The sequence below is a fragment of the Notamacropus eugenii genome, chromosome 5 (genome assembly GCF_028372415.1).
Source record: "Notamacropus eugenii isolate mMacEug1 chromosome 5, mMacEug1.pri_v2, whole genome shotgun sequence".
Classification (NCBI taxonomy): domain Eukaryota; kingdom Metazoa; phylum Chordata; class Mammalia; order Diprotodontia; family Macropodidae; genus Notamacropus; species Notamacropus eugenii.
In genome coordinates, this window is record NC_092876.1 from 127,803,148 (window position 1) to 127,875,236 (window position 72,089).

General features: G+C 40.5%; 1 pseudogene; it reads left to right on the forward strand.

The window, feature by feature from the left end:
- The first annotated feature begins 28,180 nt into the window (after positions 1–28,180).
- On the forward strand, positions 28,181–28,995 carry LOC140507683 (BTB/POZ domain-containing protein 1 pseudogene; annotated as a pseudogene).
- Positions 28,996–72,089: the final 43,094 nt, after the last annotated feature.

A 72,089-nucleotide genomic window follows, 5' to 3' on the forward strand; every position in this document is an offset into this window, starting at 1 on the left:
AATTGAATAGGAGCCAGTATGGGTTCTCTTAAAATAAGTGCCACTCACCTTGTTTCCTTTTGTGACTATGTTACAGAATTATAGGCATAGTGTGCTTATATTTCAGCAAAGACCTTGAAAATATTTTATGATGTCATCGTGGATGAATTAGAAACATTTGGACTAAGTGACAGGTGGATTTTGTGATCTGGTTGAACAATTGTGCAAGAGTACTAATTAATGAGTCAGAATCTTTCCAAATTTGATGTATTGACATTTCACTTTTGTACCAAAAAATTGTCATTCTTCCCACTTTTCATGAATTATACAAATAATTTTTTTATTCAACTAAAAGTAAGAACTTGTAATTTTTATAACACATATACACTAAACATACAATAAGATATGTATATTATAATGTAAATAACCACCAAGTTGCTTTCTGTGCCATAGGATCATAGATTTAGAGAAGGAAGCACCCTAGTCCTCTAGTCCAGAGGTGTCAAACAAGTAGTGGGCTAAATGCAGCTCACAACGTTCTGGAATGTGCCTAAAACCAGATTAAAGTATAACTGGGAAATAGTTAACAAAATAAATAAAAATTCGGTAAGATACTGATAATGTTCACATATGATTTTCTAAGTCAATATGCAGCCTGGAGGGATCCCTCATTTTATAGTTAAGGGAACTGAGCTCAGACAGGTTAAGTGAAGTAGTCCAAGACCGCCCAGGTAGTAAATGGCAAAGCTCAAATTCAAACCCAAATTTTTTGAGACCAAATCCAACATCCCACTGTGTTATACTGCCTCTTGTGGTCCATGAGGGATCTTCTGTTTCAACCCTTAAGAAAAAAAGTCCCATCGCTAGGACTCACTCCAGAGTTGTGGAGAGATTAACTGCCAAGGTAGTCCATTCTGCATTTGGACAGCTCTACTGAATACGTTCTTTCCTTTTCCTGAGCTAAATCTGTTTTTCTGTAACCGTCGTCTCCTGTCTTAGTTCCAACCTTCAGTACCATCCAGAACAAATCTATTCCTTATGCCCTCTAATAACTCTTCAGATATTTGACCAGAAAGATAGTGTCTTCTCTTCACCAGGTTAAATGTTCCTAGTTCCTTCCAGGGTAACATCAATCAGTACTCTTTAGATTAGGTAAATTCAGGTTTGTTTGCTTTTGTCTGGATCCGTGACTTGTTGTAGGAGTTTTTTGAGTTCTTTTGCAGTCTGGTGAAGACTATGGACCCCTTCTCAGAATGTTTTAAGGTGAAATTTTAGAAAAATACTTAGAATTACAAAGGAAACTAAGTATATTGAAACAATGAATTTTTTTTCCATCCAAGTTCATAGACCCCTTCCCAAAGGGCCATCTCATATAACAATTTTTTTTAAAGAAACAAAGGAAAATAGGTAGAATAAAGGGGGAAAAACAATTATCAAAACTGTTCTACATATTTTTAAAAATCTGAAAGTCAGTGAAATATCCCACATCTGCCCATGGACCTTTTATCTCTGTAAATGAGTAAGGGGAAGTATCTTCTTTTTTTATTAATGTTATTTTTATTAGTGCTTTATATTATATAATTAGACATTTTTGCAATAATTTGCATTTGTATATTACTTTTCAATTTACAAAACACTTATATGCATGATCTCATCTGGTCAACATTTTAATGCTGATGAAAATGAGACAGAATGAAATTAGATCATACACCTATCAAGGTCATCTATCTTTTTTTTTTTATATTTTATTTATTTTCAGTGTTCCACAATCACTGTCATATAACCTAGATTTTTTTCCCTCCCTCTGCCTCCTTTCTCCCCACCTCCCCCCTCCCTCCCTGAGATGGCATACAATTTTATATAGGTTCTATACATACATTCCTATTAAATACATTTTCACCATAGTCGTGTTGCATAGAATTAAAACAAATGGGAGAAATCATATAACAAACCAAAATGTAATATGAAAGAAAATGATCTACATTCTGCGATTGAATTGCATAGTTTCTCTGGATGTGGAAGACATTTTGCCTTAAAGGACCATTGGGAATTTTTTAAGTCTCAATTGCAATGAAGTTCTAAGACTACCAGAAAAAATCCTCACACACTGTGGTTGTTGCTGTATACAAAGTTCTGGTTCTGCTCCTTTCACTCAACATCAGATCATATAAGTCTTTCCAGGCCTCTCTGAAGTCTTCCTGTTCATCGTTTCTCAAAGCACAATAGTACTCCATTATATTCATATACCATAATTTATTCAGCCATTCCTCAATTGATGGGCATCCCCTTGATTTCCAGGTTTTGGCTACCACAAAGAGGTGTTGCTATAAATATTTTTGTACATGTGGGACCCTTTCCCATTTTTATGATCTCTTGGGGATACAGTCGTAGAAGCAGTATTACTGGGTCAAAGGATATGCACATTTTTGTAGCCCTTTGGGCATAGTTCCAAATTGCTCTCCAGAATGGCTGGATGAGCTCACAGCTCCACCAACAATGAATTAGTGTTCCAACTCTCCCACATCTTCTCCAACATTTATCATCTTCCCGTTTGCCATGTTAGCCAATCTAATAGGTGTGATCTGGTATCTCAGAATTGTTTAGATTTGCATCTCTCTAATCAATAGTGATTTAGAGCATTTTTTCGTATGACTATAGATATCTTTAATTTCTTCCTCTGAACACTCCCTGTTCATATCCTTTGACCATTTATCAATTGGGGAATGAGTTGTATTCTTGTACATTTGACTCAGTTCTCTATATATATTAGAAATGAGGCCTTTATCACAGACGCTAGTTGCAAAAATTCTTTTCCAGTTTTCTGCTTCCCTCCTAATCTTGGTTGCATTGGGTTTGGTTGTGCAAAATTTTTTCAGTTTAATGTAATCAAAATTATCCATTTTGCACTTCATAATGCTTTCTATCTCTTGTTTCATCAAAAATTCTTAGGGGAAGTATCTTCTTATGGCTGTTATTTGGGGCTAAACTTGTTCTTTTTAATTTCGCAACATTTACTTTTGATTAGTTGGTGGCGGTGGTGGTTCTCTCCATTTGATTAGTTTGAGGTGGTTCTTCCCATTTTCATTGTTCTAGTCATTGTGTATATTCTTTTCCTGGTTCTGCTTACTTCACTCTGTGTTATATCATGTAAGTCTTTCCATGCATTTCTATAGTCATCGTATTTGTCATTTCTTATAGTACAATAATATTCCATTACATTCTTGTATCAACAATTTGTTTAGGCATTTTCCAATCAATGAGCATCTACTTTGCATCCAGTTTTTGGAATCAGGAAAAGTACTGCTATAAATATTTTGAGGCATATAAGTGACCCTCTTGAGTTAAAGGGTTACAATGCACTACTGTGCCTACTTTTTCATAACTTTTCCAACATTGACTATTTTCATTTTTTTTTTCACCTTTGCCAGTTTTTCCGAGATGAAATCTCAGGGTTATTTTGATTGGCAGTAATCTTATGTGTTTTGGGACTTTTAAAATGGTTGTTAATAGTTTTCAATTCTTATGATAATTGTTTATATTCTTTTGGGTAATGGTTTGGGGGTTTAGACCTATCTATCATCTATCTTTCTTACCCTTACTTCTTTTTTTGGAAAGCATCTCTGCATAATTGACTCACCCCTGTGCCCCCTGTCTACGTAGACTCCTTTAAACTTCCCTAATGACAAAGTTCTTAGAAGTTACATGTGTCATCTTCTCATACAGGAATGTAAATAGTTTAACTTGATTGAGTCTCTTATGATTATTTTTCATGTTTATCTTTATATGCTTCTCTGGAGTCTTGCGTTTGAATGTCAAATTTTCTTCCTGGGCCTGATTTTTTCATTAGAAATGTTTGAAAGTCCTCTATTTCATTAAATATCCACTTCACCCTGCAGTATTATATTCAGTTTTATTGTACAAGTGTTTCTTGGTTATAATCCTAGCTATTTCACCTTTTGGAATATCATATTCTAAGCTTTCTGCTTCTTTGATGTGGATGCTATGAAATCTTGTGTGATTCTAACTGTAGCTCCATGATATTTGAATTTTTTTTCCTGGTTGCTTGCAATATTTTCTTCAAATTTTGACCTGGGAGCTTTAGAATTTGGATATAATGTTCCTAGAAGTTTTCATTTTAGGATCTCTTTCAGGAGGTGATCAGTGTGTTCTTTCAATTTCTAGTTTACTCTCTGCTTTTAAGGTATCTGGGGAGTTTTCCTTCATAATTTCTTGAAATGTGACATCTAGGCTTTTCTTTGATGATGGTTTTTAGGTAGTTCAATAATTGTTAAATTATCTCTCCTCAATCTATCTTCCAGGTCAGTTGTTTTTCCAATAAGATATTTCCTATTTTTTCCTATTTTTTCATTCTTTTGACTTTGTTTTACTGGTTTTTGATGTCATGGAGTTATTAGCTTCTACTTGCACAATTCAAAATTTTAAAGAATTATTTTATTGAGTAAGCTTTTCCATCTCTTTTCCTATTTGGCCAATTCTGCTTTTAAATGAGTTCTTTTCTTTAATGAATTTTTGTACCTCTTTCCAATTGGCCAATTCTGTTTTTTAAGGTGTTATTTCTTTCACCATTTTTTGTGCCTCTTTAGCCAAGCTATTAATTCTAGTTTCATAATTTTCTTACATCATTCTCATTTCTTTTCCCAATTTTCCCTCTGAATATTAAAAACCATACTCTTAAAAAAATAGAAGAGATTACATATCTTTCATAATGGGTAGGAAATGTATTCTTAAGCAAACAAGGAATAGAGGCAATTCCATAAGATACAATAGATAATTTTGATTACATGAAATTGAAAAGCTTTTTACTTGCAAATATGGCAAAATTACTTTGCAAATTACTTGCAAAATTAATTTTACTTGCATCTGAAATTAAGAAGGGAAGTGGTAGAATGAGGAAAAAAATCTTTGTTATTAAATTTCTACCACTCATCTCTTTCTTTAACTCTTCCAGGAATTCTTGTTGGTCTTGGGTCAAATTAGCATTTTTCTTTGAGGCTTTTTTGGAACTGTTTTCACTTTGTTATCTTCTGAGTTTGTCTTGGGCTTCCCTGTCACTATAGTAGCTTTTTAGGGTCCAGTTCTTTTTTGTTGTTGTTTGCTCATTTTCCAACCTGTTTCTTGACTTGGAACTTTATGTTAAAGTTGGGAGTAGGGAGGCACTGTGCCAAGCTTCAGGCTTTTTCATACTACTATTTTGAGAACTAATCCTGGGATTCTGGGTATTTTTGATGTTTCCAAAGTGGTGTGTGTATTCCTGGGAGAAATGTGATCTTTAAACAGGAAGAGCCTCTGCTATCCTGTAGCCACAAATGCTAGCAGTCCTCTTGGCCCTGGAACTATGATCAGGCCCCCTGTCTTCCCAAATGGCTTGCACTAGTTCTCCTCTTTGCTTTGGAACTGTGACCAGGGCTGCTGCTCCCTGGTGATCAACCATAGGTACTCCTCTGTGCCCTGGAACTGTGACCCAGAACTGTGTATGGACACCAGAGTTGACAATTGCTGCCAGCTACCCCAAGTGCTAGCAAAGAGTCCCCTGTAATCTCTTTCTGACCAGTTTTCTGATTCTCTTACCATCTCAGAACTGAGAGCTTCCAAAAAGCTGCTACTGCAGCTGCTGTGGCTGCCCCAAGGCCCATCATGATGAACAAGAAATTTTCAGAGGAAAAAAATTAAACCTATCAATAGTCATACAAAAATGTTCTAAATCACTAATAATTAGAGAAACCCAAATTAAAGCAACTCTGATGTACCATCTCACACTTATCAGATTGGCTAAGATGACAGAAAAAGGAAATGACCAACATTGAAGGGGATGAAGGGAAATAGCTTCATTAAAGCACTCTTAGTAGAGCTGTGAACTGATCCAGTCATTCTGGAGAACAATATAAAACTATGCTCCAAGAGCTATATGACAGTATATATCCTTTGACCCAGCAATACTGCTTACTAGGTCTATATCCCAAGGTGATTAAGGAAAAAGGAAAGCTACAAATATTTTTGTACATCCTTAACTAGAATTTGTTTTGCTTAGAACTAATTGGAATCCCTAGATTCTCATTCCCGTTTTCTTCTTCCTCTCTTATTTTCCTGTGGAGCAAAGTGTATCTCTGTTCTCAACTCTGTGTGTGTTTGTGTGAGTGTGTGTGTGTGTGTGTGTGTTTCCCTCCTTCAACCAGTTCAGGTGGGAGTAAAGAGCAACTGTTAACTGCTCACTCCACCATTTGTTTCCTCGTCGTTTGTATAGATGTTCATTTGCATGCGCTGTGAGATTTTTCTCTAACTTCCTTTTTCCTTAGCTCACAATGTATTCCTCTTCCCTTCTTTTTCCATTCTTTCCTTAAGATTTTCAAGACATAACAGGATCGTTCCCAGACTGTTTGTCTAATTAAGCTCCTACTATGACTCCTAATGATCACAGGGATCAGAGGGGACACATGTATCATCTCCCCATTTTGGAGCATAAGTACTTTATCTCTGTTTAATCCCTTAGGATTGTTCATTTTTACCTTTTTATATTTCTCTTAATCCTTTTGTTAGTTTCCATATAGCTCTGGCTAAGGACAGCTAGGTGGTGCAGTGCTTAGAGCACCAGTGCAGGAGTCAGGAGGACCTGAGTTCAAAACTTACCTCAGATACTTGACGCTCACTAGCTGTGTGATCTTGGGCAAGTCACTTAACCCCAATTACCTCATCCTGGGTCATCTCCAGTCATCCTGATGAATGTCTGCTCACTGGATTCAGATGGCTCTGGAGAAGAAGTGAGGCTGGTGGCCTGCACAGCCCTCCCTCACTCAAAACAAAGTCAAGTGCAAGTCATGTCATCATTTCTCTGATGGCGTGGTCTTCTTTGGCAACGAAGGACGAACACACACATACACATATAGCTCTGGTCTCTAAGTATCAAGAATGCTTAGAAATCTTCTATTTCATGAAATATCCATTTCCCCCCTGTGGGATTATATTCAGTTTTGCTGGGTATGTTATTCTTGACTGTAATATATCCTTTGTTTTCTGGAATATTGTATTCCAAGCTCTTTACTTCTTTATAATGGTGTATTTTAAATCACATGTGATCCTAACTGTGACTCCTTGGTATTTGAATTCTTTCTTTTTGACTGCTTGCAGCCATTTTTCTTTGAAATAGAAGCTCTGGATTTTGACTATGGTGTTCCCAGGAATTCTCATTTTGGGATTTCTTTCAAGGGATGACTGGTGGCTTCTTTCTATTTTTACTTTGTCCTCTGGTTCTAAGAGACCTGATCAGTTTCCTTTCATAATTCATTGAAAAATGATTTCTAGGCACTTTCTTTCTCTGTCTCTGTCCCTCTCTGTCTGTCTGTCTCTGTTTCTCTCTCTCTGGTCATGGCTTTCTAGTAGTCCAATGATTCTATATTTTTTTCTCCTCACTTGTTGTTGCTATGAGAGCTTACATTTTCTTCTATTTTTTTAAGTCTTTTGAAGTTGTTTTAATATTTCTTCTTATCTCATGAAGTTATTGGTATCTATTTGGTCCATTCTAATTTTCAGAGAGTTTGTTGCTTAGGCAAAATTTAGTACCTCTCATGGTAAGCTGTAAATTCTTTTTCCAATTCTATTTATTCTTCTACTGTTCTAATTTTATATATAAAATGTTTTAAACTTTTTTTTAGAAAAAATTCTTCATCTTTTCCAGAAATTCTAGTTGAACTTGTGCCCAAGGCTTTGCTTATAAATATTTTGGACTCATTTTCTTCTGAGTTTCTTTAGTGAGCCTCCCTATGATCATGATAGCTTTTTTATGGTGGGATTCTTTTTTATTTGACCATTCTTTCAGCCTAATTTCTTGACTATGAACTTGATGTTAAGGCCAGGCTCTGTATACTTCTGAAAGAAATGTTTGGGTTGGTCCTGCTGCTTTCTTGGGGGTATTTAGTGCTGAGTTATTCCAGGCTCTCAGGGACAACTCAGGCTGGGAATGCTGCAAGCTTTCAGTTCTACCAAAGTGGTCTGATCTAAGGCAAAATTTGGTCATTAGTCCCACCATGGTCTGAGCTCTGCAAATTCCTGACCTGCGTTTGAGTTTGAACAATTGCTGGACTCAGCTACTATCTGCTACCTAGAAAGTTCTGGTAGCTCAGATTGTCAGAATTGCAATTTTCCTTTTTGTCTGAGATTCTTGCCCTGGTTATTCTTCTGCAGGCATCAGACTAAACTAAAAGCTGACTCTGAGACATGACTCTGTCTCTGGAGTCTGACCCAGGCTTCTTTTGCTTGCTTCTAAATCTCTTCTTTCAGTTCACAGGACCGTGACTTCTCATTATCCTAGAACTCCATCCCTAGGTTTGGGTCCCCTCCTCAATGTCTGGATCTATGGCTTGGGATTGGGTAGTAGATGACACAATTGCTCTTTGCCACCTATTTCCCCACCCTTCAGGAAGTCCTCATGCCCCATATGTTTTAGGGATTTCCTCTTGCCCTGGTAGATATTACTGCAGTGTCCCTCACAGCTTATTCCTTGCTGTACTGTTCCCAGTATCCCCCCACCTCTATGTCTGTCTCCTTTTGCCTACTTTGGCTGGAAAAAATGATTCACATTTTTTTTTTCTTCCATTTACCCATCAGGATTTGTTCTGGTGTTTTTCCTAGATCCATTTTTTTTGGAGGGTCCACAGGAGGTTAGATATACTTTTTCCTGCTACTCTACCATTTTGGCTCTTTCTCATCAATAATCTCTCTAGAAAAATTATTATTTTATACATATTATAATATATATTTATTTTTACATAGTATATATATATATATATTATAATGTTCTTTTCTTTTTAATTTTTGAGTTCCAAATTTTTTCCTCCTTCCATTCCTCCCTTACCGACTGAGAAGGCAAGCAAAATGATATCTTTTATACATGTGAAATTATGCAAAACATATTTCCTCATTAGTCGTATCATAAAACAAAGCAAAAAAGAGAAAATTAGACTTCAATTTGCACTCAGAGTTAATAGTTCTTTCTCAGGAGATGTATAGCATATTTTCATCATGAGTCCTTTGAAATCATTTTGGATCATTATACTGATCAGAGAAGCCAAGTCTTTTCACAGTTTATCATCATTACATTACTGTTATGGTACACAATGATCTTCTGGTTCTTTTCACTTTACTTTGCACCAGTTCTTATAAGTCTTGACATGTTTTTCTGAAACCACCCCACTTATAATTTCCTATAGCACAATAATATTCCATCACAATCATATTCAACAACTTGTTCAGCCATTCCTCAACTGATGAGCATCTTTTCAATTTCTAATTCTTTGCTACCATAAAAAGAGGGAATATAATTATTTTTGTACATGTAGGTCCTTTCCTTTAATCTCTTTGGGGTGCAGGTCTGGTAATAGTATTTTTAAAAAATAATTCTATTTATTTTTGTTATATTCTAAGTTCTGAACTGTCTCTCTCTCTCCCCATTCTGCACTAGAGAAGGCCACCATTTGACAGAGATTTATAAATATATGTGAAAACTATATTAAGCATACTTCTGTTTATCATTTCTTTCTGTGGAGGTGAACTGCATCTTCCTTCATAGATCCTTTACAGTTAATCTGAGTATTTATAATACTCAATAATTAAGTTGTTCACCATTAGAACAATATTGCAGTTACTGCATATTACTGTATATGACATTGTCATGGTTCTGCTCATTTCACTTTTCATTATTTCATGCAAGTCTTTGTTTTTCTAAAATCAACCAGCTCATTATTTCTTACAGCATAGTAGTATTCCATCACCATCATATATGACAACTGGTTTAACTCTTCCCTAGTTGGTGAACATCCCCTCGGTTTCCAGTTCTTTTTCACCACAAAGAGAACTGCTGCAAATATTTTAAAACATATAGGTTCTTTTCCCTTTTCTCTGATCGCCTTAGGAAATAGACCTAATAGTAGTATCACTAGGTCAAAGGGTATATACAGTTTTATAACTGAGCATCTAGTAATAGTATTGCTGGGTCAAAGGGTATATACAGTTTTATAGTCCTTTGGGCATAGTTTCAACTTGTTCTGCAGAATGACTGAACCAGTTTACAATTCTATCAACAGTTTATTAGCGTATGTCTACCCCCGCTCTGTTCCCGCTTCCCGCCACATCCCCTCCAGTATTTGTCATTTTTGATAGGCGTGAGGTGGTACCTCAGAATTGTTTCAATTTGCATTTCTCTAATCAATAGTGATTTATAGCATTTTTTACATGACTAAAAATAGCTTTGATTTCTTCTTTTAAAAGCTGTCTGTTCATATTCTTTGGTCATTTATCAACTGGGGTATGGCTCTTATTTTTATAAATTTGACTCAGTTCCCTATATATTTGAGACATGAAGTCTTTATGAGAGAACCTTGCTGTAAATATTTTTATATTATTTAATTGTTTATGGTACATTTTAGCAAAATATAGTTTCCCTAATTTATCTCTTTTAATTAGGTCTATTTTTGCTTTTGCTTTGTCTGAGATTACAATTGCCACATCTATCTTTTTTTACTTCAGCTGAAATATAATAGATTCTGCATTAGTCCTTTATTTAAACTCTGTGTCTTTTTGTTCCTAGCATGTTTTTGGATCCTAGTTTCTAATCCATTATGCTATCCTCTTCTGTTTTATGCATGAGCTCATCCCATTCATATTCCCAGTTATGACTACTAACTGTGCATTTCCTTCTATCCTATTTTTTTCTGTTTATCCTTTTCTTGTTTTTTATAATCCTGTCCCTCCTCGAAAGTCTGTTTTGCTTTTGACTGTTATCTCTTAATCTGCCCTTCCTATTATTGCCCTCCTCCATATTTTTTATCATTTGTAAAGTGGGAATGTCATTTGCATGCATACAGTTATTGTGAAAAAATATTAACAAAAGTTAATTATAAGACACTAGAAATATGTGAAATTATTTTTAAATTTTTATTTACTGTTTGTCTCTCCAAACTCCTTTCTTTATCTTACTGCTATAGATGCAGTGCTAATTAGCACTTCAGAATGAAGAGATTTATCTGTACTGTAATTTCTACTCTAAAATCAACCCTTAGTGAACATGGATCTGTATATTTGGTTACCAGCTCAGTTCCTGGGAGAAAGTTGTATTTTGGAATGGATCTTGTCAATAATGCTGACTTGAGAGCTGTTTCTTGCATTCACAACTAGAGACTGACTTACAGGACAAGTGGCTGCTAAGTCTGGGATCCATCCTGTTGGATTCTTAGTCAAAACTTGAATTCTTTGATTCAGGGACAAATGGAACATTTAAAGTTGCTTGCTTCACACTCTGCCTTTTTGGAATTTGGGATCTTTCTGCAGTCTCAAAGTGGGAAAGAATCTGAGAGTCCATTAGGTACCTGACCAGCAATCTCCTTTACAGTAAGACTTACAAGTGGTTATCCAGCCTAGCAACAACTCTATGAGGTAGGACCATTATTCTCATTTTATAGATGAAGAGACCATCATCATCATCAAGGATGCACTGAACTCACTGCCCTATGCTAGGTCCTGTTCATTAGAACCCATTTCCACATCTGGTGAATGGCTCAATTAGTTGCCAGTGCCCAACGAATCAAACAGATGATTCTTTTACTAAGCATGCATTCTAAAACCTTCTGGTAAAAGCAGTCCCCAAAGTAGATAAAAGTAGTTCATTTATATAAAAACAAATAAGAGTTGTTGGTAAGGTTCAAGGCAGTAGGCAAGAAGGTTCCCTTGGGTCTCAGGAGCTCTCTGCCACAATCCTACAACCTACTTTTGTATTCTTCTTGCTCAAAGGGTCCACAACTGGGTTCCAGATTGCTCCAATCTGGTGCAAAATTAACCCAAACTGCCCAAGTTTGCACTACAAAATAATTTTGTTTGATGTTGAAGTATGTATTCTGTGTGAGGGTTAACTCTTGAGTTCCACCAGTATTCTGATCATAGATTTAAAACTGAAAATGATCTTAGAGATCACTGAATCCTCTCATTTTACAGATAGGGAAACTGAGGCACAAAGAGAGTAAAATACTTGCTCAGGGTTGTGTGACTAGTAAGTACTAGAAACATGAATTGAACCTAGGTCTTCCTAACTCTAACCCCACTGCTCTATCCATTACACCATGCTTCCTCCACGCTGGGATATGCCATGTGGGGTGGTAATCTAGAGATGAAGTCATTCTGATGTATGTGAAGTCAAGAAGGCTGTTCATAGACTCAAAGTCTTTCATCTTCATTTTTTTCGAGGATGCAGCATCCTATAGTGTAGTGGTTTCTCAAAGGTGTACAACAGCACACTAATATACACATGTCCTCCCTCTACCCAGACTTCTACCTTTCCAATCCCTGTCCCATTGCCCCTTCAATTTACTGCCTTTCTTCCCTGTTTGTCTTCAGGGAGGTCATAATGGTGGCTTTTATCAGTGAAGGGGCCTCCTTTTCTACTTTTAGTCCTAGGAAAATAAAAAAAAGAGGGTAAAAAACTGTGAGAGGGGAAAGAGAGGTAGAGGAATCTCAAAGCCCAGGGATTAGGGCTAGAGGCCTTGACTGTTTGGGAAAGCCTACGTTGTTGTCAACTTAAACGTTTGACATGCCTTGGTTTGTCATGGCAGAGACTCTTGTGTCATAAGCCAAAAAGCTTGAGAACTATTGGTCTCAGGTATCAGCTCTCCCATTTACCAGATAGATGACCTAGTCACTCAACCTCTTTCTGAACTTGTTTCTTCTTCTGTAAAATGAAGGTATTGAACTACATGCTCTCTAACATCCCTTCCAATTTTAAGTCCTGTGAACAGACATAGAAGGGAAGTAGGTCTTATTATCCTCCTTTTTAAACCTTAAAACACTGTATAAATGTTAATGGATATTATTATAAAGGGGATTGGCAAGGTTCAGTCCTTATAACTGTGGACAGCATGCAATTCCCACATGAATTTGGCAGCTTGTACAGTGTTGCTTCTAGTCTGGTTACCATGTGAAGAAAAGGAGTCATTTGTTTTGAGCCATAACTGGGAATGTTAGCAAAAGTGTGAATTGATGATTTGGCCCCTTTTCTTCTCTCCAGGGGTGAGCAAAGAAAATGAGCTACTGTTGGCCCTCTCTGGATTGGGGAGACCCACCATGGTAATCACATGGCTCCATAGATATGGAGTTCTGCTTCTTATCCCTTTGGCTTGGTGATTTCTGATTTTTTGATGATGGAATATTAGACTAGACTATGACCTTGTGAGGTCAAAAGGTTGGAATAGGAGAGCCCAAAGTCTATGAGATGGAGACCATGTAGTGATTAACTGAAGGCTGAATGTAGGTGGGAAGGCAGCAAAGGCCCTAAAGAAGGACTCTCTTGACCCAGCCCAATAGTCCTCTTCCTAGGGACTGAGACAATAGATGGGAAATACATAATAACTTCTGTTCTTGCTCTATCTTCACAGTAAATCCCTTTCTAATAGTTAATTGATTAAATGAAACTAGAATACCTAATTATTGGATAGAATCACTTGTATCAATGATGTAAGGGAAAAACTAACTATAATTGATAATTCTTATTGATGGAGCACACCAGAATTGGGGATTGAGCCAATGTGATTTAAAAAAAATCAGTCTAGCTCCTCAGGAAAAAACCATAGAATCTTGAGGGAGAGATGGTTCCTTGTTCTGAGGGACTTATCAGGGTACGTGTGGGTTTTGATGATCTGGAGAGTCTATATAGGCTATAGAATTATTGCTATTTTATAGTTGAGTAAACTCGAACCCAGAACAGTGATTGTGATTTTACACAGCTGTTAAGTATTGGAAGTGAGATCAGAACTGAGGGTTTTCTTTTTTCTTCTGCGCTGATTAGGCATGTGACCTGGTGGGTGCCATTGAACTTCTTGTATTGATAAGTGGTAGCTGCTTTCTTGCCATCTTTCCACAGCCCAAGGATGGATCTGCCAATTCACAGTAGATGCTGGGTTGGTCCCCAAAGAAGGGAGATGATTCTTCTCTCGCTGCTTCTCTCTCTCTCTCTTTCTCTCCAGAGTTTGTAGGTCACAGATTTAGAATTGGGAAGGATTTTATAGACCATCTAGTCTACTCTCCTCTTTTTATATATGAAGGAATTGAACTGAGGTGCAAAGAGATTGTGACCTGTGAAATGTCATACATCTAATTAGTATCAGAGTCAAGATTTGAACTCAGGCCTTCCTGACTCAACATCTAGCATTTTACCAAACATACCAGGAGTTCTTAACTTGGTGTCCATGAACTTAAAAAAAACTTGATAACTATTTTTCAATTTAATTGGTTCTTTATGCATTTATTTTATGCATTTAAATTATGCATAAAAATGATTATGAGAAGGTGTCCATAGGCCTCACCAGACTTCCAAAGGGGTCTATGACAAAAAAAAATCAATAGCTCCTGCATTTACTAGGCTTCCTCTAGTTTTCTTAAAATCAAATGAATTCTTCTACCTTTCCACCCCTTACTCTACTCTAAATGAGCTTATGGGGCCAAATATAGCTGTCTTTTATAGGTAGGAATCCAACCTATAAAGGTCACTTGGGATTTTGACCACAGGATAGGCACTTATAATTTATTTCCACTTTTCCTAGTTCTCAAGTGACCCTTTCCACTTGTAAAATGAGGAACATCATTACTGAATGCAAAAATGTCAGTGCTTGAAGAGACCTTAGAACAGGGGTTCCTTGCTATGTTTGAGTAGGATGACCTCTTAAAATTTCACTGACTTAAATTATAATGACAAATATTGGCCCCTGAGGGAGAATAATAAGAACACTGATATCACCCTGGCACAGGCCCGCATCAATTCACGCCTGGATGACCATAAATGGCCTTTTGGTTGCTCTTTTTCCTTCCTTACTCATCTTCCAAAAATGCGTGTCTGACTGTGTCACCAATCTATTCAACAAACTCTGGCAGCTCCCTATTATCTCCAGAATCAAATATAAAATCCTCTGCTTGGCATTCAAAGCCCTTCCTAATACCATGGTCCTCCCCTCCCTTCCCAGTCTTCTCATACTGTACTCCACAGTCCAATAACACTGGCGTCCTTGCTAACAGCCTGTCCCCCATGATGAATCCTCTTCCTTCTTATCTCTGTCCCTTGGCTTCCCTGGCTACCTTTAAGTCTCAGCTAAAATGCCACCTTCCACAAGAAAAAAGCCTTTCCCAATCCCCCTTAATCTTAATGCCTTCCCTTTGAGACTTCCCCCAGTTTGTCTTGTCCATATTTTGTTTGTACATGTTTGTTTGCATGTTGTCTCCTGCATTAGATTGTGAGATTCTTGAGAGCAGCCGCAATCTTTTGGCTTTCTTTGGGTCCTCATAGGAACATAGGAGCCATGTAATAAATGATTGTTGAGTTGGCATGAAATATATCTCCCCCTTTCATTGAGGCTAGGTGGCACAGTGGATAGAATGCTGGGCCTGGAGTCAGAGTCATTTTCCTGAGTTCAAATCTGATCTCAGACTTGCTAGCTGTGTGATCCTGAGCAAATCATTTAACCCTATTTGCTTAGGTTTCCTTATCTATAAAATGAGCTAGAGAAGGAAATGGCAAACTACTCCAATATCTTTGCCAAGAAAACCCCAAATCGGGTCATGAAGAGTCAGACATGACTGAAAAACTTCTTGGAAGGGACTACGGATATGGGACTATAGTTATGGAATGTTGTAAAGCCATCAGATGTGATATGTTTGGTTTTTTTTTTGTTATAGGGGAAGGTTCTCTGTAAGAGGGAAGGATTTGAAGGGGAAATATAACTAGAAATGATTGTCATATGGAAACAAAAGGCATCAGTTAAACTTTACAAAATCCACATACCTCAACATGATAGTAGTTGTGCTAATAGTATCCATTGATAGAGAAAATAATTGACAATTAAAAAGTTACTGTGAATTCACCAGTACCTTTAAAATTTTAATTTATTTTTTCTTTATACTCAGCAATGCTTTTAAGTGAGATTGTATTTCATTGATCATGCCAGCATCTACATGCTTATGAACCATGACTTGGTCCTGGATATCTCCCATCCTAGAATGCCCTCCCTCATTAATTCTGCCTCATACAGTCTCTTTCTCCTTTAAGATGCAGCTCAGGTGCCATCATCCTTATAAATCTCTTCCTGATCTTCTCAAACTGCCTTGTTTTCAGTTACCTTGTAGATTTTTGTATTATTAACTCTATATGAACAGGACCTGTATACCTCCTTGAATTAATCAAAGCCAGCATATGTACATGAATATATCTGTGTGCATATCTATATCTGTATATAATCTACACTTCTTGACTTCCCCCATTAGAAGGTAAACTCATTTCCAGTAGGGATTATTTTGTTCTTTGCACTTGTATCCTTAGTGACTGGCACACTATAAGCATTTATTATTTACATTACCTATTCATTGAATGAATGAATGACACAGGTGTGTGAGAGATCTGTTCTCATTTTGCATATTCTGCTGGAACCAAATAGTAATCACATAATGATCCATAGTGTACAGATGGATTTATGGGTCTCCTTTAATAACTGCATGGTTCACAGACTGAGAACCACTTCCTTACAACATACATGATTAAGTAAAAAAACAAAACACAACACCATAAAATATTAGAAATAGAACTGACCTTAGAACACAAACTGTCAGAGATGGAAAGAACCATATGAAATACCCTGTTGTAGTAATTAGCTCTCTGTAAGCCTAGGGTGCAATATAATACTCCTAAGGTCCATGTGGTTCATTCCTCCTTCAACATTAGAGTTGATTTTAGACAAAACGTGATGAGTTCAGTCACAATTGCTCTGAGTTCTCAGGAAAATTTCTAACATTTAGGAAGAAGTTGGGCTTTCTGTCTAACTTTACATTTATATCTTTCTCTAGTTTATCCCTGGCCTCTTTGTGGTTGGGGCAAAATTCAGTTTACTGGAAATGTTTGAGTAACTAAATAGCAGATTACAACTGTGGATAGACAGTCACTGGGAAGGCAAGTTGGGGAATGAGCCAGCCTTTTTTTCAGGACTTTTCTCTGAGATGGCTATAGAGCATATGACTCTTTACATATCTCCTTTGACATATAATAAGTGCTTAATAAATGTTGATTGATTGAGACTTTGCCACTGTTCAGTTCTACCTCTGCCTCGCAAGGGCATTTTGGAACTTCATGCTTGCTTCAACTTCCCAAATCCAGAAAGGGTAACTATCTGGCACAATGGATAGAGTCTGGGGTCTGGAGTCAGGAAGACCTAAGTTGAAATCTAGACTCAGACACTTACTAGCTGTGTGACCCTGGGCAAATCATTTAACACTATTTGCTTCAGTTTCCTTGTCTATAAAATGAGTTGGAGAAATATCTTTGCCAAGAAAACCCCAAATGAGGTCATGAAGAGTCAGACCCAACTTAACAACAACAAACCCAAACCCAGATCCTCAGAACATCTATCTGGTTTTGAGACACAAATTCCTTGGAGCATGATCAGTTATTCAACACTGGCCTTGATTAATTTAAGGGGTTATACAGGTCCTATTTGGTTCTGGTTCTTGTTCACTCAAGAAGTGTTCTTAATTAACAAAAGGAAGTGGGTGGAGCTCCACCTGTGCACATAGACTATAGAACGGTTAAATATTAGAACTAGAGAGGGCTTAGATTGGACATAAAATGTTCATAGAATCATGAAATTTCAGAATGAGAAGCAAACTTAGAATAAAGAATATCCCAGCTAAGATGAACCAAGGGTAGTAGTGGCTTAAGAATTGATTGGTAACATGGGTTTTGTGGTTCAGAGGGACAAACACTCCCTCCCATTCCTGAGAGTGATTTGAGACTATTATGATCATTGAACATGACGGCCTGTTTGAATTCTTAAGGGAGACAGGAGAGATAGATTGAGAAGGGGAAGATATTTGGACTTCATTATGGGTCCCAAATCCCTCTGAACTCTAAATCCCAAGATGTTAATCCGTTCTTAAGCCAATATTAGAACTTAGAACATGGAAAGTCAGAGCTGGAAAAATGCCTGAAAACAGAGGGCCAGAGCAGAAAGGACCTTAGATCATGGAATGCTAGAGGCAGAAGGGGCCTTAGAAATCCTGGGTTCAGCTCCCTCATTTGACTAAAATGGAGAGAAGCGAAATCACTGGTACACAACAAGGTAGGTGATATTGCTGGATCAGGAATCTGGACCTTCTGAATTCTGAAACAGAGCTCATTATCTGCCATTGCTCTATGTAGGATTTGATTCAGCAAAGTATGGCTTTTAAGAGCTAATTAACTGGCTTGAGGCAGCCAGGTGGTATACTGGACAAAGAGATGGATCTGGGATCAGGAAGACTTGAATTCAAATCTAGCCTCAACCTCTCCCCCCGCCCTGGGCAAATTGTTTTACCTCTATCTGCCTCAATTCTCTCAACCATAGAATGAGGATAATAATAGCAACTACCTATGGGGTTATTGTGAGATTCTGATGAGATAATATTTGTAAAGTGCTTAACACTGTACCTGGTACACAGTAGGTGCTTCATAAATGTTTATTTCCTTCCTTTAAGAGCTTAAAGGAACCTCCAAGATTACCTAGTCCCTGGACACCTAACATTCTGCAATAAGGCCCAGTGTGGGCTGCAAGACCCTATGGACTGTGGCACAACTGAAGGGGTGCACCCTTTACCATCAGTAACGATCTCCCCTGATTCAACCTCCCATAGCCCTTTGCTCCTTGGTGACCCACTTACCATGCAATTTTCGATGCTGTTGTTTATCTCCTTACTAGACTAAGTTACTTTAGGGTAGAGTCTCTGTCTTTTCAAACTTGTATCTCCAGCAGAGTCCAACACAATGCTCTGCATATAGTAGATGCTAAATAAATGTTTGTTATTCAGTTAGTGTATTATAAAGCACATCTGCACTATTCTGCTACTTGGTAACAAACTTTTTTTTTTTATTGTGTACTACGCGTAAGGTTTTGAGTATTACAATAGGACACAACTACAGGTGGTTGTTGTACTGAATGACATTATATTTGTTGTATGTCATTCCTTTATGATTGGCGCTGTGGGTATAAAGACAAAGCTGAGATCTAATCTTCACCTGACTACAGAGCTGTGCCCCCTCCCCTTGAAGTCAGTAGTGGCTGCTTCTGGGGTGGGGGGAAGGGAAAAGACAGGAAGTGATTTCCTCTGGAAAGGGCAGCAGAGGAAAGTTGACAGAGGGCCCAGCCCTTTCAGGGCCCAGTAAGATGAATGGCATGGAAGGCTGTGGAGGCGCCGGGCAGACTCATTTCTCTGCCAGAGCCAGGGATGCTGGAAGGAGAGCCAGAAGTGGAGAGAGGGTGTCAGAGCAGGGGTTGGCTGGGTTTATGAAAATCTACAATGCAAAAAACATTCTAGGGGATTGCTGGTGGTCAGCATCTGGCCTGAATAGCATTGTCTTTGTGCATCAAATTTAAATCTGCAGTACCAAGGAATGTCAGAAGTGGGAGGGACTTGAGACCATAGAGCACAAAATGTCATAGCATAGAATATTAGAGCTAAAAGGGACCTAGAACATGGAATGTAGTAGGTCAATCTAGAAGGGACCTTAGAACATAGACTGTCAGATCTGCAAGAACCCTTAGAACATAGAACACATAATGACATAACAGAATGTTAGGGCTAAAAGGGATTTTAGAGCATTAAATGTAGCACAGTTAATCTAGAAGGACTTCAGAACACAGAATGTCAGAGCTGAAAAGGATCTTTGAATATGAATGCCAGAGATAGGAGGCACCTTAGAACAGAGAATGTCTAAACTAGGGGGACCTTAAAACACACAATGACAGATATGGAAGGGACCTTAGAGATAATTTGGTTCAACTTTCTTGTTTAACAGAATAACAATAATAATATCTACCATTTATATGACTTTAAGGGGCACAAAACACTTTACATGTATTATTTTATTTGACCCTTACCACAGCCTAAGAAAATTGAAAGGAAGGAGAAGAAAAGCAATTTACCTCAAGTCACCTTGGTGTCCCATAGAGCCATAAAATGTCAGAGAGAAAGAAAACTTATTTTTTAAAAATTACTTATTACTTAGTTATTTTAAAAATTACTCATTATTACTTAGTTTTCAACATTCATTTCCACGAGACTTGGAGTTCCAAATTTTCTCCCCATCTCCCTCTCTGCCCACCCCAAGAATGCATTCTGATTACCCCTTCCCCCCATCTGCCCTTCCTTCTATCACACCCCTCCCTTCCCTTATCCCCATCTCTATTTTCTTGTAGGGCAAGATAGATTTCCATATCCCATTACCTGTATGTTTTATTTCCCAGTTGCATGTAAAAACAATTTTTAACATTCGTTTTTAAAACTTTGAGTTCCTACTTCTCTTCCTTCCTCCCTTCCCACCCATCCCTGCTGAGAAGGCAAGAAATTCGTTATATGTTATACATGTGTAGTTATGCAAAAGACTTTCATAAAAGTCATGTTGTGAAAGACTAACTATATTTCCCTCTATCCTATCCTGTCCCTGTTTATTCTATTCTCTCTTTGGACCCTTATCCCCTCTCAAAAGTGTTTACTTCTAATTATCCCTTCCTCCCATTTGCCCTCCCTTCTGTCATCCCCCCCCACCTCTCTTATCCTCCTTCTCCTCTACTTTTCTGTAGTGTAAGACAGATTTTCATAGCAATTTTAGTGTGCATGTTATGCCTTCTTTAAGCCAAATGTGATGAGAGTAAGGTTTGCTTATTTCCTCTCACCTTCCCTTCCTCCTCTTCACTGAAAAGGCTTTTTCTTGCCTCCTTTATGTGAGAGATAATCTGCCCCATTCTATTTCTCTCTTTTTCCTCTCTTATTCCTCTTTCATACCTTAATTTTATTTTTTTAGATATCATCCCTTCCTATTCAAGTCACCCTGTGCCTTGTGTCTATATGTATATAATCCCTCCAACTACCCTAATACTGAAAAAAGTCTCAAGAGTTACAAATATTATCTTTCACATACGAGGTAAACAGTTTAACTTTAGTAAGTCCCTTCTGATTTCTCTTTCCTGTTTACCTTCTAATACTTTTCTTTATTCTTGCGTTTTCTATTCAGCTCTGGTCTTTTCATCAAGAATGCTTGAAAGTCCTCTATTTCACTGAATGACTGTTTTTATCCTGAAGTATTATACTCAGTGTTGCTGGGTAGGTGATTCTTGGTTTTAACCCTAGCTCCTTTGACCTCTGCAATATCATATTCTGAGCCCTGGGATCCCTTAGTGTAGAAGCTGCTAGATCTCGTGTTATGCTGATTGTATTTCCACAGTACTTGAATTGTTTCTTTCTGGCTACTTGCAATATTTTCTCCTTGACCTGGGAACTCTGAAATTTGGCTACAATATTCCTAGGAGTTTTCCTCTTTCAGGAGGTGATCAGTGGATTCTTTCAATATTTATTTTACCCTCTGGTTCTAGAATATCAGGGCAGTTTTCCTAGCTCTTCTTTCGATCCTGGCTTTCAGGTAGTCCCATAATTTTTAAATTGTCTCTCTTGGATCTATTTTCCAGGTCAGTTGTTTTTCCAGTGAGATATTTCACGTTGGCTCTTATTTTATCATTCCTTTGGTTTTGTTTTATAATTTCTTGATTTTTCATAATGTCATTAGCTTTCATCTGCTCCATTCTAACACTGAAGGAATTATTTTCTTCAGTGAGCTTTTGGACCTCCTTTTCCATCTGGTCAATTCTGCTTTTTTAGGACATTCTTCTTCTCATTGGCTTTTTGGATCTCTTTTGTCATTTGGGTTAGTCTGTTTTTTAAAATGTTATTTTCTTCAGCATTTTTTGGGTCTCCTTTAGCAGGCCATTGACTTGTTTTTCATGATTTTCTTGCATCCCTCTCATTTCTCTTCCCAATTTTTCCTCTACTTCTCTTACTTGATTTTCAAAATCCTTTTGGAGCTCTTCCATGGCCTGAGACCAATTCATATTTTTCTTGGAGGCTCTGGATGGAGGAGTTTTGACTTTGTTTTCCTTTGTTTACATGTTCTGGTCTTCCTCCAGATACAGTGGTTCCTGTGGCCTCTGCTGCTGCTGCAGCTGCTGCAAGTTTCCAGGCCCGCTCTCCCTCTGCCAGCCTGAGGCTGGAGTCAGATCATTCTACTGTCTCATACAGGTCTCACAAGTTTTTTTCCATGGACCTTCCAATTTGTCCTCAGCATTTTGGGGTATGAGAGATTCAGTTGCCCTAAGACCAGCTCAGGTCCCCTCTGTGCTGCTGTGGCCCACACTGGACTGTGCTCTGTTCCAGCGAGGTGCTATAGAAATGTTTCCAATCTTCCAGGCTGTCTTGGGCTGTCTTGCTTCACTCTGTCATTCTGTGGGTTCTGCAGCTCCAGAATTTGTTTAGAGGCATTTTATACAGGTATTTGGCTGGGCTTGGGGGGAGTCCATGCTGTTCCTCCACCATCTTGGCTCCGCTCCTCAGAAAACTTACACAGTATCTAGCCTGAGCCTTTGCAGATGCCCGGAGAGGAGGAATAACTTGAGCACAGCAATACGATGAGGTAACCAGTTGTTGCGTTTGTACTTTGTTCTCAAAGAGGACCATGACATCAGGGAGGTGATGTCATGACTTGCAATTGACTTTGATTTGAGTGCAAAGTCACCAGCCTCACTTTCTCCTCCAAAGACATCCAGGTCCATTGGCCAGATATCAATCAGAACTGGAGATGGCCCAGCATGCAATGGGAGACCCTGCCTATTTTAGGCTAAGGTCTTATCTCTCCCTTTTTGTGAGATATACCCATTCAATGAATAGGCCTCCTTAAGTAGTTACTTAAGGGATGGTCCCTTTAATTAAAAAAAAAATCAAACCTCAGGGTTCCTGGGTAAAAGAGAAACTGTTACTATAGTATTTTCATTCACTCAGTGCAGGTGGGTGAGGCCTGTTGTCCAATCTATGAGCTCCAGAGGGAATTGAGCTTAAGGCTTTGTCTTTGGGCAAGAAATCTAGCCACTAAACCCAAAGGAAAAAACAGAGCTTTTGGCCATGCAAGGTTACCTTCCCCTGGGTAGAGCACCCCAAACAAGGAAAGAGAGGGGAGGGGAAGGAAGAGGAGGAGAAGACAGTAGAAGAGAGGTAACTGGTATTGGACTTTAGGTTTCCTGACTCCCCAGATCCAGCGATCTTTTAAAAATTATTTCCTCAGGACTGCTGCAAAGAAGGAGTCAAAGCCATCGTCCATGATGCCTGAAATTCTATAATTAGAATCATATCTTTAGTTCAACACATTGTCTTCAGGAGGCTCCTGTTAAAATTCATGTTTGTTATTTGGGATGGGGAGAAATAAGGGTAAAACATTAGGAATGACATCATCAAAGGATGGAACATGGAGTGGAGTGAAGGTACTGAGATGTATTTAACCTGGATGATCTACCCTAGAATGGGACTCCCATAGTAGGTAGTCATATTGTTAAAGATATAGTTTTAATTTTGTCTATTTATTGTTTGACCTTAGGCAAGTAATTTTTCCTCTTCCAGGCCTCAATCTCCATATCTTTGAAATGGAGATTGTTGTTATTCAATTGTGCCCAACTTTTTGTGACTCCATTAGGGATTTTTTTTGGCAAAGATACTAAAGCAGTTTGCGATTTCCTTCTCCAGTTCATTTTACAAATGAGGAAATGGGCAAACAGGGTTAAATGATGTACCCAGGATCATATTGCTAGTAAGTGTTTGAGGCTGAATTTCAACTCAGGTCTTCCTGATTCCAGGCGTAGTGCTCTACCCACTGTGCCACTTAGCTGCCCCAAATGGAAATAAATACCTCTGAACTACCTACCCCTAAACTATTTGTGGGATGAAATAAGATAATAGATGTAAAAATGCAGCTGCAACTGAAAATGACTGAACCACAGCAGCAAAATTATTAGCTAGAACAAAACTGCCGAGGTGGGAGATAGATCATGTATGAGAAATAGCAAAAGGTATAAGGTAAGGACTTCTTAACCGTTTGTGTGTCCTCAACCCCTTTAGCAGTCTGGGGATGCCCTTTTCAAAATAAGGTGCTCAAATGCATAAAATAAAGTAGGAGAACGGAGAAACCAATTGATTGAAATATAGTTCTCAAACTATTTTTAAAAGAGTTCACAGAGCCCAGATGTAGTTGACTGTCCTGTGTGGAGAGTGTGAGAAAGGGACTACTGTACAACAAAGTTAAAAAGGAGGAAATTTTAAAAGCCAAATGGAGGAGTTAGTATTGACTTGTCCAAGAGTAGGCAAGGCTATGAGATCATAAACCCTCCTCACCTGGCGATTGTTCTGTTAGCAATAACCTCTGACTAGGAAGCCTTGCTGCTCAGGATAGGCCTGAGGCCCAGCTGCGGCACCATCCATCTGGATTCCCTTCTCTGAGCTCAGATTCTAACATTAGCAAGACCTGGGGAGAAACTTCGGGAAGAGCCAAGAGCTAACAGAGCACCTCCGGCTTGGAGCCTGCTGGGAGCCAAGACCTTGAGCTGTGGAAGGGTTTGAGTTAGAAAGATGGTCGCCCAGAGAACAATTCTGGCCAGGAAATTCTGGCTTTGGTTCCTCTGATCCTCAGAGGATCGACCCATCCCACTTCCCAGCCTTGGCAGCCCTGAGTCCTGGCCTCCTTTCTTCTCTCCCTGAGCCCCAGCTCTGCATCTTCCCTTCCCTGACTTTTCCAATGCCCTCTTCCTGAGTCATACATAGCCTCATGGGAGTTAGAGGGGAGAGGAACTTTAGAGATATCCTCAAGACCTCCAAGGGAAGAGCTTTGCAAATCTTAAAGTGTCATGAAAATATGAGTGATTATCGTTATTGGAAGCCATATAATTAAATTGATTTAACAAGAATTTAAGTGCTATATAAACACAGGTAATTCTCATAATTGGGGCAGCTAGGTGGTGCAGTGGATAGAGTACTGGGCCTGGAATCAGGAAGACTCATCTTCTTAGGTTCAGATCAGGCCTTAGATACTTAGTAGCTGTGTGACCCTAGGCAAGTCACTGCACCCTGTTTGCCTCAGTTTCCACATCTGTAAAATGAGCTGGAGAAGGAAATGGCAAACCACTGCAGTACCTTTGCCAAGAAAACCCCAAATGGGGTCATGAAGGGTTGGACACAACTGACAAATACTGAATAACAACAATGATCATTTTTAGAAACCATATGATACAATATAATTATATATAATAATGTATAAGTATAATATTATAATTAAATGTGATATATAAATTACATTCATGTGACATAATTATATAAAAATATGATTATAATATAATAAATGTAATAACATCATAAGCAATAATTCAATTGATTCAAGAAGGATTTATTAAGTACATATTCTGTTTCAGGCTTTGAAGGTAAACACATTATTCTATAAAAGGAAGCTGAGAAGGGAGTGATTTACCCAATGTAAAATTTAGAATAATAATAGCTAGCTAGCATCTATATAGAACTTCACAAATAATATTTCATTCTATCTTTACAACTACTCTGGGTGGTAGGTACTATTATTATTCCCATTATCCAGATGAGGAAACTGAAGTTAATGGGGGTTAAGTGACACACAGTAGGTATCTGAGACTGGACTGGAACTTGAGTCTTCCTGGTTCCAGATCCAGTGCTCTGTCCCCTGTACCAGCTTGTCCGTTCCCTTGTCAAGGCCTACTGGAAAATATCTCAGGCTTCAAATTAGGAGAATAGAGTTTAAGGCCTTGCTCCCCTCTCTGCCTCACTCTATGACCTTGAACAAATAATTTCCCCTTGCTCAGTTTTCTTCATATGTAAAATAGGGGACTTGGATTAGATCAATAGTTCTCAAAGAGTAGCGCTAGCACCTCTGAGAATCTCCAATTCCCTTTAAAGGGTACTCAAGGTCAAAACTTTTTATAAGAATACCTAGACCTTTTCATTTCTAATATGGCAGATATACCCTACATAAACAAAAGCTTTTCTTGGGAGGATTCTCAACAATTTTTAAGTGTGTAAAGGGGTCTTAAACCAGAAAAATCAAGAACTGCTGGATTAGATGATCTCTCTAAGGCACCTATAAAGTCTAAATTCTATAATCATATGATTCCAACTCACATCCTATCACCAAACCTCAGTTTCCTCCTCTGTAAAGTGTTCTGCCTCCTTCACAGGTCTGCAGGATGACATATGGAAAGTTGTTCTAAGTTATTACACGAGTGATATGGTAGTATTATTGCCTTGCCTTTTCACTGACTGCTTCAGTCCACATTAATCTTTATGTATATATATATACACATAACTCTTTAGATCACTTGAAGAAGGGAAGATTTAGGAGGGGAAGTGAGCTCTCCTGCCAAATATTTAAAAGAGGCAGAAACTAGACAGGCTCTGCTTGGTCCCAGAGGGTAAAACTAGAGCCAGTATGGGGGGATGTTACAGGAGGTACAATTTTCTTTTCTGTAGAAAGAACAGTTTCTCAGCAATCAGAGCACCCCATAATGGAATAACTGTATGACTTTGTATAGCTGAGTCTCAGTTTCCTTTTCTGTAATATAAAGGAGTTTGACTAGGTCATAGAATCTAAGGGATGTTTTGGATCTAATTTAGCATGTAGTCCAACTCATGCATGACTAAGAGTCCTCTGGACTAAACAAGGGATCATCTGGCTTTGGCTTGAAGGCTTTCAATGAGAGGGGGCCCATTCCCTACCTTCCAAGGTAAACCCTTTAGCTATCTTTTTAGGAAATATTTCCTTGTGATTTTTATGCATCACTTCTAATTCTAGTTTCTGCAACCAGGAAGGACAAACCTAATCAAGTTCCTCTTTCATCTGACAGCCCTTCAAATTACATGACTATAGATATCACATGCAGGATTGGGAGATGGAATATTTCAAGAACAGCTAGGAGGCCAGTTTGGCTGAATGTAGAGTACATAAAGGATAGTAATAGGAAATAAACTTTGAAAAGGAAGGCTAGAGCCAGACTGAGAAATCTTAACTTCGAGGCTAAAGAATTTAGATTTTTAGATTTTTTTTTTTATCCTAGAAGCAATAGGAAGCCATTGAATATTTCTGAGTAAGGGAATGTTGTGGTCAGGCCTATGCTTTAGGATCAGAGAGAGGACTCTATTAGAGTAGTGAAAGTGAGAGGGGATGACTGTGATTGGAGAGAAAGGGATAGATGAGAGAGATGTGCAGGTAAAATGTTTTAGGCTTGACAAGTGATTGGACATGTGGTGAGGAGGAAGACTCAAGGATGAGTCTGAGGTTTCAAGCCTAGGAAATCAGGGGAATGACATTCCCTTAATAGAAACAGGAAATTTCAGAGGAAAGATGGATCAAAGAGGAGAAATTGGTGAATATATTGAATTTGAGATGTTGACAGAACTTTTATTTGGAATTGACCAGCAGGCAATTGGTGAGATAGGAATAGAGGTCAGTAAAGAGATTACAGCAGTGAATATACAGGTTTGGGAATCACTTGGGTAGAGATGGTAATTGAATCTATTGGGATAAATATAATTCCCAAGGTAGAGGGTGTAGGTTGGGGCCCAATATGGAGGCTTCAGGGATGCTTACCTTTAAAGGCTAGGTGGACAATAGTTCATCAAATGAGACTGGGAAAGATCATTCTGGTGGATAGAGGGAGATTCAACAAATAGCACCATCACAGAAGCAAGAAAGGAGAGAAATTTAGAAGAGGGGGTGATTGATAAGATCAAAAACTAGAGGAACAAAGGAAGATAAGGAATGTTAAATGGCCATGAGAATTGACACTCAAGACCACTGGTCAGTAAGAATGGCAGGGTCAGACTAATGTAGAAGTATGTTTAATATGATTGTATATGTATGGGCTATATCAGATTGCATACTGTCTTGGGGAGGGGAGAAAGGAAGGAAGGGGAGAAAATTTAAAACTCAAAATCTCCTGAAAGTGAATGTTGAAAACTAAAAATAATTTTTAAAAAAGAGTGATAGGGTCAGAAACCATATTATGAAGGGTTGCAAAGTGAGTGGGAGGGTGGGTTTGTTTGTTGATAGGAGAGGAGAAAGACTTTTTTTCCAGCCTTGGGTTTGTATAAAAATCCTCTTGTATTTCTCTAGAATCTTTGACCTTTCGTTACCTGTTTTTCATGTGGTGACATAACTACAGTCCAGGAAAGGAAAGTGACTAAGGTTAGAGGTAACAAGTAACAAAATTGACATTTGAATCCCTCTGCTTTAACTTCCAATGCACCTCTTGCCATGATGAGATTTCTTTATTCATATGAAGTTCATATTGGTCCAGTAACGGTCATGACAACTCTTTATATTGCTTAAAAAAAAAAGAAAGAAAGAAAAGAAAACAGGCAGTTCCAGCACATGGTGTGGGCTTTTTCACCAAACATCTTAGGGAAGATGATGCCTTTATGGTTCTCAGTCAGATATTATGTGTTGTTCTGGAAAGAGACACACAGTATTTGAGAAAGTCGACTCTTTGGAACAGTTGTTCTCTGGGCAAAAGTTAAATGTCAGAGGCAGCAGCTGCCAGTGACTTTTGCAAACAAACAGAAGGTGCCAGGAAAAGTGCTCTCATTAATCCACTTCCCACTGATACATACTGATGAACATACTACAGGTCCTACTCAATCTGGAACTTCATTAGACCGAGAAGTGGTAAATTTCTTGCTTCCTTTTATTATCAGTTCTAAAACCTGTGTTGAATACATTGATTGGCTGAAGTGCTGCCTCAGGGGAAAAGAATGCAGCATCAGTAGATTCCAGCAAGTCCCTGGGGATCAAATCAGGTACACAGTTAGTAGAAGAATCTCCAAAGTAGGATTTGGGTTATATAGATCTATTTATGCATCCACAGATTATCAAAAGAATATACAAGTAATTGAACATGAAACAAAAAACTCTATGACGAGATGATACTGGATTTAGTTGTGATGGGACAGCTAACTCTTTTAGGGTCATGTTTAAGGAACCTATTGAAAACTTACCCAGTACCTGCTATTCAGCCTGTGCAAGAGACAAAGGTTCAGATTCCCAGCATGGTACTAAAGGATTGAAGAAGGTTGTACGATGAAACACTTGCTTCAAGCAAGACAAAGTTTTCATTCTTTAGTTCTCCTGGTGATAATAATTGAGCACCAATAGAAGATGGACAAATACCAGAAATAATATTTTATACATAATTCACTTAATAAACACTAATCTGAAAGGCATAACTAACTAGTAGCTAATTTTAAAAAAGAGAAAGTGAAGATAGGAGGTGAAGATAATTCTTCCTAGGATTTTGTCAATGGAACGCCTAAGAATTTTGAGAACAAGGTAACATCAAGTGAAGGCTTTCTAAGGATGGATAAGATCTGGGCCTGCCTATAGACAAAGAGACAGGATGGATTACATAGTGAGAATGGAGGAAGCTCTCAGGACAAGGCTCAATGGACACTTGTGGAGGATGTTGTAGAAGAGAGTTGTTTTCAGATATTGTTTGGGCTGGGGCAGCTAGGTGGCTCAGAGCATAGGATACCAGATTTGGAGTCAGGAGGACCTGAGTTCAAATTTGGTCTCAGAAACTTACTAGCTATGTGACCCCGAGCAAGTAACTCAATTTTGTTTGCCTCAATTTTCTCACTTGTAAAATGATCTGGAGAAGGAAATGGCAAACCACTCCAGTGTCTTTGCCAAGAAAACCCCAAATGGGGTCATGAAGAGTCGCATATGACTGAAAAATGTCTAAACAACAATTGGTTGGGCTGGGTGACCACTAAGATCCCTTTCACTTCTGAAATTTTGTGATTCTATTGTAGTAATTGTTCTGACTTCACCATCAAAGAGCCAGGAACTAGGAGAGTAAATGCTTCAAAACAAACGCTTGTTACACTGAACCAAATGCAAGGAGATGGAGGAAGATGGGGGCATAGACACATGGTTATTTTCTGCTTTGGTCAACCCCTAATATACATATGGAAAGAGCCCTGGACTGAATGCCATGTACACAGAACAGTAAGCAACAGACAAAGAAATAGAAATAGACGGCAGATTCAAAAAGATACATACATATATATACGTACGTATGTATTTATGTATGTATGTATATTTAAGAGAGAGCAACAAGATATAGGAAGATAGATATATACATGTTGGTATTATTGTTCTTGTCATTTCAGTCGTGTCTGATTCTTCATGACCCCATTTTGGGTTTTCTTGGCAAATATATTGGACTGATTTGACATTTCCTTTTCCAGCTCATTTACAGATGAGAAAACTGAGGCAACCTGTGATAAGTGACTTGCCCAGGGTCACACAACTAGTCAGTGTTTGAGATCAGATTTGAACTCAGGTATTACTCTCTCTAGGCCTGGTGCTATCTAACTGTGCATATACATACATACATATATATATATGTATGTACATATATATATATAGAGAGAGAGAGAGATGATAGAGAAATAAGAGGAAGATACATACATGCAAACAGAGAGAGAGAGAGAGACAGAGGGGGGGGGGGGGGGAGAGAGGTATAAGTATGTTTTGAGATGTAGCTACTTGGAAGCCTGATAGACAAAGATCCCTGAACTAACTGGTGTGCAGAAGGAAGAGCAAACAGACCAGTCTGGTTACAACATGGAGTACATGAGGAAGGGTAACATGAGCTCTCTCTGGGAAGATAGGTTGGTGCCTTAATGCTTGCTTGCTGAATGAATGTCTTGCAATGCATATGAAGATTTGGAATCCCCAGCTTTCTCCAAAGCACAGCTCAGGTGTCAGTCACCTGCTACATGAAACCTTTCCTCATCCCTGCAGTTGTTCGCTCTTGGAATTACTTGGGATACCTCTTCATGTCCCTTTTATTTTCCCCTAGTGGAACTGCAGTTCCCAGAAGGCAGGAACTGTTAATTTTTTTTTTTTGTATTTCATTCCTAACAAGAAGGGACTGCCTTTTACTCAGAGAGCAGAGCAAAGGAGAGGATGGGGAGAGATGCAGAGGAAGTCTAGGGCAGATGGCCCTGGTATATCTAGTATCTTAGGAGGTGAGGTCATCTGAGGAAAGAGAGTGATAGGAGCTGGAGTGTCATCAGGGCCTTTAGTAGAGAGGAGAAGGCTAATGTGCAAAGCAAAATGGCCAAACCCTGAGGGATAAAAAGTTTTTTATGTGGTACTAAGGGTCCAGTTGTGTGGTACAATGGAAAAAACCCTGGAGTTGGAGTCAGAAGATGATTCAAATATTGGCTTTGCCTCTTAGTATTTATTTGATCTGAGGGACATCATTTCCCCTCTCGTGACCCACTTTCATAGAGTAACAAAGGACTGGCCAAAAGCCAGAGGATATGCAGAGTGCTTAGCTAATATGATCCTAATACAAGAATTTTCCCACATTCTATAACTGGTTCCATGATGCCAACGATGTAGTAAAAAAGAGGTACTTTTTCTTCCTGTGTGGTAGAGTTCTGGTGAGAGAAGAGATAATGCTATAAGGGGAAAGACTTTGGGTCCACCTCATCTGTGGCCATATGTCCTATGAATATGGGTCTTGGTTATAATCCTTGGTGTTCATTCTTTCATTTTAAGCAAAAGAGATTAGAGATGGAGGTCTTATGGAGCTCATAGTCTGTTGGGGAATAAGAGACAAACGTGCCTGTAATATACAATATTATGTAAATGCATAAGAGAGGAGTGAACCACAGACCATGTAAGAGTTTAGAGGGATGAAAGATGACTTCCTGGAGAAAATGGCCTTGGGACTGGGCCTTAAAGGTTAGGATGGACTTCAACAGGTAGAAAAGGGGGAGGAAGGACATTCTAGGCATAGAAGACATCAAAGACATTTCCTTTTCCCTCTGCCAGGAAATTTACCTCCTGACCTTGTAGGCAGATTTGTAGGGGAGGAAGAAGAGGTGAGGAGTGAGAGAGACCCAAGGGAAGCATGCCTCTTGATGACATTAGAAGGCACTTTTCCTATTCATCCATTCACAGATACACCTGGTTTTTCTCTTCACTGGTTTCTGGGGAAACCCTCCATTCTTTTCATTAATACAGACTCTACCCTAGTTCAGCCCTCACTGCCTTTTGACTAGACTATTGTAAGAGCCTCCAGTGTAGTGGATAGCTGTTTGCATGCTGTCACATTAGAGTGTGAGCGCCTTGAGAGCAGGGATTATTTTCACTTTTCTTTGTATCCCCAATTAGCATAGTGCCTACTAGCGCCCTGCCTTGAGCAGAGCAGGCCCCCAGGGAACCTTTGCTGAATTGAATTAAACTGATCTCCCTGTCTGTAGTCTGTTCTCCTCCAATCCATCCCACAGGGATTGTCAGACCTAGCTTCCTAAAGCTCAGCTCTAATCTTGTTCCTCCCCTGCTTAAGCACCCCTCGCCACCACTGACCCCTCATTGCCTATTAGACAAAACCTGATTTCCTCAGTGTGGTGTTCAAGGTCTTCCATATTCTGACTCAAGTCTGCCTTTCTAGGTTTATTTCCTACCACTGCCCCTTTATACACTCTAAGCCCCAGATAAACTATTTGATCCATTGTCCCTGACTGACAGATCAACCAGCTCCCTCCATGATCCTTCTGGCCTTTTGACCTTGGACAACATTTTGTATTTCTCTTATGCACTCAAAGACTTAATTTTATTTTGTCTCTGCCTGTGTCTTATCTTCCTCCTAGATGGTAGGCTACATGAGAGCAGAGAAATACCTTATTCAGCCTTCTATCTCCTCCAAGCCCTAGTTCAGGGTTCTGAAGACCATAAGTGATTAGCAAAGTTCAGGTCTATGATTTCAAGATCCTGTAATTCTATGATGCTAAAATCTAACATTCTGTGGGGACAGGAAGAGGTCTTCTTGATTTCCCTGTAATCGTGCCAGCTAAGGACCACGTACTTTACCTATTTGTGAGACTGCTCTAGTCCCCAAAGGCAGAATTCCTGGAAGCAGTTCTATCAGTTTTCCCAGGATGTCCATCTTAGTACCTATTCTTTGGAAACACTATGAGGGTTCACACACCACCCACTGTGGAGGTTGGGTCATCTAGTGACAAGGCAAAGACAAGAACAAAGCACTTTGGATTCCTGGATTTCCCTTTGACCACAAGGCCCAGACTGCCATTGCTGGATGATGGTTCTTCAGTTGCTGACTCCATGGTTATGTCCTTTTCTCAGGCTAGGGTCCAGGTTTTTTGCTGGAGCTACCTTGTACATGCTCATGATAGCTGATTGCTAAATTTTCAACGTGAGCATTTTACACCTCAGAAATCAGCAAATGCTACATGTCAGAGCTAATTTATTATTTTATTGATTGGCTAGACCTAAGAAAAAGTTGGAGAAAATAATAATAATAAATTTATTATATAATATATTATATTATAATTATATATAACATATAACAAAATATATATAATAAAATTGATTAAATAATTAATCATTATTAAGATTAAATTTAAAGCATGTTGTATGTACATTTATTTTTGAGAGCCAGTTGTTAAACATTTACCAAGTGTACCTCTGGCTATAAGGTTTCCTGTAACTGTTGCTTAAAATCTTTGTGACTGACTATAGGCCAAGAGAACAGAGTGTAATATTAGCAATAAAGCAAGAGTTAATGAGCATGCCCAATCCTTTATTTCTCTAGGTGCTATAGGAATTCCCCAGAGATAACTTCTGGTTCCATCTATACCCCCATATCTCCATTCATTCATTGGTTCATCTATCCATCCATCCATCCATCCATCCATCCATCCAGTATGGCAAAACTGAAAGACTTGAACATGATATAGTAGATAGAATACTGGATTTTGGAATCAGGAGCCCTAGGTTCAAATCCAAGCTTTTATACTTTCTGATTGTGTGATCATAGGGCAAATTATTTAACTTATTTGAGCCTCAGCTATTCCATCTTAGAATGGAGATACTGGTACTTACACTACCAACTCCACAGAGTTTTGATGGAAAAAGAATGCTTTTTGGGGGAAATCTTGAAGTAAGTGCTACAGCAGTATGAATTATTTCTCCATCTATGGAGGCAATCATTTCTGCCCTGTCTTCAAGTATCTGAAGAGCTAAAATCCATGGGGAAGGAGTGGGGAAGGGGAATAAGGAGGAGAGAGAAGTTACAGAGAAGCAGATTTAGTCTTGACGTAAAGAAAAATTTCCTAACAATTTAGAGTTGTCCAAAAGTGAAATTGGTCAGTTGTGGTTCATAGTGAGTTCCCACCACTGGTGGGATGAATCTATGTCAGAGTTGCTATAGATGAGGTTCTAGTTCAGGTACAGATGGGACTGGATGTTCTATTGGGTCCCTGTGACTGTGGGAAAGCTACATAATCCTGCTTACCTCAGTTTCTTCATCTGTAAAATGAGCTGGAGAAGGAAAGGGCAAACCACTCCAGTGTTTTTGCCAAGAAAACCCCAAATGGGGTCACAGAGAGTCGAATGTGTCTGAAAAACGACTGAACAACGCCAACAAGAAAGACCTAATTCAGGTCAGTCTTGTGAGTCAGGCTCAGGACTGGAATGTAATGAGGCACTTGTGGCCCATAAAATATTTAACAAAGAGAAACTTACTCGACCACAAAAAAAGATGGATAAGGATAAACAGTAATTCAGGTGGAATCAGAGCTCCCCTCTGCCTCTGCTTCTATCTCAGTTGTAGTATCCCATCAGAGAGGCCTGTTGACTCACTCAGGGAAGGATATTTATCAAGACTGAGGCATCCTGACTCCTCCTAGGCTGGGCCTTTTATACCTCAGGCAGCCAGGGAGCCCTAATAATAATAGCCACCAATTCAGGTCTTAATTCTTCAGGCAAGACAATTCTGAGAGTGGCCTCCCCCTCACTTTAAAGAAAAGCCAGATCTTTCAAATTCTTTGATAATAGTAATGACAACAACATTTCTCTAACAATTTACTATCTACAAAGTGTCTTTTTTTCCTCACTAGAGCCCTTTAAAATAAGTAGAATATTAGATCCTTGAAGGAATGACTGGGTCTGGGTCATTTCATTTTAATATCTCCAGGACTGAGAACAGGGTCCTGTGCATAGGAGAAAGTTAATAAATACTGATTGACTTCAGAACAGGTATCACTATTCCCATTTTACAGGACAGAGAGTACAGGTTCACGTAGGAGAGCTGATTAGTCCGAAGGTCAGCAGTAGTCAGCAGCAGATCGAGGTAAGATGGGAGCCCAGATATCCTGATTCCATAACCAGTGTTGTTGGGTTCCCCCCCACACACACTGCTGCTCATGCTGGCAGAGTTTCTGGTCAGCAATGAGGTGTTACCCTGGGCTGCCTTGAGGGCCCTAATCAGCTGCTGACAAAGCACCTGAGTTGCAGGTGAAGGCCAGGGACTGTACTTTTCAGCACTCCTGACTCTGGAGGGGAGAGGAGGCTTACTCAGGGCATGCAGAGGCCAACAGCTGGATTCTCATTCCTTGCAGTTCTGTGCCTGTAACCTTCTCCTGGCCTCTCCAACAGTACATAAATATTCACTGGCCCCAGAGGGGGGTGGGGAAGGAAACTCACTTTCCAATGGGCCTGGCTCCCTCCCATTTTCCAATGGGCAGAATTCATGCTTTATGGTATTTGGACAGTATGCAGGACACTTTCCTCATTGCCCCTTGAACCCATGATGCTCATACCTGTCTCATTCTTAACAACAAGAACAAGTCCTTGCTTTTGCAGAGTTTTCTGTTAAAAAGCACTTTACAATAGCCTTGCAAGATGGGTAGTGAACAATTATCTCCCTCTCCACTACTACTCTCCCCTATTTTAGAAAAGAAGAAACTGAGGCCTTAGCTTTGTGATCTAGGGCTCTCCCTCTAAAGCTCTGCCACCTCTTCTGAAAATGCAGAGAATAACACCTGTCCTATTTTCTTCATGGGCACATAGATTTGACTTGGAAAGGTTCTTAGAAATCATCCAGCCCAAATGTGTTATTTTACAGAAAAAGAAACTGAGGCTGAAAGAGTTATTCAAGGCCACAAGTATGGAAGCTGTAGAAATGCCTCTGTTCTTTGGATCTTGTCACACTTCCAATCTTGTTATCAATCTACAAGTCTCTTCTGAGCTGAAAGCTTGCCCTACTGGGTATCAAGAAACCCAAATTCAAGCCATGAAACTACGTTGCACTATCTGTAGGACCATAGGCAAGTCATTTCCCCATTCTGGGCGTCAGTTTCTCCCTCTTTAAAAAGAGGGGGGTTGGGCTAGATGACTTTTAGGTTCCCTTCTGTCTCTGACATTTTATGATTCATGTCTGATCTTGGACTAGTTAATGCTCTGGGGGCAAAGGTAGGAGGTAAATTTTGAAATGTCAGAATTGGAAGGGACTCTAGGAATGATCTAGTCCACCTGCACCCTCTAACACATACACAAGCACACACGCATACATATTCTCTTTATTAGTGGGCAACCTAAGGTCTACTGAATAGAAAGGATTTTTACAGGGTCCAGTGACCTTCCTTGTGTGAGATCTCATTGTTCAGAAGATAATCTGGGGCAGATGGGAGATAAAGAAATGCTCTATTTATTGTCATACTCCCTTCAGATCATGAGTCCTCTGCCTGGAGAGAAGTTGAATAAGGAGCCTGCACCTCCTACTCCTCATCCTCCTCCCAGGATGCAGCTGGGCACTCAGCAGGCATTTCAAAGAGAACACTGACAGAGCACTGAATGACTTTTAAGTTGATTTTTCCTGCTCAGTCCCATCTCAGAGGCAGCTACATGTCACTAGTAGTACTGTTGGCAGATCTGAGTGTAAATGCAAGTTGGGCAACATTAGGAAAGTCTTTCCTCACTCTAGACCTCTCCATAAAATGAGAGGAAGAATGATTTCTACCATTCCTTGTTCCTATCCTTCCAGATCTGAGTTTCTGTTCTGAGGCCCCTCCCAGCTTTGACATTCTGTGTTCCAAGGCTTCTGTCAGCTCTGATATCGATATTCTAAGAGCCCTCCCTGCTCTCATACTCTGTGTTCTAAGGCTCCTTCCAGCTCTCAAGTTTTCTTTTTAAAGGTCCCTCCTAGCCCTGATAGTCTATGGTCTAAGATTCCTTCTAGTTCTAACAGTCTATGTTTTACCTTCAACCCTGTGTACTTTCCTATCTTTTTGGATGTGCCCTCCCCAAGGTTCAGGGCCCCAGAGGTCTCATCACCTTTCCATCTCTGATAGTCTAGATTCTGTGTTCTAAGGTACTTCCCTGCTCTCAAATTTTTGTTCTAGGGTTCCTTCTCTCTCTGACATTCAGTGGTCATGGAGTCATGGATTTACATCTGAAAGGGACCTTAGAGGTCAGCTAATCAACCCCTTCATTTTTATAGATGATGAACTGAGGCCCAAGGAGCTTGAGTGACTTATCCTGTGCCACACAGGAAGTAAGTGGCCATGTTGGAATTCAAAACTAGGTCTTCCGAGTCCAAGTCCAAGCACCCTTTCCTCTGTACCACACACTGCCTCCATCTTTACCTTCCTGTGTTCTGAGGTCCCTTCCAGTGCTGATATCTTTGGCTTGTGGATTCTTTGACAGTGCCCAGGCAGACAACATCTTTCCTACCCAAAGAGCAGTGATGCCTCTGTTCCTGCTGGCTGCTCACTCTCCACCTTTATGTACTTTCCTGCGGTTGCTCTCACTCAGGCCTCCCAACAGACTGTCTTTTCAGATCTACAGCCCCTATGGGCTGGCCCCACAGCCTGGGCTTCTTCATCTTTCGAGGAAACTCAGAGACAAACTATTCCTTGTCTACCTCTCTGCTTTTAACCTTAGTCCAGAGAAGCCCCCAAATTTCAGGGTGAATACAGGTCTAGATTATGGGCTCTCTTTGGGACCCAGAACAACAGGACATCTTTGAAAGGGGGCCTTCTCCTGCTCACTCATCAACCCCAAGGGTGTGTCCCGCCCAGGAAACCTCAGATGCAGGCTGGTAGCCAAGCCAAGCCACAGGGACTGTCTGGGAGTCTGAATGAAGCTTGGCCTCAGACTACACATGGGACAGGATATAGGTTGTTATTTGGACAGCAGATTTGTCAAGTGGATGAATCATAAGATCATGAAATCACAGGATGTCAGAGTTACATGGGGCCCTAGCATTCATTAAGCCTTGTTTTACAAATGAGAAGAAAAGACCCAAAAAAGGCAAGTGACTTTCCCAAGGTCATTATAAGTAGCAAGTTTCAAAACCAGCATGGGGAGATTTAAAATCTTTATCCATCCATCCATCCATCCATCCATCCATCCATCCATCCACCAAATCCATTCTTTCACCTATCCATCCATTCATCTATCCATTTATTTATTCATTCATCTATCCGTCTATCTACCCATCTATCCACCTATCTCTCCATCTGTATTTTATGAGAGTTGACAGGAGGATATGTAAGGAGCCTTGAAGTTAGAGGATCTGGGTTTGAGTCCTCTGTAGCTGAGTTGGCCACAGTAAGTTATTTAATTTCTTTGAGGCTTAGCTTTCCCATCTTTAAAATAGGGATAATAGTCACTTTGTTTCACTGTTAGGCTCATCCTGAGGAAACTGCTTTGTAAACTGTAAAGCCTTATAGAAATGATAGCTATTATTTTAATGGCAGCCAGATGATTACCAGCTTCTGGTGTTCTACTATTCCTCCTTCCATCTTCTTGCTGGCCCCTAGTTAAACTCAACACTGGGAAAGACATTAAATATACTCATTTGCATTGAGACTTATATAACTGATAAGGTTTAATTTACGACAATTCCTGGGGGGGCGTGTAAAGAAAGTCTCATTTTAAAAGTTTAGAGGGTAAATGGAATAAAGTGTTAATGGTAGAGATTGAGCTACTAATGGCAGATGGGGGGTAGGGGAATGATAACAAGCTAGAGAGTATCCTGAGGAGGGTGACCAGAGGAAATGAACAAACATTAAGAAAATAGAGATGGATAGGCTGGAGAAGAAAAGTCTCTGGAAGACTTAATATTGCCGTTCAGTATGAGGGAGTATCCTGAAGAAGGAGATTGGCCCCGGAAGACAGAACCAAAAACAAGGAGGGGCAGTACAACTCTTTATGGCCCTTTCCCTTTCTGAGTCTCTATTTCCTTGTCTTTGGAGTGAAACGATTGGACTAAGCAACTCTAAGTAGGGGAGTTTGATTTCAGTTCAACAGAATGTAAGCTTCTTGAGGACAGGGACAGTCTCACTTTTGTGGTGATTTCTTTAAAATCTTGCGCAGCGCCTCGCACATAGTAGGTATTTAATCAATGCTTATTGATTGAGAGACAACATGGTGTAGTGGATAGGATCCTGGTCTTGAAGTCAGTAAGACCTGGGTTCAAATTCCTAGCTGTGTGACACAGGACAAGCCATGGAAACCTTGGGCGCCTCATCTGTTCAGTGAGATGGTTGGACAAAGCGCTATCCAACGTCCCACAGCAATAGAAAGAGCTGTCCAACAATGGGCTTTGTTGCTGCTGAAGAATGAATTCTCTGTCACTCTTGGTATCCAAGTAGAATCAATCCCCGTCAGAAAGTATAAAGTCTTATGCTGGGTGACCAGGATTAAATGCCCTATTCGGTTTGTTCTAGCTCTGGGATCCAAGGACCCTATGAGTCTGTGAAGGAGAAGCCAGTTCTTCCTTTTCCCGCTTCCCTGTCTGATCCTTTCTAGGTAAGTGATCTTGGGCAAGCTAGCTCTTTTCTATCTTTGATTCTCAGGTACCTCATCTGTAAAATGGAAACAGTCACACCCATCTCATTAGGATTGTCATAAGGAAAATACTCTATAAACCTGAAAGCTCTGTGAATTATTCCACCATGCATCTCACCAGCTCCTTACCCTAAGTTTGGTCATCAAAGTTTGGGCAGCGAGAACAGTCCGTAAAGCTTGAAGTACCCACTCACAACACCTTTTGTAGACTAGAGAGGCTTCGTCGTCTAGGGAGGTTACTTCTGGGGACCAGCTGCTTTTTCAATGTATAACCAATAGGTGGCAGAGTAGTCTAGGCCATCCAAATCTCCTGGGGAAAGAGCAACCAGTATCCCTCCATCCCCTGCTCTCTACCTGTGGACCTTGAGTGTAGGAGGTACTTTGTAGGAGGGAGATACCCATGGGGTATCTCCCTCCTACAAAGTACCTCCTTCCCTTCACAGGAGTCCTTCCACTCAACCTAGCTTATTTAATTTGTAGTAGAGAAGGCTTGGCAGAGGGAGAGGGATGTGATTACTGTCTTCCATATGTGAGTAGTTGTCATGGGAGCTAAATATTATTATCCTCATTTCTAGCTGAGGAAACTGAAGCAAATAGAGGCTAAGTGTTTTTTTCTTAGTCACATATACACTAAGTATCTGAGACCAACATTTGAACTCAGGTCTTCCTGACTGTAGGCCCAACATTTCACTATCAAACTCCCTCTGAGCACACCCACATCTACGTAGAGGCCTCCTAGGGAGAGAAGGGCCACAGGATCTTAGAATATTAGTGCTAAAGTAAACCTGAGAGACCATGAACACAATCCCCTCATTTTACAAATGAGTAAACTGAGTCTCCAAGAAGTGAAGTGATCTGTCCATGGTCACATATCAAGTTAAGTATCAAAATCAAGATTTAAACCAAGGTCTCTTAATTTCAAATTCAGAATTTTTTCCTCTTTCTGAGGTCAGTTCTTTGAGGCCCAGTGCCTCGGTCAGACTGGCTGTAAGTGGGTTCAAGTTGTTTCTCTTGATGGTTTCTTACTGTTAGTTTTTCCTCCCTACCTCCCTCAAAACTCATTCCTTCCTCCTCCCCCAGGGTGTTTATACACCTCAAATATTTGTGAACCATTATTCCATCCCCAGGGCTCCCTGTGGGCAGTCAAGTCATACCCCAAGGCTCCCTTTAATTATTCCTTAAATGTCTGCCCCAGCTGCTTGGCCATGTGAGTCTGTGGAGGACATAGCTTACCCCAGAAAAGGAGAGAACATAGCAAGGCAGAGTGGATGGGGCTTTAGGACATACAACAAAGAAAGAACATCAGTCTGGGAAAGAACCTTAGAACTTAGAACCTCAAAGCTGGGAGGGGCCTCAGGACAGAGAACATAAGGAAACTTAAACAAAATAACTTGAGCGGGCCGGAAGGAAAGGCTAAGTGAGGGGACGTTAGGACACAGAATATCAGAGCTGGGAGAAACCTTAGAACTTAGAAAGTCAGAACCTTAGACTTCAGAATTTCATTGTTCTTTCTCTCTGTTGATTATTTCCAATTTTTCCCACATATAGCTTGTTTGTGCCTTGTCTCCCCCAGTAGACTGTGAACTTTTTAAGAGCAGAGACTGTCTTTTGCCTCTGTATCTTCAGAACTTAGCATGGTGCTTGGCACATAGTAGCTGCTTGATAAAGGTTTACTGACTGAGAATACCAGAGCTGGAAAGGACCTTAGAATGTCAGAGCTGGGAGGAATCTTTGACCATACAATGCCAGAGATAGAAGGGAATATGTGAGCTGTGGGGTGGCCATGGGGGCATCTACAAGTCAACTGCCTTGTTTTACAGATGAAGAAATGAGGCCCAGACTAGTGAGGTAACTTCCCTAAGATCATACTGTGATTGAGCAGCAGAGCTGACAGCAGAATCCAGGTCTTCTGAGTTCTAGTCTAATACTCCAATATATTCCTTTTTGCCTCCATAGATCCTCAGTCTCACATCCAACACTGGTGACCTTCACCTCGACCTTCCCTTTTCAGTGTTGTCTTAAATCAGTCAATTGATTGGTCAGTACATATTTCCTGAGCTCCTGAGGCATGTTCAGTTTTGTACTAGGCATGAATGTCAGGAGAGCTGAGTTTGATTCTTGCAATCTTACAAGTCCTGTACCCTTTCCACCATGACAAGCTGGATCTCAATTTAAATGCCTTCCATCCATTCTAGAATATTCCTGTGGGTACAAGGGGAAGGAGAGAATTCTAGGGAGAGAGGTGCCACCCAGTGGGGAGGTAACCCTGGGCAGCTTGCGTAAGGCCCAGTCAGTTAGTCATAGTGGTCTCATCGCTTGTCGGGTAGGGGAGAGGTCTGTGAGGTCATTCCACATCCTGGGCAGTATGGCTTCTTTCTTGAAACTCTGTTGCGGGTGTGTGCGTGGCGGGGGAAAAGTCTGCTTTAGTCTTAATGACTCAGGCTTCACGGAGGAAAGCCCTCCCCTTTTTAAGTCATAAATCTAATGGCAGTTCAAGAAATTAGAGCTAGAGAGGAGACCTTGGAGATAATCTAGTTTACTAGTTTACTCCCTCATTTTACATATAAGGAAACTGAGACTCAGAAGTGAAGTGATTTGCTCAAGGTTACACAGGTAACAAGCAGCAGAATATAGACTGTAACCCAGAGCTGCTGACCCCAAGTCCAGCACCTTTCCAATACACACTGCTGATTTTCCCTTGGTCAGAGAAGACTTGCCCTGTCCTCCCTACCATGACTACAAATTCCTGTGTCTCTAAGCCCCAGACTGGAGGAGGCTGGGAAACTCTGCTGTCTTTGGTGTGTGTATGTGGGAAGGAATGCTACTGTTTCCACAAAACCTGTCCCCCAAAGTGGTGAAATCTCACCCTCGAGTCTATACCTGCCTCTCTGCCACGCTTTCTAGTTTCTTCTCAAATTCCTCCCCTCCTCCCTTCATCTCTTCAGCAGACCTCTTGGAATCTTCCCTCTCTGCTCAGAAAGTGGCTTCATGGGGCTGCCCAGGCACAGGGTTGTAGAGGAGAAGGAGGTGATGCAAGGAGATGAGGACTTCTCAGGAGGCTGAAGTTGATACTAGAGAGCTAGAGGGAGGAGAATGGATAAGTGACCTCCCCATGTTCCTCGTGCCTCCAGCCTGGGTCCAGACCTAGGCAGGTTTTCAAAGACTGCAGAAGTTTAGCTGGGTAAGATAACCCCCAGAAAGTCTGCATTAGCTTCACAGGGAGGACCCCAATGGGTAGTAGGAAGAGAGCCAGGCTGGGCAGACAGGAGGCCTAAGTTGGTATGGTATTGTGCAGTTGCCTTCCTTCTTTGAGACTCAGTTTCCTTCACTATAAAACAGGGGGTAGATGAACTGATCTTAAAGGTGCTCTCTTTCCAGACCTTCCACTCTTAGGGTTATTGTGAGGATCAAAGCCCTTGGTACAGTGCTTGGCAGATAGTAGGGGCTTGGTCAATGTTTGCTCCCCTCATTTCCCTTCCTCTGTGTTTTGAATTCTAAGGTTCCTTCCAGCTCTTCCATTTTCTGTTCTAAGGCCCCTCTCAGGTTTTCCATTCTATGCTCTAAGGTCCCTTCCAGGTCTGACATTCTCTGTTTTAGGGCCCCCTTCTAACTCTAACATTCTCTGTTTTAACGCTCCTTCCTGGCTCTGACATTTTCTTTTCTAAGGTCCCTCCCAGTCCCATATTCTGAGTTCCTTGGAGCTCAGACATGTTCTAAGGATCTTTCTAGTCTGATGTTCAGTATTCTCAAGTCCCTTCCAAGTCTGCATTCTCTGTTCCAAAGCTTCTTATTTCTTTGATATTCTGTGTTCTATGGTCCCTCCCAGCTCTAACATTCTGAATCATTGATATCTGTCCCTGTACCATACTTGTCACTTTGTCCATCTCTAAGAGTATCTGACTAGGAACCTAGCTTTAGGTCAGACTCTCTGGGAATGTGGGTAGGTTTCCAAAAATCTGCCACTCTCTTCCAATGCCCTCTGTGGATTTGTTCTGGGATGTGCTAAGTAATAGAACTGTAACTAGGGCAGAACAATTGGGTCTTTTCCCTAGGATGCTGAAATTAAGGTGATACTAACAGTACCAGTTTCCAAATTGCAGAAGGAGTTCTAGCCAAGCTCAGTACCCAGTTGAAATAATAAGTGACCAGTTAGCAAGGGTACCACAATTTCTAGATATGGTTCTGTTAAGTGATAGAGGGGCCATATCATTGTGGGATTTTCAAACCAGGTAACCCACCCTGTAGCTAAGTCATATTTCATAATTGGTTTCTTCCCCTTTCTCAATATCCAGATAACCTTAGCCAGATGACTCTTTTGTCATCTTTCTTCCCTGTTCAAGGACTTTTAGTGACCCTCTTAAAAGAGAACGTGTAAACTCCAAGACTAGCATTCAAGACTATCCACCTTTCCAGCCTCTTTTCTCACTATTACCTTTGCTATACTCTCTAACTCATGCTGCAGTTGCTGCATATATCAGGTTCATCCTGCCTTCCAGTTTTTTATTCATTCTGTCTATTCTAGAAAGAATGCCCTTCCGTAGTCCTTTCCAACTTTCCAGATTTTAACCAGTCTTCAAGTTCAAATTTTACTTCTTCTAGGAAGCCCTTCCCCCAATCTTTCCAGCTCATTTACATCTTTATTACTTTCCTGAATTCTTGAAGGAGCTGCAGTATCTTTGTTCTCTCTGTTTGGCAGATAGGACATCCTATCTTGCATTGTCAGTGATCATATGACATCACCCTTCATCTCAAAAAGGCTTCAGTCATTTCCTATTGTCTGGCTAAATAATATAAACTCAAGGTTTTCCAATATCTGGTCCCAGTCTAGCTTTCTGCCCTTATCTCACATCACTTCCTTTCCCATGTAATCTCTGTTCTAAGCCAAACCAGACTACTTTCCATTCCCTTTTTCATAATGCCTTGTACCATCATCACGTCTTTACTCATGACTTCCTCAGTACCTACAATGGGCTCTTCTTCTCCTTCCATCTCTGTTTTAAAAATTCCCTCCATCTCTTCCAAGACCATCACAGATACCTCACACCTCCCCAGTGAAGCCATCTCTGCTCACTTCTGCTCACCAGCTCCTTGCCTGCTCAGATTTCTCATAGCACTTTGTTTGGATCTTTTCTTTGTACCTGTTATGTCTTATTTCTGTGGTGTAATGGAAAGAATATTGGCCTTCTTGTCTCAATGCTTACTTTCCAGTCCTGACTCTGATACCTAATAACAGGGGAACATAGACAAGTCACTTAACTCTTTTTCATTTTCCCCCTCAGCACATATGCAATCAGCTGCCAGTTCTGTCATTTCTATAGGCACAACGTAGAATCATAGAATCCTAAATGAAGAGCTGGGGAGGCCAATGAGTTCAATCCCTCATTTTATAGATAAGGAAACTGAGTTTTAGAGAAGTTAAATAACTTGCCCAGGGTCACACAACTTGTTAGTGACAGAGGAGGGATTTGAACCGAGGTCTTTTTGGCTCTAAGTCCAGTACCCTTTCTCCTGTGCCAGACATTTCAGCATCTTCCATATAAAGTCCCCTTTTCAGTAGTCATGCAGACAATACCCAGGTCCTCATCATCTCTTACTTGGGCTATTACAATGACCTCCTTACTGATCTCTCTGCCTCAAATCTCTACATATGCTAGTCCATCTTTCACTGAGATACCAAAGTGAACTCTGGTGGTTCCCCATTACCTTATTATCTGATGAGATAATGTTTGTAAATCACGTAGTACAGTGCTTGGCACCAAGTAGGAGCGTAAAACTACTTTCCCCTTTCCCTTTTCCCCTTCCTCCTGTGTCTAGGATCATATCTAAACCCTTCTGTTTGCTCTCTGAAGTCTTCCACAACCTGTCTAGTCTCTACCTTTCTGGTCTACTCATGTATTACTTTTTGCTTCTCACACCGCATACTTGATCATCTCCCATCTCTGAGCTTTCCCACTCCATCTTCCATGGTTTCTGGGCACACCCTTGTCTCTTCCTCTTGGAATCCCTAGGGGTCTGACAAGATTCAGTTCATAAACCACCTTCTGCAGGAAGCCTTTCCTAATCCCCAGAGCTGGGAGCTCCTTCCCCTCTGAACTTACTTTGCATTATTTTGTACACCCATATATATATGCATATATGTTCTCTTCAGTAACAATGTAAACTCCTTGAGGTCACTATTTTGATCTGTGCATTCCCAGTCCCTAACATTGTATCTAGCACATGTGTTACAGTTGTTCTATTGTTTTCAGTTGTGTCTGACTCTTTATGAGCCCATTTGGAATTTTCTTGGATTTTCCTTCTCCAGTTCATTTTATAGATGAGGAAACTGAGGTAAACAGCATTAAGGGACTTGCCCAGGGTCACACAGCTAGGAAATATCTATTGTTGTGTTCATCCTTCATTGCCCAAAAAGACCATGCCATCAGAGAAATGATGACATGACTTGCACTTGACTTTGTTTTGAGTGAGGGAGGGCTGTGCAGGTCACCAGCCTCACTTCTCCTTCAGAGCCTTCTGGGGCCAGTGACCTGATATTCCTCAGGATGACTGGAGATGACCCAGGAAGCACTGGGGGACCTTGGCTCCTTTAAGCCAAGGTATCTGAGGCCAGATTGGAACTCATGAAAATGAGTTTTCCTGACTTCATTGTGCCACCTAGCACATAGTAGGCACTTAATAAATGCTTGTTGATTGATTGATATGTAGCCGTATCCTCGGGCTGTAAAATGGAGATAGCAGTCTTTGTTCTACATCTCACAGGGGACTTTGGGAAGAGCATGAAAGTGTAAAAGCTATAGAAATGGATGTTGTTTCTATTCTCATTGCTTTTCTAGGGATGGGGTCTCAGTGAGACGAAGACTCGGTGAGGGGAATGAGCCCTCGGGGAAGGGAGTGGGACTCGGGAGGGTGTGGAGGCCGATCGAAGGGTGAAACCTCAGTGAGGCTTTGTGGGGAGGGGAATGAGTCTCACTCACTGAAGTGAGGAGAGGTTCATAATCTAAAGTAAATTTAGGAATTCCTTGCTGCCGGGTTTTTGGAATCACCCATCTCCTATTTTTAAAAGATTCTTATTGATACTGTTTATTTTTATATCACTGCATTTCCTAATGTTTCCCTCCCTCCCTCTCCTTGTAAGAAAGACTGAAAAAGTGGGGAAGAAAAGGAAGTCTGACAGCAACATGCAGCATTTCTACTGTGCCTCTGGCAGAAAAGTCTGGTGGTGGATTCTCAGCTATGTGCTGCAGTGCATAAAATACAGCCTTGGAGTCAGGAAGACCTGAGTTCAAATCCCACTTCAGACACTTACTTAGGTGTGTGGCACTAGGTAAGTTAATTAACTACTGTCGGCCTCAGTTTCCTTTCCTGTAAAATGGGGATAAAATTAGCACCTACCTCATAGGGTTGTGGTGAAGATCAAGTGAGAAAGTAATTGTACAGTGCTTTGCAAATCTGACCTGCTGCAGAAATGTTAACTATTATTACTGTCATTATTGTTATGCAGGACACAGCTAGATTATTATAGATATTACATATCTGCTATTGTCATCGTTGCTTCCGTATACATTGTAGCCATTTTGCGTGTTATCTTCCTGGTTTTCATGACATTACGTGGGATCATTTTATGTCTTTCCATTTAAATCTTCTCTATGAGCTGGAAGAAGGAAATGGCAAATCTTTCCAGTATCTTTGCCAAAGCCCAAATGGGATCATAAAGAGTTGGATATGAGTGAAATGACTTGAGCAACAATATTCATCAGTTTTCATTGTTTCTTTTAGTGCAGTAATATTCTATTATATGAGTGTACCACAATTTACCCTTCCCCAATCCATGGATACTTACTTGCTTTCCAATTCTTTGGTCCCACAAAAAGTACTACTAAGCTTATTTTGGTGTATGTGGAACCTTAATTTATTTCTTACTGGGGTTTCCCTCTGTAGAATGTAAGCTCTCTGAGTCCAGAGACTATTTCATTTTTGTCTTTGTATCCCAAATGCCCAGCACCATGACCTAACTATGCAAAGTAGGTACTTAACCAAAAATACTTAATGCCTGATTGATCCAACCTATTTTTAGCTCAGAGAGTTATGGACATTTAAATTCACCTTAAAATTCATTGATGCACATAAAGTTGTTCGTAGGATGTCCAAGCACCCTTAGTGTAGGGCAAGATTCCCAAGGGAAGCTGACATCTGATCCCCCAGGACATGTTGCTTTAAGCCTGTACTACTTTACATTCCCTCATCTCAAAGTTTCTCTATCTCATCTGGAGTCTCACAGCTTGGGGGCCAATCACCATTCACTGACTCATCTGCATCAGCTAAATTAAGGAGGACTGAGGAGTCCTTTCCCAATGACTTGATCTGCAAATGTCATATCACTGCGTGACTTTGGGCAGGTTTTATACTTTTCTGAATCTCAGGTTTCCTCATCTATAGAATGAATAGCTTGGATAAGATGATTTCTCTTATGGCATGGATTTTCTATATTCTGTGTACTAAGATCCCTCCCAGTTCTAACATCCTATTTTCTAAGGTCCCTTCCATCTTTGATGTTTTCTGTGTTCTTTTCTCTTCTTTCCTTCCTTCCTTCTTTCCTTCCTTGCTTCCTTCCTTCCTTCCTTTCTACCTTTCTTCCTTCTTTCCTTCATCCCTCTCTCCCTCCTTCCCTCCCTCCTCTCTCTCTGTCTCCCTCTCTCTGTCTCTCTCTTTCTGTCTCTCTCTCTGTCTCTGTCTCTCTCTTTCTCACTCAGACTAAGAGTGTTAGGATTACATACAGACCCAATCTCACTACTGATCTGCATGGAAGCTTTGACTTACTCAGTTTCCCAACTGACCCAGCTTGTTCCTCTTTAGAGAATCTGATGGTCCCCTGTTCCTTGGTGCTCATCATGTTAATGCTGAATTGAGCATAGTTCATTGCAACTCAAACCTTCTGAGCTCCAGAGATTTACCAGTCCACCTCCGAGCAGCTGAGATTACAGGTCCATGGCATACCACTCCCAGCCATTCGATATTCTAAGGTTCCTTACCCTGTAACATTCTATGTTCTAAGGTCTCTGCCAGCTCAGACAGGACTCATGATGAAACATGAGTTTCCAGAAAGAGAACTGATGAACTCAGAGGGTAGATTGAAGCATCTCCTCTCCTCTTTTTTTTGGACATGGATAATGTGGGAATTTGTTTTATTTGACTGTTCATACATATTTGTAATGGATTTGGTTTTTTGCCTTTTAAAGGGCATGGAATGGGGAAAGAGGAGAGAGACAATCTGGAACCGAAAATAAAATTGCGTATTGAAAAAAAATAAAAAATTACGAATTGGACTGGATGAGTCTAAGGCTAATACTCTTTGAGCCTCTTAGGTCTTCCTCAGTTCACAGGGGTATCAGACAAATCATTCTCATCCTTGGTCCTTAGTTTCTTTATCTGTGAAATGGGGATGATAATCCCTGCCCTCCTGACCTCATGGCTGATGTTGGGCTCCAGTGAGACAATGAATGAGAAAGTGCTTTGTAACCACAAAGGGCCAAAGGCAAGTGGGGCATGATTATTCTACCATTATAACTATTGCTTAAGGGGGATGTTCTTGAGCAAGTTAGATCTTGCTGAGTCTCCAGAATTCAGAGAGCTTGAAAGAGCAGGGAAGGCAGCTCATGGGATCAGGAGTTGGTAATGGGCAAGTTAATTAATTCATTCAACAACCACGCTATTATCATTAGCATAATTACATGATTATGATGCACTTTCTCAGATTCCTAAGTCCTACATACTGCAAAGCACTTTAGAGTGGTGTATAACACCTTGCTGCAGAACATGTACAGGCATTAGACCTAATGCCTGCCCTCATTAAGCCCTTAGTCTGAAGGGGCAACTCAGTCCTGGTCTGAGGAGAAGATGCTGCTTCTGCCTCCAGGGACCACCTAGTCTGAAAGGGAACCCTTGTTCTGAGGGACCCCTCAGACCTAGGGGGCAACACAGCTCCCTCCCTCAGAAAGCTCTCTGAGGAAGGTGAGTGAAAAAGTCCATAGTATTGAGTAGGGGCACATGAAGATGAAGAGGCAGGATGATTAATTTGTTTATAAATTCCTTCCCCAAATGACCATGGTTGGCACCCCAAGAAAAGGGATATAAGGGAAATTTTTCTAGCACTCAGAATTTTCCTAGAGTGAATGAACTGATTCAGGAAGTAGTGAGCTTCCCATAGCTGGAGGTGTTTGGAGGATGAATGACTTCTTATTGGAGAGAAGTCATAGAGGAGTCTATAGCTCAGTTCAGTATCTGACTTGATGACCTCCGAGGTCCCATGTGGGTTTGAGATTCTGTGATTGTTAAAGTTTTCATTGGGGAACCATAGGGGTGGATGGTGGAATTTTGGAGACCCGGATGTGACTGAGGAAGATGTCAGTCAATGTAGGGAGATTTGAATTCTCTCCAGAGGACCAGAGTGAAAGGCACCACTGTAAGTAGTTGTGGTGAATGTAAAAAGGGTCAGAAAGGAAGGAGAGAGGCCCAGGAAGGGGCAGTGGGAGGCGAGGACACTGGATTAGCAGTCAGGAGACCTGGACTCTAGGCCTGGCTCAGTCACTGATTTGTTGGGTGACTTCCCCTCCTTGTACCTTTGTCTTCCTATTTGGAAAATGCAGGAATTGGATTAGATACTCTTCAAGATTCCCTCTTACTCTAACATTCTAGGCTTTTCCTTCCTACTTTAGGAATAGGAAAAGTAAATTTCTATTTCCTTCCCAACTTCTGAAATCTATAGAGTTTATGGATAGAGTTCTAGGATTCAGAGCTATTGGGAACTTTAGAAACCATAAGAATTTGTTGGGTTGAAATGATCAGGAGGACAAGAATTGCCAACCCTTCACATATATTTAGTGTCCATCCATACAATTCTACCCAAAGTATAATTGTTGATCATGTCACTACACTGCTTAATAAACTCCAGTGGCTCTATATTGCCCCATGATCAAACTAAAAATACCTTTGTTTGGCATTTAAAATTAAAATTTACAGTGTGGTCCCAAACGTTTCAGTTGGATAGCTGGACAATGATAGTAATACCTGACAAGCTCTCTCCCAAGAAACATCTTTATGCACTTTAGCTCTTGGCTCCCAGCTATGGACCAGCGCCATAGACTAGGGATGCTATTGAGATCAGAGCAGCTCCACTAGCAGCCTGTGAGATCCCAGGTCTGAAGACTCAGAGCTTTGGCCCCAAGACATCTCATCTTTCATCACAGGCTAACCTTAAGTATGCTGACTATGGGCCCTAATGATTTACCTCCCAAGCTGAGTGATGAGGTAGCTCAGATCTTGTCTCTCTCTCTCTCTCTCTCTCTCTCTCTCTCTCTCTCTCTCTCTCTCTCTCTCTCTCTCCTCCCTTTCCCTTTCTCTCCTTTAATGTCTCTTATACACAGTGCTAAGGTCACATTCTTAAATCTTGACCCTGATCGTAACTTTCCTCTGTTCACAAAGTTTCAGTGATTCCTCAATGCCCATGAGATAAAGTCCAGTTCCAGATATGTTGGCCTTGAAGGCTTTCTGCAGTATGGCACCAGTTTGACTTTGCACTGCTCCTTTTCATGCATTCCAGGCAAACTCAACCTCTAGTTAGTTGTTCCCCAAATGGGCCTTCTGTTTTCCTGCCTTGGACCTTAACTCCTGTGCTTCCCCTTGCCAGGAGTTTTTCTACACACACACACACACACACACACACACACACACACACACACACACACACGTATGTATATGCACATATACATATGTGTTTATACATGCACATGTCTATGTATATCCATATTTATGTGTAGTGTACATGTATACATGTGTGTATGTATACATCTGTGTATATCACCTGCATATGTATATGTATATACAAACACACCCTAATCCTTTTTTGCTTCTCTAAATCTTGTCTTTGAGTTCCAGCTTAAGACCCAGAAAGAAGAAAAATATTTCATTCCAATACTGCTGCCACTACTGATCAATAGCCATTCATATCCCCCCGTCTGGACTTCCTTTCTTCATCTGTAAAATGAGGGAGTTAGATTATATGGTCTCTAAGATTCCTCCCAGCTCAGATACCCTATGTTCTATTTTTTAAGATTCTTCTAAGCTCTGATGTTCTTTGTTCTAAGGTTAAAAAGAGGCAAATCTTTTGCGAACTTTGTGAGCATGGATGAACCGTAAATTGTGTTGGATTTAGACTCTCAAGTGATAGAATCATTGTCTGTAGCTGCTTCAGGATTGGTTTTTCCCATGGGCTCAGGGAGAGGCATTGATTACAAAGTCCTATGGATGACCCTGTCTCTTCCTTGCTCTATAAACTCCCTTACCTTGAGATACAATATGAACTCCTCTGTTGGGCATTTACAAGCTGGCTCTGATAAAGCCTCCCCAGTCTTATTATACATTGTTGCCCTTGGTGTACTCATAGGTCCATCCGCACTATCCTTGTCTGTACTCCTAATAACATAGCAGCTCCACCCCTGCTCCATGCCTTTTCACTGGCTGTCTTCATGCCTGGAATACTGTACTCTAAGGAGTCATTATTTCTTAGAAATCAGCTAAGAGGCCACTTCCTACATGAAGCCCTTTCTGATTTCCTCATCTGCTTGGACCCCACCTACCCATTAAAAATTAACTTGTGTTATTCTAATCACTATTTGTTTATCATTTTGTGTGTGTATTTTCCCTGATGGAACACAAACCTCTTCGGGACAGGGACTGGCTCATTATTTTTTCTTTATATTGTTAGCACCTATCAAAGGGTCTAGCACATTAACGTTGTTCAGTCATTTCAGTCATGACTAATTCCCTGTGACCCGATTTGGGGTTTTCTTGGCAAAGATGCTGGAGCAGTTTGCCATTTCCTTCTCCAGCTCATTTTACAAATGAGGAAATTGAGGCAAACAAGGCTAAATGATTGCCTAGGGTCACACAGCTAGGAAGTGTCTGATGCCAGATTTGACCTCGGGAAGATGAGTCTTCCTGAATCTAGGCCTGTAACGGTATCTGCTGTGCCACCTAAATTTAATGAATGCTTACTTGCTTGATTGGGTAGGACAGTCCACAAATTCACCAGGATATCAGCAGGCTTCCTGATTGGCTGAGGGCGAAACTGGATTAAAAGATTAATAGCAGCCATCACTCCCATTTCTATATTGATTTAAAGTTTACAAAGTCAACTTTTCCTAGAAAAGTTCTGTGGGATAGGTGGTGTAGAGACTATTTACTCTGAAATGAAGTCCAGAAAAGGGAGTGACCTGTCCAAGTTGAGTCATTGTAAAGAGCTGTAAGTCTGGGCTTGCGTAGCTTTCTTTGCTGTATACTTCTAATGTCCTAGGCTCCAAGGACAGCCAAGACTAACAAGTCTTCCAGGCTGTGACAACTTTTATTTTTTTTCCCATGGGAGGACCTCAGGAGGAGGTTTCTTAGGAGGGACACTGACAAATTGGGGACTAGAGTCATAGGATTGGAGACTGAGAGCTGGAAAGGACCATAAAAGTCATGGATCCCAATCCCTTTATCTTACAAATGATAAAACTCAGGCACAGAGAGGTGAAGAAAGATCTTGCTTGGGGTCACACAACTAGCCAGTTCTAAGTCTGAGGTGGGATTCAAACCCAAGTCTTCCTGATTTCAAGTCTTCTACTCTGTTCATTACACCACATAGCATCTTATATGCCAAAGGAAAATAAAAGGAAGAAGAAGAAATCTAGTAAGGATCATGATATATGTTTTCAAAGATTTGAATGTCAGTCATGCAGACAAGAGAACATAATTTTTTAGCTCGTTAAAACTAGGAACTTAGAACATTTCAGGGATTGAGAGAGACCTTATCCCATAGAATGTATGACTAGAAGGACCCTTAGAACATAGAATGTCGGAGCTGGAGGCAACCTCAGAACACAGCATGTCTGATCTGGAAAGGACCTAAGAACAGAATTTCAGAGCTTGAAAGGGCCTTATCACATGGAATCTCAGATCTGGAGGGTTCCTTATAGCATGTTCTGTCACAGCTGGCAGAGAACATGGAATATAACATGTTAGTGCTACAACAGACCTTTGAGATCACCTACTCCAAACTCTTTAGTCTGCAGGAGGGGAAAGAGCTCCTCATGGATCCCTGCTTATGAGCATCTCCCTTTTGGAAGAAAGTAGCTCAGAAGAAAAGAGGAGAATTGGTAAGGGTTTAGAAACCCCCAGGATACTGCAAAGAAAAGTAAGAGGACCACCCTCTGATCAAATTTTCCTTGCTTCTCACTGCTGTACTGGGGTGGGGTGTGGACCAGGCCCCATTCTGGGAAGGTCAGGGGAAGCAGCCAAAGCAAGGTGCTATTTTTAAGTCCCGGCTTTGCCTGCCTCGCCTCACCAGCCCCCCCACACCCAGCCGTCCAGAGCCAAGACGCCACCGGGAGGCCTGAAGCCAAGAGGCCGCTTTGTTTCATTCAAGTGAGTCTTGGCTCAGTAGCCGCTTCACACCCAATTAATTACTTCAGCACCAGATTAGACTAGCAGTCTTGGAGCAAAGTGATAATAGGGGCCAATTACATTAATTTATATTTTCTCTGCCAACCCTGGCCTCTTTGGCGGGGCCCCGAAGACCTCTGGCTTTCTCAGGGGCCGATGAGCAGGATTACCCCAAACCAAACCCCTATCCATGTCCGTAAATCCCCCCATTACCCTGGGGAACCAAATAAAGAAGGTCAGAGATGGAAAGGAACTTAAAATATAGGGCAGAAGATATCCGAACTGAAAGGAATATTGGAATCCAGACTACAAGGATCTTAGAACATTGAATGGTGGAATACAAGAATATAGGAACATTATAAGAGAAATATAGGAACATTATAATATAGAACACAGGTCATAGAAATATAGAATGTAGAGAGTAGCTTTAGAATATAGAATGACAGAGTTGGAAGGAGTCTGTAAGGATCAAATACAGATAAAGGACTCATTTTTTTGTTTGTTTATTTCTGCTAACCAATCCTGTACAGAAAATGAAAATGAGATGTACTATTAGGCATAACCACTGGGGTTGGTTTGGGTGTTTATTAGGAAATATCTGTAATATCCAAAAAAAGTCTTTAAATTTAAAAAAAAGATGCAAAGAAGAAGACAGTTCATGTAACATCAGAGCTAAGGAAGGACCTTAGAACATATAATGGCTGAGCTGGAAGGGACCTTAGAAATTAGAGCATAACCCTACAGATCTGGAAGGGATTTTAGAACACAGAACATGGAATATTGGAGCTGGAACGGTCCCTGTCCTACAGTGGCCTTCTAGGGAGGAAGAAGAAACACCAGGTTCTATTGACATAGGTCCCTTGCTCCTGTCAGGGCAGTAAAAATAGCTGAGGAGAAGAGGAGGGAGGGTTGTTGTTTTTTTTACTATTTTTTTTCTTTCCACCATCCACAGTGGCTGCCAGGAGAAAATGACCCTAGTTAAACAAACGCCTTAAGAAGCTGGTTCCCTGCTGAGAAGGTGGAGGCGGTGAATTCATGCTTTGAGTCTTCAAGTGTCAGAATCTGTCTTTGAGGAGTCATCTGGGCAGTCCCCTTATCCATAGGTACGCTGAAGTCTAGGCCACCCAAGGCAAGGCTCTACTAAGCTTTCAGATCTTCAGACACAACCTGGTGAGGTGGGAAGCTAGTTGAACTTGGAGGTGGTAGACTGGCTCATATACTTTTCAGTTGTGTGTCCTTGAGACTTGAATTCATCAAGCGAAACTGGGTGTTCATTTACAGTCTTCTTATTTATCTTGGCTATCAACTTGTTGATCCCCAATACTCCTTGCCTTTGCTATATCATCATCTATATCACACCCCTATGTAATGGTAATTTAAATGGAAAGATCTTTCCCATTCATTAATAGACCTATGTGACTTGTTTAAATCACATGGAAACCTAAGTCACAAGTGTTGGGAGGAGCTTGCTGACTAGGTGGAACAGGAAGTTGGTGAGAGCAATCAGGGAGGAAGAAGGAGAGAAGGAGGAGAGGACACAGACAAGCAGACACAGCTGGGCTCAAGAGTGTTTGTTTGTGGGAAGGCCCCAGCAGCAGGGGCTGGGGGTGGTTTGGGAATGATTTTGTCCCCTGTGGTGATAATGTGTATTGACTTTTCTTGATTACTATGACAGAATTGGCTTTCTGGTGTTGGGATTCAACTTTCTGGTGTCTGAATAAATGTTTTTCTTCTGCCTTCTATTTGGAGAGTCTGTTATATTTTGCAATTCAGAACTATACCAGCATATTCATAGTTGCCCTAGGTGCTGTGAATACTGCCTTGGCAATACACCTCATGAGGGTTTTCCTAGTCTCTGTCCTAAGTTCTCTTCTCTCCCTAAATTCTTTTCTGGTGACTTCATTTGCTCTCTTTGTTTGATGATTACCTCTACCTATATTCATAAATCTATCTATCCTCATGGCCAGTTGCTGCAGTTTCTAGATTTTGCAAACCAAAAATGCCAAAGACAGCTTTAAAGGTCAGTGAAAAAGCTCTCTCACCTGAGTGAGAAGGGACTGTGGCCCAGCCCCAGCCCTAGCCCCAGCCCCAGCCACAGGGCAGTGGTAGCCACTGCTACAGAAGCAGCTGCTTCTGGAACTTTTGGCCTACAAACAATGGGGGAATTGAGTGGCTGATCTGCATCTCAGCCTTGAGTTGTGGTCCTAGGGTGAGAAGGAGTGCTGGTGTGGTAGAGCTGGTGGAGGCTGTGGAGAGGGAATCCTACTCAGAGTTCCAAGGCAGAAAAAAGTGCTTGTGGTGCTCACAGAGCAGAGTGTGGGCCAGGAGAGGGACAAATACCTCTCTCTTGATTATGCCACTTTGGAGGAATTGAGAACTTACAGGTCCCTAGAGATATCTTGGAGAACAGCTGCACAAAACCTCTGAAGCCTGGGGTTGTATACCCTCCACTTGAAAAAGGGTTCAAAAGTCAAGTAATTGGCAGGAAAAAAGCTCAAAAGGGGGAAAAATAAGACTATAGAAGGTTACTTTCTTGGTGAAATGGTATTTTCTTCAATTCTTTCAGATGAGGAAGATCAAAGCATAAAACCAGAGGAAGACCATACAATCAGAGGAAGACAGCAATGTCAAGTATCCTATATCCAAAACCTCTCTCCCAAAAAAATGAAATGGTCTCAGACCACAGAAAAGCTCAAAAAAGATTTTGAAAATCAAGTAAAAGAGATGGAGGAAAAATTGGGAAGAGAAATGAGAACAATGCAAGAAAATCATGAAAAATGAGTCAACAGCTTGCTAAAGGAGATCCCAAAAAATTCTAAAGAAAATAACATCTTTAAAAATAGACTAACCCAAATAGCAAAAGAGATCCAAAAAGTCAACGAGGAGATGAATGCCTTAAAAATCAGAATTGGTCAAATGGAAAAAGGAGGCCCAAAAGCTCACTGCAAAAATAATTCTTTAAAAATTTTGAATGGAACAAATGGAAGCTAATGACTTTATGAGAAATCAAGAAGTTATAAAACAAAACAGAAAGAATGAAAAAATAGAAGATAATATGAAATATCTCACTGGAAAAACAACTGACCTGGAAAATAGATCCAGAAGAAATAATTTAAAAATTATTTGTCTTTCTGAAAACCATGATGAAAAAAGAACCTAGACATCATCATTCAAGAAATTATCAAGGAAAACTGCTCTGATATTCTAGAACCAGAGGTTAAAATAGAAATGGAAAGAATCCATCAATCACCTCCTGAAAGATGTCCCCAAAGGAAAACTAGGAATATTGTAGCCAAATTCCAGAGTTCTCAGGTCAAGGAGAAAATACTACAATTACCTAGAAAGAAACAATTCAAGTATTGTGGAAATGCAATCAGGATAACACAGGATTTAGCAACTTCTACACTAAGGGACCACAGGGTTTGGAATATGATATTCCAGAAGTAAAAGGAGGTAGGATTAAAACCAAGAATCATCTACATAGCAAAACTGAGTATTGTACTTCAATATATTGGAATGGAATTTCAATGAAATAGAAGACTTCCAATTATTCTTATTTAAAAGACCAGAGTTGAATAGAAAATATGACTTTCAAATACAAGAATCAAGAGAAATATGAAAAGGTAAACAGAAAAGAGAAGTCATAAGGAACTCATTAAAGTTGAACTGTTTACATTCCTACATGGAAAGATATTTGTGATGAATGAGACCTTTTTCAGTATTAAGGTAGTTAGAGGGAATATATATACAGATATCTATATCTATATAGACATTATCTATCTATCTATCTATCTATCTATCTATCTATCTATCTATCTATCTATCTATCTATCTATCTATCTATAGACAGAGGGCACAGGGTGAGCTGAATATGAAGGGAGAATACCTAAAAAATAAAAATTTACTGTTGAGTGGAATGTACTAGGAGAAAGAGAAAGGGAGAGGTAGAATGTAGAATCATCTCACATAAAAGAGGCAAGAAAGAGCTTTTACAATGGAAGGGAAAAGGAGGAAGATGAAAGGGAATAAGCGAACTTTACTCTCATGGATTTGGTTTAAGGAGAGAATACACACACTCAATTGGGTATGGAAGTCTATTTTACCCTTCAGGAAGACAAGGGGAAGTGCATAGGAGAAGGAAGGTAATAGAAGGGACAGCAAATTGGGGAAAAGGGTAATCAGAAGCAAACACTATTGTGGGGAGACAGATCAAAGAAGAGAATGGAATAAATGGAGGGCAGGACAGGACAGACAGAAATGTGGTTAGTCTTTTGCAACATAACTGTTATGGAAGTGTTTTGCGTGGTTATACATGTGTTGAATTGCTTGCTTTCTCAATGAGGGTGGGTGGGGAGGGATGAAGGGAGAGAATATGGAACTCAAAACTTTAAAAATGAATGTTAAAAATTGTTTTTGCCTGCAACTGGGAAATAAGATGTACAGGCAAGGGGATATAGAAATCTATTTTGTTCTACAGGAAAATTGAGGGGTGGGGAATGGAAGAAGGGGGGTGATAGAAAGGACAGCCTGAGAGAAGGGGTGGATGGGGTACATGCTGTCCTGGGGTGGGGGTGGGGAGAGATAAGGAGAAAATTTGGAATTCAAATTCTTGTGAAAGTGAATGTTGAAAAATGAAAAATGAATAAATTATATATTAAAAATATAACTTTATTTTCCAGCAATATTCAATTTCCTTTGTAATTCTATGTATTTTGTTTTATACATTTAAAAGCATCTTTCTGAAAAGGGTCTGTCCATAGACTTCATCAGCCTGCCCCCAATTCGAGAACTCCAACTCCATGATTTCACATGTTTAAATATTCTCTCTCTGCAGGATTATAACGTACTTGAAGGTAGGAACAAAGGTGCTATAGAGTTAAGAGAATTAGACTTGGAATCAGAAAAGTTGGTGTCTGAATCCTAATTGTATCATTTACATGAGATAGATGACTTTAGTCAAGTTATTAAACTGGTCTGTGCCTCTTCATCCATAAAACTGGGCTAATAAATCTTTCCCTGACTCAAAGAATTTTGTTTTTCTGAAAACAAAGTGTGGATTCTTTTAGTTGGTAAGTTGTTTTCTGTATTTAGATGTCCTGAACAGTTTTCTTGTATGATTTTATTCATTATGAAGTTCAGTTTTTTTGATTTGTCATGTTCTTCTGGTCACCATATTATTTTTAAATTGTCATTATCTATCCTGTCTTCAGTATCAATATATTTTGCTTATGTAGAGGTCATGTTTTGTTTTAATGTTATTGATTTTTGCCTCTGGCCCTTCCAGATTATCCTTCAATTCTGAGTATTTGCATCCCAATTAATTATCTTTTGTTTCATTGTTGAGACTTGAATTCAAGTCATGCTGCCATAGATTCTAGTTTTTCTATTATGCCAATTATTTTTCCTGTGCAGACCATACATTCTGCCTTCACAATTTTAAATTTCTCCTTTGAACCATTTGGGAACATCTTTCTGTCATTCCGTGCTCTTTTGGGAATCAACAGTACCCTTTGACTCATCAAATATTGATTCATTTTTTTTGTTTTGCAATATTTTTCATAGATGCTTGAACTCTTATCTGATCTGGAGACAATACTCCCTTCTGTTATTAATATCTCTTTTATTTTTTATCTTTTTGGTCTTTGAGTTTTCTTGCTCCTTAGATACTTGGCAATTTCAGTCTTTTTTCTTTATTTCCTTTCCCTATTGCTCACTTTCTGACTCCCTCCCATCCAAAGGTGATTTCCTTGGGAGCTTGATCTCAAAGTGTCTCAGCTTCCTTTCATTCAGGGCAGTACATGCATGGATTGCCAGCCTCTATCTCTTCTCCAAATGACTTCTGGACAGATCTGGCCCCAGCTAAATGTGGGATCTTTTCCTCAGGCTCTAGAAGATTTCAGTCTAATAAGAGGGACAGTATATGCACAGATTATGGTAATACAGGGTAAGATGTAATGGGGTCAAAAGAGAAAGACCAAGTACTTGGGGACAATTGTTAGTATTCTTTTTGATACATTCTATAAGTAATTAGGTAAGAATCAACAAGGTAGACAAAGTGGGAGGTCAAGATGTTCAAAGGACATCAAGATGAATTATGAAGTCCCCAAAGAACAGGACAGTGGTTAGGGATAGAGAAGAAGACTATGAACTGGTTACTGAACTCCTTGAGAAAGAATGAAAGAATGACCTGGAGAATGAAAGAAGATCATATCATCTGTATTTCTGCTCAAGTGAATGGAGTAAGCCTCAAAAGAGAAGACTATATAGATTAAAGGTAAAAGATGAAGGGTCTGAAAATGTCAGTGGTGAAGAAGAAACTTGCTCAACCTTTCTCCTAGGACAGTGTTTCTGAGTAGCATGAGAAACAGATAAAGATGTTGCCTCAGTGGTGTTCTGGGGCCAGCTTGACCTAGCTCATAAGAGCCAATTGTTCAGTTTTTCAGTGTTATTATTTTCATCTCAGAAATCAGCAACCCCACAAACTGTGGTTTGATTTATTATTTTGTTCATTGTCTAGACTTAAGAGGTAATGGGGAAAATATTAATAATGCATGTTAAACTTAGAAGTGCATCTGTTATGTCTACATTCTCTACCGCTCCCCTTAAGAACTAACAATTAAACATTTACCAATACTTCCTAGAGTGTGCCCCTTTCAGAGCTGGGCAAGTTTACTGACTGAAAAGGACAAATGTGAGACTTGTAAATGAAAGACATTATGAAAGCAGCTTGTAGATACAATGCATTTACCTGTGGCAAAGAATGCTCAGCTTTTTTTTTTCTCTCAGCAGTTCATTTCCATATGAGCAAAAGAACTTGGAGTTGATATGTAAGAAACTGAATCCCACAACTGTTTTGTAATTATTAGATAAGTATACTTTTTCTGATTATGGCTTAGCCAGCAGAAATTAGGATTTAATAAGTGTGCTAATGAATCACCTTAAGTCAGAATGAGGTTTCTCACTGGGAGACCTCAGCCCTGAGCCAGGAGGGGTTTGTGAAAGAGAGACAATACCTCCTTGAACTTCTAATTGCTGTCTGGAAGAATTGATTGGTGAGAAAGAAATGTAATATCCTCATACATTGCCACCTGCTGCCTAGAAGGCAAAAACAAACAAGCAAAAAAAACCCCAAAAAGCAAACAAACAAAAACCTTAAAGCCTAGTCAAAGGAAGAGAAATTGAGAACTCGTGAAATCCCAGGCTCAGGATCTTTGCCCTTTCTGAAAGAATGTAGCACTTCTCCAGCAGTGAATAGACTTGGCCCAGTAGAAGAACAGTCCATCCCTGCAGCCAAGGGACCTGTCCCAAGAAAGGAGTAATCTTACCCCGCAGAAAAGTGGTCTGTCCTCAAAGCAGTGGAATGGTCAGGCTCAGCAATGAAGATATGTAGCTGAGCAGCAGACTACCTGTAGATCAGCTTTTCAGTGGAAAAACCCAGGTTAGCATTGGCTCCATTCATTTAACAGAGATGTCATGGCCATTAATGAATTTTGTAAGGGTAGTACCAAGAATAAAAAAGAACATCCAGAATTGTAAATTGTCCTGGTTACATGTGTTCCCTAGATATGTGCCTCACTGCCATAGAAAGTTAAGGTTTTGCCCTCCCCAGTACCACAGACCCTCCACTGTATATTGGTGAAGAGTTTATCCTAAGCTTTCGGGCAGAATGTCATATAATTATTATTTTTGCCTTGCCTTTCCAGTTTTTAAAAAAGTTAATTGAATCATCTACTGATTTGTTAATGGCAAGGACACCGATGGGGGCTCATGAACTAGTACATAGTAACAGGAGGGTAACCTGCCCCTCTCCACATAGGGTTACCTATATAAATCTGAGAGTAGTTGCAAGCTGCCCTTTCTGTGAACTCTTAAGTTGCTAGCACATGTGTAGGTTGGGAATGAATGAGCCCAGCCAGAGAGAGAAAGAGAACAGGTTAGGGAAGAACCAGAGGACCATACCACAGAATGATCAGCCAGCACAGAAGAAAGTGACAAAATGTGGTGTTTTCCAAAGAAAGCCAGGTTTCCATGAGTACCAGAAGATGGAAAGAGTGTGAAAGGAAGTGAAAATTATGAAGGAGTTTGTTAAGAGTAGAGTGAAAATGGAGGGCAAAGAAGGATATGAACTCAGGAGGGGAAGGACTGAGTTGGATAGGGATGAGAACATGGGGAGAGGCAGAACAGAGGAAAGATCTTATTTCTTTGGCCTTGGCAGAAGACTTGCAGACTTCCTATGAGAGAGAACTCATTACCTCTTGAGGCAGCCTAATCCCATTTCTGGATGATTCTAATCATGAGGGAACTTGTCCTTATCTTGCTTGAAGTCATGCAGTTGATAAGTGTTGGCTCGTAAGCCTTGCACTACCCATCTAGGAGCATAGGAAACTGGAAGGGACCCCAGTTTCCTCATTTCTGTGATGGAGATGTTAATATGTGTACTGCCTGTCTCATGGGGTTGATGTAGAGAAAATGCTTTGGAAATCCGTAAGCACTAGAGATATGTGAATTATTATTAACATTGGCCTCATTTGTTCCAACCACCTCATGAAGAAAGTATGGCTCAGAGAGAAGTATAGTTGGGACTAAAATGCATTTCTACTCAAGGTCCCAGGTTATTATTGTTGTTTTTCACAAATTATGGTGCCTCTGATAGGTAGACCCATGGATAACGGGTAGAGAAGAAAGGGGAAAGGGGGAAACTTTTAATTTTTTCCTCCAAAATAAAGAATTGTTCCTGATTTTCACTCAGAATTTCCAAGAAACCTTTAGCCCAGGAGACCAAGGCAGTCATGAAAAATATTATGCTTCCCACCCCCTGCAAAGGATTCTGGGTTTTTTCTTTACACTTTTGGTGACAAAATTTATGGTCATCCTTATAAGCCAAATTCTGTCAAGAGCTACCTTTGGTCTCAAAATTATTTGGGGTCTGCCCTGGGGACGGATGGCAGTGGGAATAGGGGGGAGAGAACTAAAGGAATAAACTCTGGTTCCCCCCAGCAAACTAAAAGGCTCTTTGGAGGGGAGGTATTCATTGTTGGATAATTCTCTCCTGACCCAGGGTTCACCCCCTTTCAGAAGTAGCCCCCAGCCAATTCCCCTGCTTCATTTGGGAAGGAATTTCATCAAGCCAGCCAATTTTGACTTCAGTGTAGTCTGCCAGCCAACTTGCTTAAGATACCCCTGAGGATGGGTCATCCCCTGAGCCTTCAAAATGAACTCCTCCAATTCTTTTCCATTCATCTGGCTTCTCTGACTTACAGCCTGGAACAGTAGAAACTAGGCTGGGAGTCTAGAAAACAGGGTTCTACTTTCAGTTCTGTCACTAAATGGATTATAAATGTGGGTAAGTCATTCTTCTTCTTGGGTCTCAGTTTAATCCTGGATAAAATAAATGGGTTGGACTATAATTGATCACTAAAGTTTATTCTAGATTCAATCTTGAATTTTTGACCTATAGCTTGGAATGATCCCTACTCTCCTTCTACCTTTCCCAACAGATCATCAACCTCAAGCTAAATTCAGGGAATCTCAGAATTGGAAGGTACTTTAAAGGTCATGTAGTCTGCCTGCCTGCCTACTGCCTACCTAACTACTCAGAATTAGCATACAACTCATTGCAAGTAAGGATTGTTTTTCATTCTTTCTACGTGAATACACAGCTCCTAACACAGTGCATGGCACCTAGCAGGCACTTAATGAATGCTTATTGAATGATTGATTGGAAAAACCCTGCTAGGTTCTGTTTTGGTCTTAAGCAAACCAAAGCAGGGGAATGAAGTGAATAACAATGATATACCAATAGCTCACATTTTTTTTAGTATCACCACATTCCTTACAGCAACTCTGTGAGCTAGAGGGTGGCTGATTATTATCCCCATCTTACAAAGTTGAAACAGGCTTATGGAGGGAATGCCACTTGTCCACAGTGGCATAAGTAGTGGAGACAAGTCATGAACCCATATCCCAGGGTTATTTCCATGATACTTGCATTGTTTTCCCTCCTGCATAGGATTAGAGTCTGAAAAACATAGAGGAGAGAGACTGAGGATTCTGGGGAATCTATAAGTCCTTGTTGAATTAATGGATAGATTAATAGATATATGGATAGAAAAGAGGAATCTCATGACAGAAGACTCCATTTTCTCTGTGAAGGAGGAGGCAAGGTCCTATGTAGAGACTGAAAAGATAAAGGGAAAAACAAATGGCTGTATTTTCCCTTTGGGAAAGAATAGATACACGTACGAATTAGAGGGTGGATGATCTAATAGTGAGATGGCTTCATGACAAGCTATCTGAATAATAGTATTGATCTTGCTGCAGAAGACCTGAATTTAAATCTCATTTCTGACATGTAGAGCTCTGATCATGGACTTACTCTCTCAGGCTCACTTTCTCCCTTGGTTAAAAAAAAAATGTTCTTAAAAAAAACTCTTTGTAAACCTTAAAATGCTATAGAAATATGATTTATTTTATTATAAATGTTTACATGGTTGGACAGAATAATAGATGAATGGGTGAATGAGTATTTGGATTAATAGATGGATAATGGGTATTTGTATGTATGTGTGCATGGAGATGAATTGTTAGATTAAAGAACAGTGAAGGTTAGATGATAATTACAACTAACATGTATATAAAGCTTTGAGGTTTACAGAGTGCTTTGGGGTGCTCAGGGAGGACAAACACTTCTGGTGTGAGGGCTTCCAGGCCCTTTTCAGAGCTACTTATCCATCTTAGGTGTCCACCTTTCACCCAGCTCTCACCTGTAGCTCTAAGAAGCTGTAGCATGCTTAGCAGCCATCTCCCAGTAAAACTATCTGGGTACATAAGCTAAATCAAGCTGAGGGTAACTGACAGGCCTCATACTTCTTGGTGAGTTAGGGGGATGTCTACTCCAAGCACATGAAGACTTTCCTCATTGAAATGGGTGGATGAAAACAATTAGTTCCACTGGCCAAGAAGGTGGCTGCAGCAGACCCTGTGGAGCACTTAGAGAACTTGGTCAGACATTGAACACACCAAGGTCATCCACTGCATTCTGGGCCATTTCCAGTCATCTTGACTTTTGTCCTGCCACCGGACTTTGATTACTCTGGAAGAGATGGTAAGGCAGACAATTTTGCACTACTCTGCCTCATTTAAATCTTGATTGAGAATCAAGATGATCACCGTCACCGTGATGTCATTGATCTTCTTTGGAAACGACAACAAAGTGCTCTACACATAGTATGTCATTCTGTCCTTATAACAAGCTTGGGAGGTATTATGATCCCCAATTTTGTTATTCAGTGACATTTCGGTTGTCACTGATGCTTTGTAACCCCATTTAGAGTTTTCTTGAAAAAGATATTGGAGTGGTTTGCCATTTCCTTCTCCAGCTATTTTACAGAGGAGGAAACTGAGGTGGATAGAGGTTGTGACTTGTCCATAATCACTCAGCTAATAAGTATCTGAGGTTGGATCTGAATTCTGGTCTTCCTGACTCCAGGTTCACTCCTCTCTCCATTGGGCCACCTAACTAAGGGTCTTTGGGCACCAGCCAAGCTTGGGCCAGGAACAGAAGGAAGATTAGGTGAGAGAATTTGGTGATTTGGTGCCACAGAGGACTTCTCAGTCTTCAGAGTGAAGTCAATATATCTTTCATAGGAGTTTAAAATGTGCCCTCTATTCCCACCCATAGTCCTCTTGGACCCATTAGGCTCATTTTGCAGCTTTGTGGAATATATTCCTGTTGGAGGAAACCAGAACTGTCTTGTGCTGTTGTGGAGAAGGCTTAGCTAGGAGGCCAGTAAGACACAAGGTCTCCCATCATCAAAAGGCAGGAGAGGACAGAATGAAGGAAGGAATAAGGTAGAGTAAAAGGAAAGGAAAAACAGCAGGAAATGGAAGCAGAGGAGAAGAAAGAAGACAAGAAGACTAGAAGGAAAAGATCATCACTGACCTTAAATTGACCACCTGGTCCAGCCCCCTCATTTTCTAGGTAGAGAAACCCAGGAAGGTTAAGTAATATGCCTGAGGTCAAAGAGGCAGCAAGTGTCAGAGGTGGGATTTGAACACAGGCCATTTGACTCTATCATGAGAAGAAACAAGAGGAAGAGGAGGAAGGATGGGGGAGGAGGAGGAAGGAAAATAGAGGAACTGTGGCTCTGGAGCCATTTGACTTGTCATTGACTCCTTGTATTACTCAGGACACACCTTTTTCCCTCCGACTCTCAATTTCTTCCTCTATAAGATGAGGGGAATGGATCTCTGAGGATGATCTCTGAGAGCCCCTGAAGGGGGATCTGACAATCTCTGGGTCCATGAGACATTTTGCTGGGAAGGTTTTCTCATCTCTCACAAGAAACCTTCCCAATCCTTCTTACTGCTAGTATCTTCCAGTTGTTGATTATCTTTAATGTATCCTTTGTGTATCTTGTCTGTACATAGTTATCTGCATGTTGTCCCCTGCATCAGACTAGGAGCTTTTTGAGGAAAGGGACTATTTCATTCTTTTGCCTTTCTTCCTATGTCCTCTGCTTAACACAGTGGCCTGGCACATGGTAGGCGCTTACTAAATGCTTGCTGCTTTGACTTAATTCCTTTCATCATGGGCAGAATTTCTGTTTAGTCCAGAGAAGAGACAGTTTAGGGGTCATACACACCTGAATGGCTATCATGGATCAGAGGAAGCAGACTTTCTTTTTATATCTCCCCAGAGGCACAACCAGAAGCAGACTGAAGTTGCTGAGAGATGGACTTTATTTTAATAGAAGGAAGAACTTCCTCCCTATCAGAGCTCCAGTAATGAAATGGTTGTACATTCCTTGTCATGGCAGGTCTTCAAGGGTAGTCCAGCAGACTTTTCTAGGGAACTTGTAGAGAGGATACTTGTTCATGTGAATGTTGAACTAGCCCATCTTTGAGTTCCTTTTCATCTCTGAGATTATGGGCTTCTGTTATTCTGATCCCAACAGGTCTTAGGCTCTTCCTCGGAAAGAAATTATAATGATTTGAAGCTACAGACATTCTCAAAGGATCAGTGCCCAAATCCTTTTTTTTGCCCAGCCCACATTTGCTTTTTAACTTTAAAATGATACAGACAAACCAGCAATTTTTTAAATCTCTTGCATGGCCCACAAGGACCTCCTGTGTGGTTGTACGAAAATTTCATCATTTTTTTGTCAATTCATTCTTACTTAGAACTGTATCATTTTTGTTTTAGAAGCAACATGGTGCCCCGGAATGAGCACCCGTCTGGGAATCAGACAGCCCATGTTCCAGGCCTGACTCTGACTTTGCTAGTTGCATAATTTATCAATGCGATCGTGGACAATCGCTTTCCTTCTCTAAACTTGGGACTTGGTGGTGTTTTATTTTGGGAGGGTCGAAATCTACGATTTCAATTGTGAGGAAAATTCCTGGTGTAGAAACTCTCCTCACTGATGTAGTTCAACAGCTGTTTGTAATTTGTCTGGGATAGTAAGAGGCTTTTAAGTGACTTGCTCAGGGTCAAACAGCTAGTAAGATAATTGAGATGATAATCATGAAGCACTGAGCATAATGCCTAGCACATAGTAAACACTCTATAAATGTTAGCTATTATTAGCTGTTATTATTAAGTGTAAGAGATCGGATTCGAACCCAGGTCTTCCTGATTCCAATGTGAACCCTCTATCCACTATACCATGCTGCCTCTCTGGGCCTCAGTTTCCTCATCTATAAAATAGGGACAGTTTGGTAGCACAGTGGATAGATTGCTGGGCCTGGATTCAGGAAGGTTTATGTTCCTGAGCTCAACTGTGGCCAAAGATATTAGCTGTGGTTCCCTGGGCAATTAATTAATTAATTGCCTCTTTGCCTCAGTTTCCTGATCTGGGAAATGAGCTAGAGCAGGAAATGGCAAACCACTCCAGTATCTTTGTTAAGAAAGCTCCAAATGAGGTCACAAAGAATTGGAAATGACAGAAACAGCCCAATTGAATGAAAAAATGGAAGGGCTGGACCAGATGATCTCCTTGGTGCCTTTCCTAAGTCCATACTGCTACTATGATCATTCCCCTGTACAATGGGAGATGAAAACACTGGGAATAAAACTTTGCCTTGTTTCCCTGCAATGTCCCTACTCTTAGTGGCAATTTCCTATAGTCAAAAGGTTTGTAAGCTTAATACCAGATCTATTAAACTATAGATTGTTGGTAGGGGAGCATCTGAGGTTAAGTCTAAAATTAAACTATTAGGCTTAGGACTTTAGGCCAACAACAATAAGTTAGGGTCCTTTAATTCTCCATAATAGTGTGGAGACAATTAGGTCAAGGGCTTGTGAAGTTAGCAACATAGTTATTATTTGTGTCTCAGTTGGTTAATGTCAAAAAAAAAAATTCGTTTGTGGTCTATATTGTAAATGCTTTAAAAGAAGTATCACCTGACCAAAAGTTGGAATTGTTTTATGTGATATGAGCTGTGTTAAAAAATAAAAAAAAAAATTAAAAAAAAACAGTAACAACAACAAAAAACTTTGCATGTCCCCTGGTGCCCCACCTACTGCTGGGCTTTCATATAATTTTTAACTGCATTATTTTTCCCATCTCTTTGTTTCTTGTGATACAGGAGAAAGAGATCTGGGTATGGAGTCTGAATCCTAGAATTGTTACTTACTATTCCTGTGACTCTGGGGAAATCCATATCATTTTCTGGGCCTCAGTTTCCTTTTCTATAAAATGAGGGAGTTGAATTCGGTGATTTCTAATGTCCCTTCCAACTCTAAATCCATGGTCCTTTGATTTCTCTCCCTAGATTTCATTAGAGAAAGAGGCAGAGATTAGTCTGGACTCCTCTAGGGTGGGTGTGATGGGGGAGTTCTTTCTCCTCGGAGAAGTTCTATCTGGGAAAGAAAAACCGAGAAGGTTTGTCCCCTTCAGGTGTTTTTCTACCTTACTTATAGCAACCTCCCCCTTTAAAGTGATTGGTTTATTGCCTGTAGGGTTGGGGAAGTGAGGAGTAGGGAGACATAAAAGAAAAGGATTTTACATTACTCACAGAACTTCTGTGCAGACACAGATCTCACAACTCTTTCCATGACAGCAAGTGTTCACCCTCCATCAACACAGCTCCCACACACTCTGTGTGATCTCCATGAGTAGCTGTGGCCAGAAAAAAAAAATCCTCCTTTGCTGGCCAACCCTATGTAGCTCACACCTTCTTAGCTTCCTTCAATCTTAGCTCAAATGCTATCTTCTACATGAGACCCATCCTGATCTCACCAGGTACTAATGCCCTCTCCACCCTGCCGAAATGATTGTGTATAGATCTTCTGTTTCCTTATCTGTGTACATGTTACTTCCCCTAACAGAATACAAGCTCCCTGAAGGCAGAAACTATGTCAGTTTTGTTTGTCTGTGTGTGCGTGTGCATGTGTGTGCATGTATGTGTGTGTGTGTGCTCATGTGCATTTGCATCCCCAGTATCCAGTACAGTGCCTAGCAATAGTAGGTGCTTAATAAATGTTTTCTGGATGAATGAGTGAAAAGCTGGCTCTTGGCCTACCCATCCAGCCAGACCCGACAAGTTGTAAACGTAGCCCCCCATTACTCAGGCTCTGAAAATGCTTTTAGCCACCCCCTGCTCCGGCGACATGGAAACTGTGATGGCTCCAAACTCAACGCCTTTTACGGGCCTCAGAGAGCCCACAGCCCCATAAAATCACTTCAGACACTTTATGAGCTGCCGCCACCTTCCCAGATACACTTCACATGGGGAAAAATGCTTAGCTACTCACTGGTGCTTCCAGTCAATGAAAGTGTGTCCATGATCCCTGAACAACTACATTAGAGATACACCCCGCTCCCAGAAGGGTAAACTATCACTGCCTAGGAGAACTGTCCAGCCTAGGATAAGTTAAACAGGGCCTGGAAGGAAGAGAAAAGTCTTCCATCCACTGGAAGTTATTTTTAATGCCTTTGATATGCTCTACCTACATCCTTGTCAGATGAGTAACTTTCCCTTTAAGGGCTGGATTCTGAGGCCCTGCACTTGAGCCTCACTTGAACCCTCAGCCTGGAAGCTTACTGAGAGGTAGGGAAGTGTAGTGGAAAGGGTAACAGTGTTGGGTCCAGAAGGTTCAGGGCTCTATTCTGGCTCTGCTGTTTTCTAATGGCGTATCTTTGAGCAAGGCCCTTTCCCTCCCTGAACCTCATTTTGCTCATCTGCAAAATGAGGCAATTATACAGTCAATCAATCGACACTTTCTGTGTGCCAACCACTGGGGATACAAAGAGGCTTTTTTGAGCTTTAGGATTCTATGTGCCTCCTATTAAAATGATTTTTCCCTCCTTTAGAGCGTTTTCGCCCTCTCCTTCCATCTCTTTGCCTGAAGCTTTCTACCTTGTGTCTTACATATGGATGTAGATGTTCTATTTCCTCCCTGTGTCCAAAAGATTGTAATCACTGTACCAGCAGGGACTATGTCATGAAATTCGCATTTTTCTGACTGCCATGACTTCCTCTGTGGCCTTGGGTGAGTTCTGTAACCTTTGAGAACGAAGGGCTAAACAACACATTCTCTGACGTCTCTTCCAACTCGGAGAGTCTGGGATTCTGGGAGATCCCAAATGTGGTTGTAAATCCCCAGTTAGAGACCAAGACTTTTTTAGTCACCGTACAATCTAGTCCAATCCAATCTGACAAGAATGTATTAAGCTCCCACTATGTGATAATAATAATAGCATTTACGTTGTGCTTTAAGATTTGCAACGTATAGCATCTCATTTGATTCTTATAACAACTGTGGAGGTCGATGCTATCAGCCCATTTTATAGATGAGGAAACTGAGACTGAGAGAGGTCAAGTAATTCCTCATAGGTACGAAGTATCTGAAGCGAGATTTGAAGTCGTTTTTTCCTGTCTTCAAGTCCAACCCTCTATCCCCTGGGCCACTTTGCTGCCTCACATAAATGTTTAAAACAGGATTTCAGTTCAGGAATTCCTGACTCCAATCTAGTGCTCTATCTATTAAACCACCTAGCTGCCTCAGGTGCTATCCTTCTAAGTGCTAGGGATACAAAGACAAAAACAACAGCTCTTGCTCTCAGGATGCTTGCCTGCTACTGGGGAGCCTACAGAGTATTCATAGACATGTTTATAAACCGAGTCAGTGAATTGAAGATCCCTTGTTGGACGGGAATGAGACTTGCTTTGGCCACATTTGGGGCAGCTAGGTGATGCAGCAGATAGAGCAGTAGGTATGGAGTCAGGAAGACTCGAGTTCAAATCCAGCCTCAGACACTTATTTAGCTGTGTGACCCTGGGTGAGCAACTTCACCCTGTTTGTCCCAGTTTCCTCAACTGTAAAATGAGGTAGAGAAGGAAATAGCAAATCACTCTAGTATCTGCCAAGAAAATCCCAAATGGGGTCACAAAGAGTCAGACTTGACAGAAATGACAGAACAACAACTCAGTCTCACGAAGGTGCGATCAGAGCCTGCTTGCTCTTGTCTGGCTCCCCGCCTCCCCCAATTTCACTAAAAAAGGAAAAGCTGCTCCAGGAAGATGAGGAGCTGGGAATTAGTGTTGGCCTGTGGAAGCCCTTTCGATGCCCCTTTAGTAACAGAGAAGCCAGTGATGATTCTGGGGCCTAGTTCCTATGGCTTTTGTATGTGTAGATGCGTGTATAATAATAACATAAAAAATGATAATAAAAATAATATTTCACCTTTATGATTACAAAGGGCTTTCCTATCCATTTTCCCGTGTGATACTACGATGGAAAGATCAAACTTTTATCCTTATTTTATCAGTGGGGAAACTGAGGCCCAAGTAGGGGAAGCGGCTTGACCCAGATCTCATAGCTAGCCAGAACTTGAACTCAGGACTCTTGACTCCCAAACAGGAGTCACATTCCCTACATGGCCTCCCACATGCTGGCTTTCTATGTCTCATCATGGCATGAACATGGTCCTTTGCTCTCGAAGGCCATTCCAAGAGAACCTAAGCTCTGCAAAGTTCTACCATCCTAGAAAGAGAGCATGTGTGATAC